At 37.7% G+C, this 72,089-nt stretch overlaps 4 protein-coding genes across 5 annotated transcripts; 1 reads left to right on the top strand and 3 right to left on the bottom strand.

The window, feature by feature from the left end:
- Window positions 1-21,212: 21,212 nt before the first annotated feature.
- On the bottom strand, window positions 21,213-39,003 carry LOC110611539 (probable rhamnogalacturonate lyase B). The gene is given in 13 exon segments (XM_021751928.2): window positions 21,213-21,301; window positions 24,338-24,563; window positions 24,649-24,680; window positions 24,683-24,774; window positions 27,602-27,718; window positions 27,813-27,972; window positions 28,059-28,200; window positions 28,302-28,499; window positions 28,587-28,742; window positions 28,893-29,066; window positions 36,075-36,092; window positions 38,753-38,799; window positions 38,958-39,003. Coding segments are annotated over 13 exon segments (1,497 nt in total).
- Window positions 39,004-48,856: 9,853 nt separating this feature from the next.
- Window positions 48,857-49,387, top strand: LOC122723289 (DNA-directed RNA polymerase subunit beta''-like; the record flags this gene model as incomplete). The annotated part of the gene is made up of 1 exon (XM_043955073.1): window positions 48,857-49,387. A coding segment is annotated over one exon (531 nt), but the record flags the coding sequence as incomplete, so codon positions are not given.
- Window positions 49,388-53,838: 4,451 nt separating this feature from the next.
- Window positions 53,839-57,422, bottom strand: LOC110610836 (L-aminoadipate-semialdehyde dehydrogenase-phosphopantetheinyl transferase). The gene is made up of 5 exons (XM_021750911.2): window positions 57,179-57,422; window positions 56,623-56,755; window positions 55,600-55,844; window positions 54,627-54,798; window positions 53,839-54,093 (listed from the first exon to the last, which is right to left on the bottom strand). The coding sequence occupies exons 1-5, from the start codon at window positions 57,298-57,300 to the stop codon at window positions 53,929-53,931; spliced, it is 837 nt and encodes a 278-aa protein (XP_021606603.1). The 5' UTR covers window positions 57,301-57,422; the 3' UTR covers window positions 53,839-53,928.
- Window positions 57,423-61,455: 4,033 nt separating this feature from the next.
- On the bottom strand, window positions 61,456-66,953 carry LOC110611853 (argininosuccinate synthase, chloroplastic). 2 transcript variants are annotated; one of them, XM_043955291.1, is made up of 11 exons: window positions 66,796-66,953; window positions 66,572-66,695; window positions 66,392-66,453; window positions 66,231-66,312; window positions 65,694-65,835; window positions 64,786-64,834; window positions 64,480-64,680; window positions 64,076-64,150; window positions 63,780-63,965; window positions 62,337-62,425; window positions 61,456-62,234 (listed from the first exon to the last, which is right to left on the bottom strand). In XM_043955291.1, the coding sequence occupies exons 2-11, from the start codon at window positions 66,630-66,632 to the stop codon at window positions 61,682-61,684; spliced, it is 1,500 nt and encodes a 499-aa protein (XP_043811226.1). In that variant the 5' UTR covers window positions 66,633-66,695; window positions 66,796-66,953; the 3' UTR covers window positions 61,456-61,681. The 2 variants fall into 2 exon arrangements, with proteins under 2 accessions (XP_043811226.1, XP_021608066.1); XM_021752374.2 differs by having other exon boundaries at window positions 64,480-64,662.
- Between the last annotated feature and the right edge of the window lie 5,136 nt (window positions 66,954-72,089).

The raw sequence follows: 72,089 nt of genomic DNA, 5'->3' as shown, positions 1-72,089 counted from the left end.
CATCTTATTACACAATTACTATCTCTTTACAAGTACATGTCCACACAAGCGATTACATAACTCTTCTCCTTCCATACCCTGCTGGATTCCCTCTGGACTCTGAACCTGCAAGACTGGGGTTAAGGGAGAGGGATGAGCTATACAAGCCCAATGAGCAGAACTATAAAACGTGAGAGTTAAAACATGGTCTCATGGTATGCATCACATCAGAAACATGTCATATCATGGATGAACATGACCACTAAAACTCCCTTCCATGACAGGATGCTTGGCCCGGCCAGGTCTTATAACCTGAGTATGCCTGGTCCGGCCAGGTCTTACAATCTCTGCCTACCTGGCCCAGCCAGGTCTTACAATCTCTGTCTGCCTGGCCCGCCAGGTCTGACAACAGATGGCTGCCTGGCCCGGCCAGGTCTTACAACAGAGCTAGGGCTATTGGGGTCGCCTTGGTCCATCCACATCATCATATGCATCATAGTATGCAATGCGCCATATTCGTGAAACTAGTGCAATCAATCTAATCATCATGATGCATGAAACATGCTAAAAGCAGTTATGTTCTCATATTAAAATAGTTAAGTTTAGTTCCACTCACCTCTGGCTGACTCTGAACTGACTCTGCAGGTTCTGAAGCAGTGCTCACTGCTGACCTCCCTGATTCCTCTGGTCCGTTCCTACACAGGTGGACTCAAATGAGGGACCAAACGAACTCAAGAACAACTCTCAGAAACTCCCCAAAACCCCTCTACAAGATCCTAAAACAATCACATAAAACATGCAAAAGAAAGCTGGACAGGGCACTTTCGGCGGCAGGTTCGGCGGCCGAAAGTCCTGTCCAGAGACGAAACTCAAGCACCTTCGGCGGCCGAACTCCTGCTTTCGGCGGCCGAACCCTTTCGGGGGCAAGGTTCGGGGGCTAAAAGACCCTCCAGAGACGAAAGTCTCTAACCTTCGACGGCACCTTCGGCGGCCGAACCTTCCCTCCAAAGACGAAAGTCCCAATTTTCGGAGGCAAGCTTAGGCAGCCGAAACCACCTCCTTAGCACGTTCGGCAGCCGAACCCTCCTTCGGCGGCCGAACCTGGTTTTGCCCGAAGGGCAGAACCCTGCTCTACTTCATGCAAACTTTACCCAAAATGTACCCAACATGCATATCAACTACTCCCAACTAGCATATACCATACAACATGCATAAAGAGGTCCAAAACTAGCCTACAACCTCAAACAAACAGATCAACCAACACTTAAACATACTTATACACAAAAATCATCAAAACCCTCCTTTACCCTAAACATGCATGACTACCCATACAACTCCCATAAAACCTTCACAAATCAAGAAAGGAAGTTCAAGATCTTCACTTACCTCTTCCAAACAAGAGAATAAAGGATCCCAACGTGGAGATATGGAGAAATCCTCTCTCAAAGTCTCCAAGTTTCCAAACTTTGTTCTTTTGCTCAAAAACTTCAAAACACATGACAATCCATCAAAACCATGAAAGATTTGAGAAAACATGAAAACTCACTCAAGGAAGATCATGGTCTCACCTGGGTCTGGAGAAATGGAAAGCAAACTTATCCATTTGACCGACCTAGGGCCTTTTATAGGTGGCTGGCCAGACCAACTACGGCGGCCGAACGTGAAACCCGAAAGCCATGCAAGTTCGGCGGTCGAAAGTCACCTTCGGCGGCCGAACCTTGGCATTTCTCCCTTGGTGCTTTTCTTTCAAAACCTCACTTCCTTTACTCTTTTAAAACATGAAAACCTCTTTAAAACCATCTCAAAAACATAACCCAAACCCTTCTAGAGTCTTCCGTCACCCGGAATTCCACCGGACGGCAGGAATGCCGAAGCCGGACTCTAGCCAAGTATTACATTCTCCCCCCCTTAAGAACATTCGTCCCTGAATGTCCTCAACCATCTAAGCACATAAACACATAAACACATAGAGAGGGAAAACTAACGAACAAACTAACCTTAAAACAGATATGGATACTGCTGAAGCATAGATTCCCGTGTCTCCTAGGTGCACTCCTCTAGATTGTGGTGGTTCCACAGAACTTTCACCATCGGGATCTCCTTGTTTCTTAACTTTCTGATCTGAGTGTCTATGATCCGCACTGGCTGCTCTACATAGGAGAGATCTTCTAGAATCTCGATATCAGGTTCATTGAGTACCTTGCCTGGATCTGACACAAACTTCCGTAGCATAGAAACATGGAAAACCAGATGGATTCTTTCCATCAAGGCAGGTAAATCCAGCTTGTACGACACATTCCTGACCTTCTGCAAAATTTCAAAAGGACCAATGTATCGTGGAGCTAACTTACCCTTCCTTCCAAAGTGAACCACTCCCTTCATTGGAGACACCTTCAGCAAGACCATATCCCCCTCCTGGAACTCTATCTGCTTCCTACGGATGTCTGCATAGCTTTTCTGTCTGCTTACAGCTGTTCTAATCCTTTCTCTGATGATAGGCACTAATCTGCTGGTCATCTCTACGATCTCTGGCCCTGCAAGAGCCTTCTCTCCTACCTCCTCCCAGTAAATAGGTGTTCTGCACTTCCTCCCATATAGAGCTTCGTAAGGAGCCATCCCTATGCTAGCATGATGGCTGTTATTATAGGCAAACTCCACCAGAGGTAGATGCTGCCTCCAAGAACCGCCAAAGTCTAACACACACATTCTGAGCATATCCTCTATGGTCTGGATGGTCCTCTCTGACTGACCGTCTGTCTGTGGATGGAAAGCAGTGCTGAAATCTAACCTTGTGCCCATAGCAGCTTGCAGACTCCGCCAAAACCTGGAGGTGAACTGAGGGCCTCTATCTGATACTATAGACACTGGAACTCCATGCAGCCTTACTATCTCTTCTACATACACCTGCGCTAACTTGTCCATAGAATAGTTACTCCTGACTGGAATGAAGTGAGCAGATTTAGTCAGTCTATCCACAATCACCCATATGGAGTCTAGCCTGTTGGACGTCGCCGGTAACCCCACTACAAAATTCATCGCTATGTTCTCCCATTTCCACTCTGGGATCGGCAGTGGGTTAAGCATTCTAGCCGGCTTCTGGTGCTCTAGCTTCACCCTTTGACATGTTTCACAGGCTGACACAAACTGTGCCACTTCTCTCTTCATGGATGGCCACCAATACACTCTTCTCAAATCTTGATACATCTTGGTGGCTCCAGGGTGAACGCTATACCTTGCATTATGAGCTTCCCTCATAATGTCCTCCTTTAAACTGCTGTCATCTGGTACACATAACCTTTTCCCGCGACGAAGAATCCCCTCACTATCAAATCTGAACTCCGCACTGTTGCTTGACTGAACAGTCCTGGCAATCTTTACTAACTCAGGGTCCTCGTGCTGTTTCAGAGCCACTTGCTCTAGAAATACGGGTATAACTCTCATCTGTGCAATCAAAGCACCTGTACCAGATATCGCTAACTGTAGCCCTTCGTCCATGAGCTTGTAGAAGTCCTTCACCACCGGCCTTCTCTCAGCTGCAATGTGGGATAAACTGCCAAGTGACTTATGGCTTAAGGCGTCAGCTACAACATTAGCCTTACCCGGATGATATTGGATCTTGCAATCATAATCACTGAGCAATTCTATCCATCGTCTCTGCCTCAAATTTAGCTCTTTTTGGCTCAAGATGTACTGCAGGCTCTTATGATCTGTGAAGATCTCACACTTTACCCCATAGAGGTAATGCCTCCACATCTTGAGTGCAAAGATAACCGCTGCCATCTCAAGATCGTGTGTCGGGTAGTTCAGCTCGTGCTTCTTCAGCTGTCTCGAAGCATAAGCTATCACTCTGTCTTTCTGCATCAACACACAACCTAATCCCACTCGGGATGCATCACAGAACACTGTGAAGTCGTCATCATTCGTCGACAGAGCTAACACCGGTGCTGAAGTCAACCGTCTCTTCAGCTCTTCAAAACTCTCATCACATTCCTCTGACCATACAAGCTTCTGGTTCTTTCTGGTCAGTCTGGTCAGGGGAGCAGCAATCTTTGAGAAATCCTGAACGAACCTCCTATAATAGCCTGCCAAACCCAGAAAACTCTTGTTCTCTGTCACTGTGGTGGGTCTTGGCCAGTTGGCTACTGCCTCTACCTTCTTGGGGTCCACTGCTATGCCTTCATCTGATACTACATGCCCTAAGAAAGAAATGCTCCTCAGCCAGAACTCGCATTTGGAGAACTTGGCATACAAGCCATGCTCTCTCAAAGTCTGTAAGATTATCCTCAGATGTTGGGCATGCTCCTCTGCATTCCGGGAGTACACTAAGATATCATCGATAAAGACAATCACAAAGCGATCCAAGTACTCTCTGAAAACTCTGTTCATGAGATCCATGAATGCTGCAGGGGCGTTAGTCAACCCGAACGGCATTACTAGGAACTCATAATGCCCATATCTGGTCCTGAAAGCTGTCTTGGGTACATCCTCTTCCCTAATTCTCAACTGGTGATATCCGGATCTCAGATCTATCTTCGAAAAACAACCTGCTCCTGCCAGCTGGTCGAATAGATCATCGATCCTGGGTAGAGGATACTTGTTCTTGGTAGTGACTTTGTTCAATTGCCTGTAGTCGACACAAAGTCTAAGAGGTCCATCCTTCTTCCTGACAAACAGTACTGGGGCACCCCAAGGTGAGGTACTCGGGCGGATGAAACCCTTGGCTATCAAATCCTGTAACTGTTCTTTCAACTCTCGCAACTCTGTTGGCGCCATCCTGTAGGGAGGAATAGAGATCGGTCTGGTACTAGGCATCAACTCTATCTCGAACTCTATTTCCCTATCAGGTGGTAGTCCTGGAAGCTCTTCAGGAAACACATCTGGGAACTCTCTAACAACTGGTACGGAGGATGGTTCCCTAACCCGACTGTCTAGCTCTCTCACATAAGCTAGGAACCCCTGACAACCCTTCCTCAACAACCGACGAGCCTGAAGGGCTGATATCAAACCTCTAGATGTCCCTCTCCTGTCTCCTCTGAAGATACACTCTGACCCATCCTGGTCTCTAAGACTAACTACCTTGTCCCTGCAGTGCAAGGTAGCATTATAGGTAGATAACCAATCCATCCCTAGAATGACATCAAAATCTGTCAACTCTAGAACCACAAGGTCAGCTGGAAGGCATCTATCCTCGATGAACATTGGACTGACTTGACAGACTGACTCTGCCAATGATGGGTCACATCTAGGTCCACTGACCCAGAGAGGACACTCTAACTCGGATACTATCAACCCCAATCTCTCTGCGGCTCTAGAAGCAATGAAAGAGTGAGAAGCACCGGGGTCCATCAAAGCATACACCTCTGAACACCCAATGATGAGAGTACCTGACTACCTTTACACTGTCCCAACACTACACCTACAGCAAAGTTGCTGGCATCGCACATGATCTCAAATGGAAGAGTCCAGTCGGGTGGCTGGATGATTGGGGCAATGATCAACAGTGATTGGACCAAATCAAAGGCTGTTTTGCAGCTTTTATCAAAATTGAATGGCATGTCCTGCTGAAGTAACCTGCACAAAGGCTGAGTTATCTTGGAAAAATCTTTGATGAACCTCCTGTAAAAACTAGCATGGCCTAAGAAAGAGCGAATTTCCCGAATGCTGGTTGGATAGGGCAGGCTCTTGATGGTGTCTATTTTTGCTTTGTCAACCTCTATCCCTTTTGCTGAAACAATGTGGCCTAAGATTAGGCCGTGGCTGACCATGAAGTGACACTTCTCATAGTTCAAAACCAGATTTGTCTCCAAGCATCTTTGAAGTATTTTCTCTAAGTTGGCTAGGCATTCATGGAAAGAGTTGCCATACACCGTGAAATCATCCATGAAGACTTCAATAATTTTCTCCACATAGTCAGAAAAAGTACTCATCATGCACCTTTGGAAGGTGGCTGGTGCATTGCAAAGACCGAAGGGCATCCTCCTAAATGCAAAGGTGCCAAATAGACATATGATAGTGGTCTTCTCTTGATCTTCAGGTGCAACAGGGATTTGATAAAATCCAGAATATCCGTCTAAGCAGCAATAATGGCTTTTTCTAGCAAGTCTTTCAAGCATTTGGTCCATGAAGGGCAAGGGGAAGTGGTCCTTCCTTGTGGCTGTGTTTAGCTTCCTGTAATCCATGCATACCCTCCACCCATTCTGCACACGAGTGGGTACTAGCTCTCCTTCAGAATTGGGGACAATAGTAACCCCAGTCTTCTTGGGTACCACATGGATGGGGCTCACCCACTTGATGTCAGAGATGGGGTAGATGACTCCAGTATCTAAGAGCTTTACTATTTCTTTCTTCACAACCTCCATCATTGGTGGATTCAGCCTTCTTTGGGCCTCACGGACAGGTTTGCACTCATCCTCCATAAGTATCCGATGCATGCATGTTGAAGGTGAGATGCCCTTGATGTCCTCCAAGGTCCACCCAATTGCTTTCTTGTGCTTCCTCAATACCTCCAGGAGTTTTTTCTCTTCTTGCTGGCTGAGTTGATTGGATACTATGACTGGAAGTGTATTTCTAGCCCCCAAGTAGGCATATTTGAGGTGCTTTGGTAAGGGTTTCAGATCTGGTGCAGTTGTTGACTGATCTGGTGGTTGATGTTTGCTCACTGATTTGGGCAGGTTGTCTGCATCTTATTCTGGCGATCTGGCCAAATTACCCTTTGTCATGTCTGTCTGCTCCAGTGATTTGGGCAAGTCAGTATATGCCTGTTCTGGCGATTTGGGCAGATCATCCGCAACCAAGAGGGAACAGCATGCTGTCTGGTCTGTTTCTGTCTTGGTGCTGCTGCTGTCCTCACCTTCTTGCCTGCATAAATTAGCATTAAGTGAATTATCTAGATCAAAATCAAAAATTTCTTGACTTAAATCATCAATAACATCAAGGCCATAAACAGGAGAAACATTATTGTGGAATTTCATGGCATCATAAACATTAAATTTGATAACTTCCCCTTCAAACTCCATAGTTAATGTGCCATCATGCACATCAATTTTGGTTCTAGCTATGCTCAAGAATGGTCTTCCAAGTAGGATGTCAGATGTTGTGTTGCTCTTGTCTTTCTCCATGTTAATTACATAAAAATCTACTGGGAAGACTAGTTGGTCCACTTGTACCAACACATCTTCTAGCACTCTCTTGGGGTAGACAACGGATCGGTCAGCCAATTGAATCACAATGCTGGTGCCCTTGAGTGTACCTGCATTCAACAAGTTAAAAAATGGAAAGGGGCATAACATTGATTGAAGCTCTAAGGTCACACATGGCCTTCTTTATCCCCACATTGCCTATTTTGCATGAAACCGCAAACATTCCTCTATCCTTGCATTTGGTGGGAAGTTTTCTTTGAATGACAGCTGAGACACACTCCCCCACACTTACCTTTTCACATTCAGCAAGTTTCATTCGGTTGGTGCATAACTCTTTGAGAAATTTGGCATATCTTGGAATTTGTTTGACAGCATCCAATAGGGGAATGTTGATTTCTACCTTTCGAAGTGTCTCAAGTATTTCTTTCTCCTCTTTCTCCTTTTGGGATCTAGCAAATCTTCTTGGGAAGGGGGGAGGTACCTTGAATTTCTCCACTGGTTGCTGTATTATTTTCTGCCTCTGACTGGTTTCTGCCTGGTCAGTCGATTTGGGCATATCGTCTCCTGCCTTCTCTTGTGATTTGGGCAGATCGATACTGCCGGGCAGTTCAGTCTGTCTATCGATTGGGTCTATGATTTGGGCAGATCGACTGCCCTGATCACTTTCTGGCAGATTCTCCTCAGTGACCTGTTTTTGCATTTTCTTAGGCCTGCTGTCTTGCAGCTCTTTTCCACTCCTCAATGTGATGGCACTAGCATTCTGCCTTGGATTTATCTCAGTTTGGGAGGGTAGCTTCCCTTGTGATTCAAGTTTGCTCACTGAAGTTGCCATTTGGCTCATTTGTTGCTCAAGATTTTGCACGGTATTTGCTAAGGACTTCACAATCTCTTCAAAGGGTGCAGCTTGGGCTTGATTTCTTTGCTGATAGCTTGGATATTGATTGGCCCTTGCATAGCTGAAATTTAGATGGTCCCTCCAACCTGGATTATAGGTGTTAGAATAGGGATCATACCTTCTTTGCCCATGGAAACCTCCAACTGCATTGACTTGCTGGTCCTCTTCTTGAAGGGAAGGACATAGATCAGTTGGGTGGTTTGTGTTTTCACATATCCCACATGGCTTTGGCTGTTGAATTTGCTGGATTTGTTGGGCTTAACCACCCACAACAAGGCTACGAACAACATTGGTTAGATCAGATATTTGGGATGCCAAAGTGGATGTACTCACCTCATTCACCCTTCTTGGTGGCTGCTCTTGTTCTCCAAACTGCTGAGACGCTGCTGCCATGGTGGAAATTCAATTTCTCATCTCTCGAGGTGATTTGTCTTGAATTGACCCTCCACAAGCTGCATCAATAAACTTCCTTTCCACAGGTAGCAAACCTCCATAGAAATATTCGATGAGGGATTTGTCAGAAATATCATGCTGGGGGCAGCTTGTGCATAACCTTTTGAACCTCTCCCAGTACTCATACAAGCCTTCAGAGTGTTTTTGCCTTATACCACTTATCTCTCGACGAATACCAATGGCTTTTGATGTTGGAAAGAATTAGCTCAAGAATGCTCTTACCATACCAGCCTATGATGTGATGGATCCAGGTGGCATGTAGAAAAGCCAATCTTTGGCATAGTCATCAAGGGAGAAAGGGAAGGCTCTAAGTTTAACATGCTCTTCTGAAATACCTTGGGGTCTCATGGTTGAGCACACAATGTGGAATTCCTTCAAGTGCTTGTGGGGATCCTCATTTTTTAGGCCTCTGAATTTGGGAAGGAGATGGATTAGGCCTGTCTTCAGTTCAAATGGTGCTGTTAATGGGGGATATGTAATGCATAAGGGTGCTTGGTCTCCTGCTGGTTCAGCTAGCTCTCAGAGTATTCTTTCTTGTGGCTGTGGTGCCTGAATGGGCACGTTTTCAGCTTCTGCTTCAATTTCTTCATATGCAGCAGGTGGTTCTGCCATTGTGTGATTTTCTGCAGTAACTTGAAGTTCTATTTCTGGTTTAGACACAGCAGTAGCAGGTGCGGCAGTAGGCAAATCTGCTAGTCTAGGAAATTCTGCAGCAGGGGCAGTAGCTATTGTATCAGATGGTGTAATCGCAGGTTGAGTAGTAGACACCCGACTTGTTGCTGTTGCTGATGAAGATGCTCTTGAGGTTTGGTTCCTCAAGTTTGCTTGCTTTCTCAAGCTCTTGGCAGTGCGTTCTATCTCTGGATCGTAAAGAAGAGTTTATTTACGGCCAGACCTGATCATAAAGGGAAAATACGTTAGTTTAAATCAAATCCCCGGCAATGGCGCCAATTTTTGATAGCGGTTGTCGAAGCTATCAAAAATAAACCTATTATCAATCAATAAATAATTTGTAGATAGTGGCAATAGGGTCGAACCACAGGGATTTTACACTACGGATTTTCCTAATAATGACTAAGGTAAACAAATAAATTAAAAAGAGGAGGGTATAATTTGATGAATTAAAACTAAATAGCAAGAGAAAACAATAATTTAAAAAGATGAGAATTCCAATGGGAGAAGGATTCTAGTTGAAGCATGGATCCATTTCAGTTTGTTTAGAATTGATCATTGACTCTTTAATACTCCTATTTATTTCAATAAATTAGTTTAGGATGTGGAAGACGCTTCTCACAATCCAAATTCCTCCTTAGTTCTAGTTTGATTAGGAAACGTTCACTAATCAAACACTAGTTAACAAGTTGCCAAGGAACGTCCTTGGGGATTTTTACTTTTCAACTGTTAACTGCCTTAAGACTTAGAGAAACCTAATTTTATCATTGCTAACCGCGTGGTCAAGTTTAGATTATGCAACTGATTATACTTGAGTTTAAACAATCTAAGCAATTACGGACCTAAATCATTCAAACAATATATTACTTAAGTAATTAAAAGCAACAGGCCTTAATTGATTATAAAAGCAAAACAATAATTATAGAAAGATCAAGTTACATAAATATTGAAAGTAAACAAGAGTTTAATAATGGAGATTTAAATCTCCCAATTCATCACAAACTGAATTTTTCCAACTTCAACTAGAAAAGACAAGTGTTTAGCCACTCATGGTGGACAAAATACACAAAAGAGAAGAAGAAAGGAAGATGGAGAGTGGCTGCCAAATTTCTACAGTGTAGCCGATGGTGGAGAGATGATTTTTTGCTGGTTTGAGGCTGCCTCCTTTTATAGGTGAAGAGTACTAATCCAATTAGGACTTGGAATCCTAATTTGAATTGGTCTTTTTGTAGTCTTTTACTCTTTCTTTGCTTTTGTATTTAATTATGAATGAATTCTTCTTCTTGAGAAAGTCTTTCTTGGGAGTGACTCTTGGAGATATCCTAGGATTGATCTTGAAGTGTTTGAAGTAGGATAGGACTTCAATGCTTTTGAAATTTGAAATTTACCTCTTTCCCGCGCTGCTGTCCGCCTCTGCGTCATTTTGATTTGGGTAGGGATTTGCCTAAATCGCTTACCCCAATCGCTTTCTGTGAGTTAGTCCCAGTTTCTTGCTTCAGCTTGATTTGGGCAGTGATTTGGCCAAATCACTTTGACCCAATCACTTTTCCAGCTTTTTCTGCACTTTTTCTCCAACTTTTCATTTTCTTCCTTTTCTGTAAAAACACAACAAAAACCATAAATTAAGCTGGCAAATGTGTAATTAAGCAGTAATAAAGATAATAAAAATGTGGCTAAATTATGATTGATCATCCATCATTCATATGTCACCATTAGGCTCTCTATGGATTTCCATCCCCTTTGCGTGTTCCTTACTTCCCAAAAGACTCCAAGGTGGCTATTGGTGATTCCTTAATGTGAACGTGGAGGCTACTATCACTCTATTACAACATCACTTGATAGTTGCTGCAGATAGAATGAAGAAGATGGCGGATAAGAACATAACAGAACTTATACATAGTTTGATGGTAAGTTATGGAGAAAAAATTTACCTAAACTCGGTTTATCATGAATTCAAAACACAAACGTGCAAGTCACATATAATTTTTATATTGAAAGATCCACGTATTTACATTTTAGGTTCATGGTGAACTGGAACTAAAAGAATTTTCTAATTATGGATTATGTATCTCACGGTTACAAACTCATCATTTTCTTAATCATCAGCAAATTAATAAAAGATGTAATATGTAAGATCTGTGGCTACCTTTTCATGAATCCTCTTATTTGGACAAAAAATTAGTGCACAAAACTAGAGCCAAATTTAATGTGTCTTATGCAGTTGCAAAGAACATTGAAGAAGGACTCCAGTTGAAGTATAGGATCCATTTTAGTTTTAGAATTAATTATTGATTCTTTGAATCTTTTATTTAATTCAATAAATTAGTTTAGGTTGTAGAAGACGCTTCTCACAACCAAATTCCTCCTTAGTTTTAGTTTGATTCTGAAACATTCGCTAATCAAACACTAGTTAACAAGTTGCCAAAGAACATCCTTGGGGTTTTTTACTTTTCAACTGTTAACTGCATTAAGACATAGAGAAACCTAATTCTAACCTTGCTAACCGCATGGTCAAGTTTAGATCATGCAACCAATTGTACTTGTGTTCAAATAGTCTAAGCAATTACGGACCCAAATTATTCAAACTAACAATATATTGCTTGTGCAATTAAAAGCAACAGTCCTTAATTGATTCTAAAAGCAAGGAAATAATAACATGAAGATCAAGTTGCATAAATATTGAAAAGTAGAAGTTTAACAATGGAGTTTCAGATCTCCTAATTCATAACAAAACTGAAATTTCTCCCACTTCAACTAGAGAAAAAAATGTTTAGCCACTCATGGTGGGTAAAGAACACAAAAGGGAAGAAAAAGGGAGGAAGAGTTGCTGCCAAAAATTCTAAATGTGATTCTGAAGATATCTTGCTGGTTGGTTGTTGTCCCTCTTTATAGGTGAGAAGTCCTAATTCTTCTTGGAATTGGAATCCTATTTTGACTTGGTCTTTTGATGGTCTTTTAATTCCTTCTTTGCCTTTGTATTTTATCACGAATAAAACTCCTTTGGTGAAAGACTTTCTTTGGCGTGGCTCTTGGAGTTGTCATAGGATTGGTCTTGTGGTGTTTGAAATAGGATAGGACTCTAACACTTTTGGAATTTTGATTTTTCTGCTTTTCCCACGCTGCTGTAATTTACTGGAGTCAGTTTGATTTGGGCAAATCACTTGCCCAAATTGTTTCTATGAGTCACTTCCAGTCTTCTGTTTCAGTTTTCCTTTGGCTTTAATTTGGCCAAATCACTTCGTCCAAATCGATTTTTCAGTTTTTTCTGCAAATTTTCTCCAAATTTCCATTTTTCTCTTTTTTCTGCAAAAATATCGTAAAAACATAAATTAGACTAGAAAATGCATATTTAAACAATAATAAAGATAATAAAAATGTGGCTAAGTTATGTTTGATCAATAACCTACATGATTTAGAAAAAAAAATATATAACTTAGTCTCTTATATTTCAAAACCTGCATATTTAATTCTTGAAATTTCTAAACTCACCTATATATGGCGACAAATATTATTATAGATATAATATGGCTATTTATGAATGGAAGTGACCTTTTTTATTATAGGCAAAATGTATAATTTGTCACACGGAACCCTATGGCACAAGCCTCAAACCCACACGCACAAGTAGATATGGAATCCAAAGATTTGATAAACCCACCTCCTATGGCACCCCAAACTTAGAGAAGCTGAAACACCAATGATCGAAGGATTTAGATGAGAATCTGACAAACGCCACAACGAATAGTTGATAAGTTAGCCAAGATTCCTTGTGCATTTGATGAAAGCAAATCCTCACTCTCACTCAAAGCAATACACACCAAAGGCATGAAAATAATTCTGAAATTTTGATTAAAAGCTTTCTCTTACAATTGTTTCTTATCGTTATATAGTAAGGAGAAAAACAAATAAAATCCTAAGACACTCTTCTTGGACCTAACTTAAACACATAAGGCCCAAGCCCAATCACACACTAAAATAACACATAAGTATTAAAACATAAGCCCAAAACATGGCCCAACACTCTAAAACTTAAAAGATAAAGTATGGCCAGAATACAAGCCCAAACAAAGCTAAAATAAAACAAGTGTTAAATAATAAAAATATAGCAAGCTCATTATAACAAAGCTGAATCTTCACAAAAGGCTTACTTGATCTTCACTTTAGGCTTCCCTTTGTGTAGTTTTAGCCCATAGGTTTGAATAGGCTCCCTAAGCCTATGATTGCAAGTGTTGCACCAAATCTCTCCCATATGAGTTGAAGCATGCCCCAAATATATATGGATCATATGAATATGATTTTAAACTCCTTTTATATCCATTTGAATGACATAAGTTTGCTCCACACCATTGTTAGAAATTTGTCCTATTGGATCCGTATCAATTTGCCTCTCACCCTTTGATAAAAAGTCATTTTATTCTCCTCAACTTTAATTTTTCTTCTATTTACTCCATGAACATTCAAATAGTGAAATAACTTAATTTCTACAACTGGCATGTGTATTCACATGCTACCATATTATAGAGATTAAGGTATTCAATAATTAAAAGTTGAAAAGGTGATATGTACATTCTCTCACTATATAGAGATTAAATTATTTAAAATTTAAAAGTTGAAGGAGTAGATAAAATAAAAATAAAGTTGAGTGGGTAAAATGACTTTTTATAAAAGATGAGAGGATAAATTATGCATTTGGCCTTTATTATATATACATAAAAATTTATTACTTATTACAAATAAATGAATTAGTTAAGAAAAATATGTATGTTATCAAACTTTGTCATGAGTTTGCTTTACTAACAGCAGTTAAGACATGTTCCAAGTTATTTTTTCCATTGTAGTGTGGTTGACTTTATTTTTTCTTCATTTTCATGGATACTTATTGATGATTATTTTGTTATGAAGTTTTTCAATAATGCTATTTTTTTTATAAATAATCAATTCAAAATATTTTTATTAAATGAACAATAAAAGACGAAGATAAAAAAACTCAAAATGCAGTAGTCATGCATTAAAAAAAATCTTATTAAATATTATTATCCATATATATGTATATATATATATATAGACATTTACAAAATCAATGTTTTACCACCCATCATTAAGCTTTTGTTGGTGCTTGTAAACGAATATAATCATACATAATACCAGTTGACTTTACAAACAGTTGTTAAGACATGTTCTAAGTTAATTTTTCTATTTTAGTGTGATTGACTTTATTTTTTCTTCATTTTCGTGGGATCGTTCCATTGACGATTATTTTGTTACGGAGTTTTCAATAATGCTATATTTTTTATAAATAATCGATTCAAAATAGTCATTAAATGAATGACAAAAGACAAAGATAAAAAGCTCAAAATGCAGTAGTTATGCATTAAAAAAGAAAAACAAAATCTTATTAAATGTTATTATATATATATATGTGTGTGTGTGTGTGTGTAAACATTTACAAAATCAATGTTTTTGTAATACCCGGCTAGAGTCCGGCATCGGAATTTTACTTTCCGATGGAGTTTCGGATGTCAGAAGTCTTTAGACGGGTTAGAGTGATGTTTTTCAAACATGTTTTGGTATGTTTCATAGTTTTAAAGCATAAGGAAATGAGTTCTTGAGTGAAATGAACCAAGGCAGAAAAGTCAGGTTCGGCCGCCGAAGTTGAGGTTCGGCCGCCGAACATACATGGCTTTCGGTTTCACGTGTGACCGCCGAAGGTGGTCTGGCCAGCCACCTATAAAAGGCCCTCAGTCGGTTGAAAGGATAAGCTTCGCCGTTTCTTTCACGTTCTGAGGTGAGACCCTCTCCTTTGTGAGTATTCTTTCATGTTTTCATCCAATCTTGCAAAGCTTTGATTATTGTTTATGTTATTTTGAAGGTTTTAAGCTAAAAACTCAAAGTTGTGAAGGTTGGAGAAGGAGAGGTGCTCCAAAACTCCACGTTAGGATCGTTCAGCTTCTTAGTTTCAAGAGGTAAGTGAAGATCCTAAGCTTGTTTTTATGTTTTCTGAAGGTTTTATGAGGTTTTGGGGGAGAGTTGCATGAATAGGGTTCTTTGTGAGGTTTTGATGATTTTGTGAGTAAAGTTTGTTTCTGTGTTGTTTGTGTTTTGTATTTGGGGTTTTAAGGTAGTTTCTGACCCCTTTGAGCATATACTTGGGTATATGCAAGTTGAGGAATTGAGGTGATTGAGATTGAGAGGGTTTTGGTGCTTTTGGCGCGAGGCAGAGCAAGTTTCTGCCTTGCGGATGAACTCAGGTTCGGCCGCTGAAGGTACATTCGGCCGTCGAACCCATGAGGAGGTGGCTTCGGCTGCCCAAGCTTGCCCCCGAGCTTTTAGACTTTCGGCTCTGGAGGGGAGTTCGGCTGCCGAAGGTGCAGCTGAAGGTTAGAGACTTTCGTCTCTGGAGTGCCTTTTAGCCTCCGAAACTTGCCCCCGAAAGGGTTCGGCTGCCGAAAGTAGAGCTTCGGCCGCCGAAGGTGCATGAGTTTTGTCTCTGGAGAGGACTTTCGGCCGCCGAACCTGCCGCCGAAAGTGTCCTGTCCAGCTTTCCTTTGCATGCTTTGCATGGATGTTAGAGTAAGTTTAAGGGGATTCTTGGGGAGTTTCTTAGAGTTGTTCATAAGCTAGTTTGGTCCAGAGTTTTCAGAGAGAGCAGCAGTGAGTCCTGCTCCAGAGTTTTCAGAGCATGCAGAGTCAGTCCAGATAGCCAGAGGTGAGTGGAACTAAACTAAACTTAATGTTTTTACGTGAATAATGAAATGCTTTTAGCATCGTTCATGCATCATGAGTCTATAGTAGTTTGTTTGCCTTAGACTTCACGACTTTGTTGCATTGCATAGTTAGTTGGTGATGTGGGTGAATGCTGAATGATCCAATAGTCTCTGAGAGAAGTCCAGGAGCCTTTGACTACGCCCTGGTAGGTATAGAGAAGTCCAGGAGCCTTTGAATACGCCCTGGCAGGTATAGTAAAGTCCAGGAGCCTTTGACTACGCCCTGGCAATGGTAAGTACAGAGGTGTTATATACACATATATTTATATGACAGGAAGACCAGGTGCTCGATTCTACGCCCTGACACGGCAGAGTTACTGGGACTATGTGGTGACAGGTTTACCCTTGATGTGGATTGTCTGTGATATGGTGCATTCCATGAGATCATATTTTAATGAGATATTTTAATGTTCTACTCACTGGGCTATAGAGCTCATCCCACTCCCTTAACACCATGAGCTAGACAATCAGGTTAGGGAACCAGCCACAGTACCAGTAGTCCGAGAGTTTCTCGATGTTTTTCCAGACGAACTTCCAGGACTACCACCTGGTAGGGAGATAGAGTTTGAAATAGAATTGCTGCCTGATACCAGACCTATCTCTATTCCTCCCTACAGGATGGCGCCAGCAGAGTTAAAAGTGCTTTTGACTGTTTCTGAATATTGGCACTAGCTTCCATTTTCCTGGCTGCGTCCACTATAGTGTGGAAACTCTCCTTTTCTGCTGGAAGAATCAAGGATGAATACCTGGGATGCAGTCTCATAGTATATCTCCTTGCCTTCTTCTGATCAGTATCATAGGCTTGACCCACATACTGAAGCAAATCCAGGAACTTATCTGTGAATTCATCAACACTCATCTCATCTGTCTGTCTCAACTGTTCGAACTCTATTACTTTCATCTCCCTAGAACTGTCAGGAAAAGCCCACCCTGCAAATTCATTGGCGAACTCTCCCCATGACATACTGTCGATCCTGGGTTCCACATAATTCTTGAACCATTCTCTGGCCTTCTTGCATTTAAGTGTAAACCCCGCCATCTCAATGGCCCTACTATCAGCAGCTCCCAACTCACTGGTTATCATCCTAACTGATCTGAGGTAGTCAAATGGATCATCTCCCGTGTTGTATTTAGGAGCATCCAATTTCAAGTACTCTGTCATTTGTACCTTACCTCCAGATGAGCTAGGTTGATGTCTGTCAACAACAGGGGCTACTGGTTCTGGTGGTGGGGGTACTGGGTCATTTGGCTCTGGGTGTGCTGCACTTGGATGGGTAGGGGAAGGTCGATACATCGGATATGGTGGATAATAAGGAGGATAAGGCATATATGGCATGTAAGGAGGATATGAGACAAAACTAGAGTACTCCAACATACCTCCCATCGGATACTCTGGGTCCTGCGGAAAGGCTGGATAGCCAAAACCTGAGGCCTGAGCGCCTCCCTGCGAATCTCCCATACCTTCCTCAAATCTGCCTATACCTATGCTGTCATCTCTAGACTGGTCACTCTCCATAGCCTCCCTCCTTTCCTCTGATCTTTCTCCTCTCGCTGTACCTCTTCTGCTTTCATCTACAGACCTTCTAGGGTCTATTGACGTACCTTCCCTGCTAGATCTCTGAGACCTTGCCCTTGGCAATGCAGGAGGATGAGCAGTTGGTCTCTCACTATCTAGTGGGACTCCAGTCAATCGAGTTGATCGACGAGTTCCTCTCATCTTTACTCTCTGGAAAACAACACAGAAGATAGCACTTTAGCACATAAACATCACATATCAATAAGGCACATGCATAACTCATGGTATTAAACAGATAGGATGGGTTTTTCCAGATAGCTCAAGGGAGCGTAAGGAGAGTAAATTTGCACAGCTAGGGCAGACAGAAAACATGAGTGTAGAAAATTACCCAGAGAATAGTGATCGTTTCCCTTTGAGTGAGGCTGCAACAAAGAATCAAAAGAAAGTTAGAGGCCTGAAAGGGTCAAAGAAAAGAGAGTTCTGGAATAGGGTAAAGTTTAGTATGGGTTGTAGCGAGGGCTCGAGTTCTGGTTGGAATAGTTCTAGCTGTACGAGGTGCGGTAGGAGGCACAAAGGAGTCTGTCGGGTTGGGACAACAGCATGTTTTAGGTGCGGACAGGAGGGGCACATGGCACGAGAGTGTTCCACTATGACCGTATCAGCACAGTTCCCGCAGACATCCTCAGACAATATAAGTCCACCAGAAGCTCCAACCTCGGTGCAGGGCGGAGGTAGAGAAAGAGGGGTAGTCCCTTCTGCAGTAGGTACCTTAAGTGACGGTCCGTCAGTTCCGGTTCAGATTTTCACCCAGGTTCAGCCAGAGACAGACACACCGAACACAGTGGTGCCAGGTAAATTCACTTTTGAGTGTTCTGATGTGTATGTTTTATGGCCGAGTAGAATATCAGTTGATGTGAGAATAGTAAAGTGTAATAGAGTTCAATGTTCAGAGATAAAGGTTCAGAGACGAGTGAGTAGTTAAAGGTTAGGGAGCCGAAAGAGCTCGAGAGCTATAGCCATGGATTGTATAAATCCAGGTATAGGGAGAGTGATCTCACATCTCTGAGTATCGTAAATATAAGAGATAATGCAGAACATAGAGTAAGAAATAGACGAAGAAGAAAAGAACACATAAAAGAGTAAGTAAGATAAGAGTAAGTGAAATCGATCAGAATAAGAGGAAGAGAAAAGTAAGTGAGGTAGAATAGAGCAGAGAAGAACAGAATAGAATAACTGTAAAGTCCAGATAAGTTCAGGAAGAGAGTTCAGTTTAGTCTGGGATTAGGTGACGATTGAGCTCCGGTTCAGAGAGTTCTGAATACGTGAGGCGTGGAGTTTACACAAAAGTAGTCTGTTGGTATGGGACTACGGCATGTATAGATGCGAGCAGGAAGGACTCATGTTGTGTGAGTGTCCTACTGCAGCCCTGATTGGCACAGTCCCAGCAGATGACTTCTAGTAGTGTGGCTCAACCCGTAGCTCTAGCCATGTTACAGGACAGTGGTTGAGGCAGGAGGAGAGAGTTCTCCTTTTCTTTGGTAGGTTCCCGAGGGAAGATTCGTTAGCTTTAGCTTGAATCTTCATCCTGACTCAGTAGGAGGCTAACACATCGAACACGGTGACGTCAGACATGGTCACTTGAGGGTGTTCAGATGTGTAGGTTTTAGTGGACCCAAGAGTGATCCATCTGAGGCAGAGTCAGTCAGTCAGTACAGTTCAGAGCTCGTGGTGAGTAGAAGCGATCCAGCTGACCTTATGGTTCTAGAGGTGACTATGTGATGTCATTCTAGGGCGGATTGGCTAGCTACTCATAGTACTACCTGTGTCTACAGTGACAAGGTAGGAGAGTTTAGAGAATGTAAGATGGATCAGAGGCAGTCCTTAGAGGGGACAGTATAGCATACCCAGAAGTTTCATATCAGCCCTTCTTTAGGAAAGGTAGTCAAGGGTTTCTTGCTCTTGTTCGAGAGCATACTAGTCAGGTCAGGGAACCAACCTCAGTGCCCATAATCAGAAAGAGAGAAAGAGTTTTAGATGTTATCCCAGACTAGCTAACAGGGTTACCATTGGTAAAACAATATAGAGTCTGGAAGTTACGTGAGGATGGAGATTAGACTCATCTTCACCTCTTCCTTTGAAATGGTACCTGTAAAATGTAAGAGTTGAAAAAGTTGTAAGAGCTAGAAAAGCAGTTCCAAGATTAAGAGAGATATGAAAGCAGTTGCAAACCTGGTAGATAAGGATTTTATCCGACTTAGTACTACATCTTGGAATGTTCCAGTGTTGTTGTGAGAAACGAAGGATGAAACCTTGAGACTTTGTCACAACTGTGAACAGTTGCACAAGGTCACTACCAAGGATAGGTGTTCCCACGCAGGATTAATGATCTGTGGAGACAGCTAATAGGAGCTGATTATCCTCCACGATAGATCTAAGAGTTGGGAACTATAGTGGAAGAGGTAGAGAGAGAGTGAAAGAAAAAGCCAGTATAGTAAAGATAAAGAGAAAGAGAAAGATCAGAGTGTCCAGCAAAAGTGTAGAATAGTTCAAAAAAATAGAGAAGCATGCCCATGATCTACTGAGTGTTGTAGATTTTAAGAGAACACGGCATAGAGGCCAAGTTCTGTCATACAAGTTCGATTTCAGGGCATGTCTGTTTGAATCGTGAGGTGTCACAATACGATTTCTACAGTAAATAGAGAGTTGAAGCTATAGGCAAGACATCTAGCATGTCCTTCGTAGAGTTATTACTCCTCTGACCGGATTGAGTAAAGAGAAGCAAAGGATAGAGTAACCAGAGTAGTGTGAATAAAGCTGAGAAGAGCCAAAGAGAAAGGAAAGTCAGTAGTCAGATGAAAGAAGCAAATCAGTTATAGACTGCCAGAAGGGATACGTAGTCAGTGTAGAGTGTGGACACAGATTACGCATATAAGAGTCAGCAGAGTCAGGTAATGGTTGTATACGACCCGGGAGGTTTACGCCAGTAATATCTGTGTCTCTGCGCAGAGGAAGGTGTTAGGCTTTCCTTACTTGCTTGTGTGCATGTCTGTTTATGGTGTTTTAAACATTCGAGGACAAATGTTTTTAAAGGGGAGAAGAATGTAATACCCGGCTAGATTCAGACATCAGAATTTCTACCGTCCGGTGGAATGCGAAGATGTCAGAGGTTTCTAGAAGGGTAAGAGAAAGGGTTTCTAAAATGTTTTTACGTGTTTTAACGGTTTAAAATGGAAAAGGATTGCGTTTTGAAGAGAAAAGGCCAAGGAGGCATTTTGCCATGTTCGGCCGCCAAAGGTAAAGTTCGACCGCCGAAAGTGCCCTGGATTCGGCCCCCGAAGGCAATGTTTGGCCGCCGAACGTTGCATGGTTTCGCATGTAGTTTCTGCTGCCGAAGCTGAGGCGGTTGTTCATCTATATAGGGCACCGAATCCAGAAAACAGAGGAGGGTTTCGTCTCTCTTTCTGGCCTAGGTGAGTTCTTGATCTCCTTGGATTGTTTTCATGGTTTTTCTTCAAATCTTTCAAAGTTAAACAAGTTTTAAGTAAGTTTTATGTGTTTTTGAAGAGTTTGAAAGCTTGGAGAAGTTTGAAGCTTGAATCTCCAGATCTTTGAGTTTGGATCACACCAGCCTTTGTTCTTCAAGAGGTAAGTGGAGATCCTTGGTTTTTATACTGTTTTACATGATTGTTGTGAAGGGAAAATGAAGTTATGCATGAGTTGTGCATATTAGGGTTTATGGACCCTTTATGCTTTATGTTTGTTTGATGAGTTTGTTTGTTGGAGTGTAAGTTGTCTTAAGCTCCTATATGCTTGTTGTGTTGAGATATGGATGAGTGAGAGAGGTTGGATGCATGTTGGGAAGGATTGGAGGGACTGGAAGGCGTCCTTGTGCACGAAGCTGAGTTCTGGATGAACTCAGGTTCGGCAGCCGAAGGAGGATTCGGCCGCCGAACATGCCCGACTTTCGTCTCTGGAGGAGACATTCGGCCGCCGAAGGTGCTGCCGAAGGTGCCCTGCCCAGCCTTCCTTTGCTTGTTTTGCATGCATGTTTTGAGGTGTTCGAGAGGGGTTTTGGGGCGTTGTTTAGCAGTTACATAGAGTATGTTTGGTACCTCATTTGCGTCCTCCATTGTAGGTTTGGACCCGAGGAACCGAGGTGTTTAGCAGTAGTAGCTGTTTCAGAGTTAAGAGTTAGAGGTAGCCCAGAGTTAGCCACTGCTCGGCTACAGGTGAGTGGAACGAAACTTACTAGTTTACCTTGAGAAATGACACGTTTCTAGCATGCTCCATGCATCATAAAATGCCATGTTATGTATTAGGTTGTGTTGCATTAGAATTCACGAATATGATGCATTGCATAAGATATTGTTCCTGTGGATGAATGTTGGATGATCCTTAGCCCTTAATAGAGATCAGATACAGAGTTATGGCATGAGATAGCCATACCAGGTCGCTCCTGGATAGTCCAGGTCGCTCCTGGTACTATGAGTGAGACAGACAGTATAGCAGATCAGAGATAAGAGTAGACCAGGTGATGACACAGTCTCCCTGGCACAGTGGGACATTATGACATGTAGTTGAGGGCTATTGGTGACAAATTCATCCGTGAGATGATATGTTTGTGATGTGATGCATTTCATGAGAACATGTAATTAATGAATTGTTTTCTTGTTCCTCCTCACTGGGCTCTAGAGCTCATCCCACTCCCTTAACCCCAGTTTTGCAGGTTCCGAGATAGCTATGGAAAGTCAGAGTCAACACGAAGAAAGAAAGATATGCATGAATGTATGTTTGTAATAGCATAGTGGACATGATGTAATTAATGTATTAGTTGTAATGTAATGTATAGATATGTACTATCAGATCATGGATAGAATTGTGCTTTACCCTAGTGTCTTTGCCTTAGTATGATGTATGATTTATCCCTTTATACATGAATCCTGTTTTACGTTTCTTGATGAGAAATGTGTGTATCAGGCTTAATGTATGGCTTTGATGAGATACCAGTGGATTGTGTTACAGATTAAAAGGGTTTCAATCCCTTGACCCACAGCAGATAGTAGTCACTGGTATAGGCCCTGAGGGCCATTTCAGATTGGCATATCTGAGTAGCAGTAGTTAAGCCTGGAGAGTTTTACAGGATTGTTGAGTATTTTTTATCATGTATGGGATTAATCAGGTACACAGAGAGTATAGTCGGCTTACTACGGGTCCCGGCAGCCTTAAGCCGATCTGGATCCTAGTGCCAGTGATGGTTCGAGCCGTTACATAGGGGTACCGTTTCCGGGCTGTTACAGATTGGTATCAGAGCAGAGGGCCTCAAGAGTACGATGTGGTGAGCAAAGATGCTCCAGGACTAGAGCTATTTCCACATCGGAAAGAGGTGTAGTCTTGTATAGGAGGGTAAGCACAATAAGTAAAATCATGTCCACTAGGATAGGATGTGGAGTCCTGTCTTGCATGCTGATATGGAATGCCATGATGAGATGCATGTGCATGATTGCGATGAAATGTGCTGAGGATTCATGTGTTCTCACATGGATCATTTGATGATAGTTTTGTGTGATGTTGTGTTTTTCAGAGGCAGGATGAGAGGAACTCGTCGATCTGCTAGATTGACTGGAGCTCCGCCGGAAAATGAGGACATGGATGCCCATCTCCCCGTTCTGCAAAGGGCAACATCAGATAGCTTAAGCAGAGAAGGTACATCAAGGGACCCTAGACGGTCTGTTGATGAGAGGAGAAGGGGAGTCGTTCAGAGTGGTATGTCAGGGTTTATGAGAGAAGTAGAGGAGGATGAGCAGAGCAGAGATGGTAGCTTTGGCAGGAGTAGGTTAGGAGGAGATATGGGTGAGTCCCAAGGAGGCACTCAGGCCTCGAGAGTTGTTCCACCTCAGTATCCACCCTACCCGTGGGGGGCAGAGTACCTGATGAGTGGTACATTGGAGTTTCCTAGGTATAACCTATATCCCACCTTACTGCCCTATCCTTCCTTTTACCCGCTATATCCACCGCCATATCCACAGTATACCATGTTTCCACCCTTTTTTGGTTATCCAAATACAGCAACCCTTAACCCAGGGCAAGTTGCACCTCCTCCACCACCAGTCGAACCAGTAGCCCCAGTTGTCCAAACACCCAAGCCTAGTTCACCTGAAGGAAGTATGGTGCAGATGACAGACTATTTGCGGTTGGATGTTCCCAAATTTGAGACTGGTGATGACCCTTTTGAGTATCTCAGAATGGTCAAGATGATAACTGACGAATTGGGAGCCAGTGAGAGTAGAGCCATTCAAATGGCAGGGGTCACATTGAAATGTGAGAAGGCAAGGGAATGGTTCAACCAGTATGTGGACCCGAGGGTAGAAAGCTTATCCTGGGAGCAGTTTGCTCCAGTTTTGCAGGTTCAGTATACAGTATACAGAGGAGATCCACAGAGTACAGAAAGAGTAAAGAGATTTGTAATAGCTTAGAGTGGACATGTAATATTAAAGAGATGTAATAGTTGTGTATAAAGTTAGAAATGTGCTTGACTTAGTGATGTTTGTTATGTACATGATCTGTATATGTATATATGTGTTACTGTATGCGAAAAACCAGGCTTAACAGGTATGAGTTAACCCATCTAGAGCAAGCTCTAGTCAGGGGTACAGAGTACAGAGTACAGAGTATAGAGTACAGAGTATAGAGTACAGAGTACAGAGTACAGAGATAGTGCATGCACAGGTTAAGCCTTGGTTCAGAAAAGAGTTTTTATTTTCACAGAAAATGTATGATCATGTATGAGTTTTACAGGTACACAGAGAGTATAGCAGGCTTGCTACGGGTTCTGGCGGCCTTAAGCCGACCTGAATCCTAGCGCCGGTGACGGTCCATTTTGGGGTCGTTACAGTTTTACCCCATCATTAAGCTTTTGTTGGTGCTTCTAAACGAATATAATCATACATAATACCACTAAAAGGGCTTCCATTTCTAGTCTGAGTAAGATAAATTATATTCTTTCCTTGGAGAAGTTGAGAAACTGGTAATTGAATGCTATAGAACCAATATAAACCGTGAATTCCGTATCTTGCAATAGCATTATCCTTGCCTATTAGCCTTATTGTGAAAAGAGGTGGTTTGGCATTGGCATTGTTGAACCTCACCTTTTGCATGCATGATAGATTTTTCATTATTAAGTTTAAGATATAAGAATAATGAAATTGCTAAGTAAAAAAGCGAATGGTATACCTGAAGTTCAGAATTAGTAGCTGATGCAAGGCTATTTGCAAAGTATAACTTCCACTTTGCATTACACTTTTAAGTTCAAATATGATATGCCATGTAGTTGCCTTATATGGCATATTTCCAACCTTTCTACAATTTGAATAACCAATCTCAATATAATTATTATTAGAGAAAAATATAAAAAAGTATCTTGTAGTTTTATTAGTTTTTCATTTTAGGGTATATGGTTTACTTTAAGATCTGTGATTTAATTTTGTATCATAATTGAAAAAGATAAATTACAATATAACCTACGTGATTTAGAAAAAAATATATATAACTTAGTCTCTTATATTTCAAAACTTGCATATTTAGTTCTTGAAATTTCTAAACTCACCTATATATGGCGACAAATATTATTATAGATATAAGAAAAAATTACTTTTTAGTCTCTGAGGTTTAATGTAATTAACACTTATGTCCCTCTATTTTAGCGACCCAATACTTAAGTCCCTCCCTTTCTCTTCCAAATTCATAGTCCTTCTATCCAAAATAGCCGTTTAGTCAAAGAGTCAAAGGTGAGAGGTGAGAATTTTTTCCAAAAATGCCCTTAACCCTCCATCTTCCTTCTCTTTCATATCTTCTCTATTTCCTTCTCTATTTCCTTTTACATGATTCTCCTTTTTTTTTTTTCTCTTTTCAATCTTTCTTCTCCCACATATTTTCTCAATTTCCTTTTAACTTTATTGATTTTCTCATAAATTTCCTAAAAATTATGAAGTAGATTAAAATTCCCACCTTGAAAACCTTTGACATACTTTCCCGATCAGCACCACCACCACCACTTCCCTAATCAGCACCACCACGACAAATCTTCCAATTCCCACCTTGAAAACCCTTGACATACTTAATAGCATAAGCAGAAGCCACCATAGGATCCTCCCCAGGAATTTCTTATCCTCTCCCGCATTTGGAATCCCTAAAAACATTAACATCATTAGCCCAAAACTCAACAGCTGATCCAATCAAGAATCAAAGCATCCTATTATGAGAAAGAAGAAGTGGGAAGAAGAAGAATCTACAGTGAAGAGGTATTGGGTTTTGGTTTTGTGATTTTGAATAGATGGAGTGTTGGAGAAATAATATGAGAAAGAAGAAGAAGAAGAATCTACAGTGAATTGAGTTTGGGTTTCGTGATTTTGAAATAGAGGGACTTTTACTGAGAGCCAATTTTGTCAATTCACGTATTCCAAACAGCTATTTTAGACAGAAGGACTATGAATTTGGACGGAAAAGAAAGTGAGAGACTTAAGTGTTGGGTCGCCAAAATAGAAGAACAGAAGTGTTAATTACATTAAACCTCAGGCACTAAAAAGTAATTTTTCCTAGATATAATATGGCTATTTATGAATGTAAGTGACCTTTTTTATTATAGGCAAAATGCATAATTTGCCTCTCACCCTTTGATAAAAAATCATTTTATTCTCCTCAACTTTAATTTTTCTTCTATTTACTCCTTGAACATTCAAATGGTGAAATAACTTAATTTCTACAACTGGCATGTGATATTCACAAGCTACTATATTAGAGAGATTAAGTTATTCAATAATTAAAAGTTGAAGGGGTGATATGTACATTCTCTCACTCTATAGAGATTAAATTATTTAAATTTTAAAAGTTAAAGGAGTAGATAAGATAAAAATAAAGTTGAGTGGGTAAAATGACTTTTTATAAAAGATGAGAGAATAAATTATGCATTTGGCCTTTATTATATATGTACATAAAAATTTATTACTTCTTAGAAATAAATAAATTAATTAAGAAAAATATGTATGTCATCAAACTCTGTCATGAGTTTGCTTTACTAACAGCAGTTAAGACATATTCCAAGTTATTTTTTCCATTGTAGTGTGGTTGACTTTATTTTTTCTTCATTTTCATGGATACTTATTGACCATTATTTTGTTATGAAGTTTTTCAATAATGCTATTCTTTTGATAAATAATCAATTCAAAATATTTTTATTAAATGAACAACAAAAGACGAAGATAAAAAACTCAAAATCTTATTAAATGTTACTATCCATATATATATATATATATATATGTAAACATTTACAAAATCAAAGTTTTACCACCCACCATTAAGCTTTTGTCGGTGCTTCTAAACGAATATAATCATACATAATACCACTAAAAGGGCTTCCATTTCTAGTCTAAGTAAGATAAATTGTATTTTTTCATTGGAGAAGTTGAGAAGCTGGTACTTGAATGCTATAGAACCAATATAAACCATGAATTTCGTATCTTGCAATAGCATTATCCTTGCCCATTAGCCTTGTTGTGAAAAGAGGTCATTTGGCATTGGCATTGTTGAACCTCACCTTTTGCATGCATGATAGATTTTTCATTATTAAGTTTAAGTTATAAGAATAATGAAATTGCTAAGTAAAAAGCGAATGGTATACCTGAAGTTCAGAATTAGTAGCTGATGCCAAGGCTATTTACAAAGTGTAACTTCCACTTTGCATTACACTTTAAGGTCAAATATGATCTACCATGTAGTTGCCTTATATGCCGTATTTCCAACTTTTCTGCAATTTGAATAACCAATCTCAATATAATTATTATTAGAGAAAAATATGAAAAAGTATCTTGTAGTTTCATTAGTTTTTCATTTTAGGGTATAAGGTTTACTTCAAGATCTGTGATTTAATTTTGTGTCATAATAGTACACTGTGATATAAATTTTATAATAGTGTAGAGTTTAGAAATTATCATTGTTTGTAACTGACAGGATATTATGAGGTACTATTTTGATACAAAATTGAATCACATATCCTAAAATAAACTACAGAGTCTGAAGTAAAAACCCGATGAAACCACATGGTACATTTTTGTACCTTTTCCTTATTATTATTATTATACTTCAAGTAAATTAAAGATTGAGAGAAAATAAAATAGATGTTAATAAGTACCTGTTAACATGGGCGAAGAACCAATCTTTAGCATAATTACTAACACCAACGGTATATATGAGATCATTCTTAGGGTATAGATCAGTATATCTTTCCCACAATCCATATTGTCTAAATCTGTACAGGAAAAAGCAATAATAAAAAATGATGTATGATATTAACTTTGGATGAAAAAAAAAAAAGGCATGCAGCAATGTGGAAGGGAGCTAACTTGTTTGCTGGGCTATCAATATACAATTTGTTGACGAGTGTTGGGTTTGCGTCTGGTACATAGAATTCAGAAGCAGTACGATCAGGAATGCCAATTTTCCAAAGAGTTGGACCATTTCTTGGAGGATCATATGTAAGTACACCCAATTTGATCTTAGATCCTGTAGTTCAACATGTACATAATTTCATCAAGTAATTAAAGAAAATTAGTTTAACCATTTATAAAACTACTATAAGCTATAAATACCTGGTTGAATAATGACATCAACATTATACTCGTAATCTCCAAGAAAACCAGGAACAAATGCATATAAACTATATTTCCCAGCTCTGATATTTTTAATTGAGAAACTTCCTTTCTTGTCAGCTTGAGTCCAAAATTGGTAACCCTATAAGTAAATTGAAAAACCATAGCAATGTTTAGCCAAGAAATTCCTCATGTCGCTAGATAATTTGAAAATGAAATTTCAAATTTGTTGGAATTTCTAACCTTTACTTCTGTTTGCCATGAGCCCACAGCACCTGGTGCTGCTAATCCCGCATAAGCTAAACTTGCATCAATCAATTTTTCATTGATGTACGGGTCACGAACTACTAATTGACCTATGACATTTCCCCGTTGATCAGAAGAAGGGAAATCTTCAGATCGAGGAAAATTATATGGCCAGCTTTTAACTTCAGTTGACATCTAATAATCAACAACAAGGATGAGTACTCAAAATTGCATCCAAAATTCTTATGAACAAAAAGAATGAATAAACAAATAGATATGTACTTGTCTTTTAGCATCTTCCCAAAGGGCTTTGGGATTTTCAGAAGGCGGAATAGAATTAAGATAGACGTAAACAGGGCCAAAAACTTTCTTCCATGGCTCTCCATTTCGATACTCTGTATTTAAGTCCTTCCCAGCATAATGAACACTACCAAACATCTAAATAAAAATAACTGAATTATAATTAAAATATATTGGTGATAAAAAAGCATTTTGAAGGGAAATGAACCTCTCAATGTAAACATATTGAGGCGTTCTACTCATAAATTGTTATCAAGTAGTGAAAATTTTCAAATATCACATACTTACATTGAGAACAATAGGCCCCACATGAGAGGTTAGGTCTTGCTTGACGGGGCCAGCATCGCGAAATTCATTATTAGGTGTGATCATCCAAAATCCAACTGGTGGGTCATTTGATATCCACCCATGCACCTTGTTGTCTTTGTTCTCACAAGCGTACTGGTATTTATCATCCACCTGCTCGTATCATTCCACAATATGAATGAATAAAATAATAAATAAAGGTACACAATAATAAGATGTTTCAATTTTATAAATTCCTAAGAAATTAATTAGCATTTATTATTTCCCTATAATATTTTCTTTGATTTCTAACACAATTTTCTTTCAATTATTTTACATTTAATCAAAACACTTTGCACTATCAATATATTAATCCAATAATGAGAAATTAAAATGAAGCTATTAATACTTAGGTCGATCCGGTCCACGTATACCCAAAAAATACAAAGTGGGTCCATCTATTGTTTCGTGATGAAATCTATTTATTTATGTCTTATAAATCTTTTGAATCCGTATTCCCATAATTAATTACCTCTCCTTTTTTGTAATACCCGGCTAGATCCCGGCATCGGAATCCCGACTTCACGGCGGAATCTCCGTTGGAATCTGGAATTCTGGGAATGCCAGAGTCTTCTAGAGGGTTAAAATGTGTTTTCTAAATGTTTTCATATGATTTTATGGTTTTAAATGAAAAAGGGATTGAGTTTTGAAAAGAGTAGGCTAAGGAGGCAATTGCCAGGTTCAGCCGCCGAAAGTCAAGTTCAGCCGCCGAACATGGGGCTGTTTCGGGAGTGCTTTAGGCTTCCGAAAGTGTGAGGGCAGAAACCAGGTTCGGCCGCCGAACATGCATGAGTTTAGGAGGCACGTTAGGCTGCCGAAGGTAGTCGACCAGGCCACCTATAAAAGGCCCTCAGACCAAAAATGGGCGAGTTTTCTCCCCATTCTCGAGCTCAGGTGTGTTCATGTCCTCCTCTAGTCATTTTCATGCTTTTTCTTCAAATGCTTCACGTTTTATAAGCTACATGGTTGTTTTGAAGAGTTTTAAAGCTTGGGTCAAGGTTTGGAGAGCTTGGAGACTTCAAGGGCTTGGGTCCTCCATATCTCAAACTTTGGGTCGCACCAACCCTCGATCTTCAAGAGGTAAGTGTAGATCTATGCTTTTCTTTATGATTTAAAGAAGTTTTAAGCAAGTTTGAAGATGTTTTGATGGTTGAGTATGGGTAGATATGCATGTTAGGGTTTATGTGGGTTTTATGCCCAATGTATGTTTATGTGATGTGGTTGAGCTAGTTTATGCATGTGGGAGAGTGTATGCATGATTGGGAAAGAGCAAGTGAGATTGTGGGATGTTTTGGTGGTTTTGGCCTATGTGGGTCATAAGCTACCTATGTATACTTTTGATGTTGTTTTTGGAGTTTAATCTAGTTGTTAAGCTCCTTTATGCATGACTAGGGTCTATGCTTGGTTTTGAGAAGTTTAGGCATGTTTTAAGAGGTTGGAGGCTTGTTTTGAGAGGTTGGGAGGCTGGTATGCACAAGGGCTGAGTTCTGGAAGAACTCAGGTTCGGCCGCCGAAGGTGGTTTCGGCCGCCGAACCTGCCTATAGATGCATGGATTGGTCGCCAAACCTTGCCCCCGAAAGTTGTGTTTCGGAGCTGGAGCAGACTTTCGGCCGCCGAAGGTAATGTTCGGCCGCCAAAAGTGCCTGACTTTCGTCTCTGGAGAGAGGGTTCGGCCGCCGAAAGTGCCCCCGAACCTGCATGACTTTCGTCTCTGGAAGGGACCTTCGGCCGCCGAAAGTGCCGCCGAAAGTGCCCTGTCCAGCCCCTTCGTGGGTGTTTTCTATGATGTTTTTGGTGATGTTTTAGGGGGTTTTTGGGGAGTTGTTTATGTATTGTTTAGAGTATGTTTGGCACCTCACTGGAGTCCACCTATGTAGGATCGGACCCGAGGAATCAAGGTGTTTAGCAGTGCTAGCTGCTTCCGAGTCGGTCCAAAGCTAGTCAAGGTGAGTAGAACATAACTCTTTTAATATTAAAGAATTGAATGATCAAAGCATGTTCATGCATCATGAATACCATGCTATGTAATAGGTTGTTGCATTAGAAATCACGAATATGTTGCATTGCATAATACGATGTATGGTGATGTGGATGAATATTGGATGATCCATTAGCCCTCAGTATGATGTGATATGACATAATATGACACGATATGACATGTATGGCATGATATTAGATAAAAGACCAGGCGTGGCCGTATCGCCCCTGGCATAGAGTAAGGAAGACCAGGTGTGGCCGTATCGCCCCTGGCATAGAGTAAGGAAGACCAGGTGTGGCCGTATCGCCCCTGACATAGAGTTATGTGAAGCCCAGGCATGGTCGTATCGCCCCTGGCATAGAGCATTGTTGGATTTGTTATGAGATGAGATCTAGATGGAGAGGGCTAATGGTGACGAATTCATCCTTGATGTGTATTGTTGTGATGTGATGCATGTCATGAAAGCATATGATATAATAAACTGTTTTTCTCTTTAGTTCTGCTCACTGGGATTTTTAGCTGACCCCTCTCCCCTAACCCCAGGTTTGCAGGGTCAAAGATAGTCAGGAGATCAGCAGGTTATGTCCATGGTCAAGTTTATGTAAGAGTTTAGTAGTGGACATAATGTAAAGTAGAGATATGTATCGAAATGTAATATGTTATGATGTAAAATGTTATTATGTAATGTAATAGTTAGAGTTGTGCCTTGCCCTAGAAGTGTGGTTAATCCCTTTGTACATGGTCCTTATGTATGTTTTATTATGAGACAGGAAAAGCCAAGCTTAATATATGTTGCCCCACGAGAGTAGATGATGAGAACTCTAGTGTTGGGGGTTTATGATTCTGAGTTGTGCATGCACAGGTTAAGCTTGGTGTTTGAAAGAAAGAAAAAGTTTACAGTTTTATGTTTCCAGTTTATGCTTATGTTTGATCATGTATGGGATTATACCAGATGTACAGGATGTATGTTAGGCTTGCTACGGGTCCCGGCGACCTTAAGTCGATCTGGATCCTAGCGCCGGTAGCGGTCCGATTTTCGGATCGTTACAGAATGGTATCAGAGCCCTAGGTTCACATGGTCGGACCTATAGTGTGTCGGGCTCATAGAGGTTATAGAAGGGCAAGCACAATAGGAGAGATCATGTCCACTAGGATAGGATGTGGAGTCATGTCTTGTATGATGATGTGAAATGCCATGATGATATGCATGTGCATTAATGTTATGCTATGTATGTAATGTATGCGAGGTGGGTTCATGTGTTTCCACATGAACCGTATGATGCTAATGTTTATGTGGTATGTTATGCTTTCAGAAGTCAAGATGAGAGGAACTCGTCGATCCGTAAGATTGACTGGAGCTCCGCCAGAGAATGAGGGCATGGTTGCCCATCCCCCTGCTCTGCAGAGGGCAAGATCTTGTAGAACAAGCAGAGAAGGTACATCAAGGGACCCTAAAAGGTCTTTTGATGCAAGCCGGAGGAGATCAGTTCATGGTGGTATGTCAGCGGATGTGATGGGAACAGAGGAGGATAACCAGAGAAGAGATAGTAGTTTGGGCATGAGTATGTCAGAAGAGGATATGGGAGAATCCCAAGGAGGCACTCAGGCCTCGGGTTTTGTTCCACCACAGTTTACACCCTATCCTCAGGGGCCAGGGTATCCGATGGGAAGCACGTCAGATTTCTCTAGCTATAACCCATACCCCACCTTTATGCCCTACCCTCCTTTTTTCCCACCATACCCACAGTACCCCATATTTCCACCCTCACCCTTTTATCCAGGTCCAGCAAACCCTAACCCAGGGAATGCTGCACCTCCTCCTCCACCAGCAGAGCCATTTGTCCCTGATGCCCAAACACCCAAACCTAGCTCATCAGTTGGGGGTAAGGTAAAGATGACGGACTACCTAAAGTTGGATGCCCCCAAGTTTGAAACAGGTGATGACCCTTTTGAATACCTCAGAACGGTGAAGACGATAACTGATGAGTTGGGAGCAAGTGACAGTAGAGCCATTCAGATGGCAGGGTTCACATTGAAATGTAAGAAGGCAAGGGAATGGTTCAAAAACTATGTGGACCCAAGGTTGGAAAGCTTATCCTGGGAACAGTTTGCAGATGAGTTTGCAGGATGGGCTTTTCCAGGTAGTTCCAGAGAACTGAAGATGATTGAGTTTGAGCAGCTAAGGCAGACGGAAGAGATGAGTGTAGATGAGTTTACAGACAGGTTCCTGGAGCTGTTGTCGTTTGCAGGACAAGGTCTTGACACAGACCTAAAGAAGTCTAGGAGATATGTTATGAAGCTTCACTCCAGGTATTCCTCGTTGGTTCAATCAGCAGAAAGGGAGAGCTTCCATGCCATAGTGGATATGGCACGAAGAATGGAGGCTAGTGCCATCATCCAAGGAACAGTTAAGCAGTCTGTGGCACAGTCTTTGGGTCTCCAAATCCCGGGGACGAGTGATGCTAATCTCTCCTCTCTGGGCGAGGATGTCACAAAAAGTAAGAAGGGAGACAGAGGTCTCAGAAGGTCAAAGAAGAATAAGTTTTGGAATCGAATAAAGTCTGGTCTGGGATTAGGAGGAGGCTCGAGCTCAGGCACAGAGGTTGCAGAGTGTGCAAGGTGCGGTAGGCCGCACAAGGGAGTCTGTCGGTTTGGGACTACAACATGTTACAGATGCGGCCAGGAGGGACACATAGCTCGGGAGTATCCTAAGGCAGCTTTTATGGCACCGTCCCATCAGACAACTCCAGGCAGTATGGCACAGCCATCAGCTCCAGCCATGTTTCAGAGTAGTGGTCGAGGCAGAGGAAGGGGTGCGGCCCCTTCTTCAGCAGGTTCCCTAGGTGAAGGTCCATCAGTTCCAGCTCAGATCTTCTCCATGACGCAGCAAGAAGCTAACACATCGGACATGATGGTGACAGGTAATCTCACTCTCTTATGTTTGATGTGTATGCTTTTATGAACCCTGATGTGTTTCTCTTTCCTTGTGGTTTCGAGAGCCGTAGATAGGTTGGGTTGATAGCTTATGGGTCAGGGTATTCCCTTTGGGTCAGTGGACCCAAGAGTGATCCATCAGTGGCAGAGTCAGTCTGCCGGTATAGTCCAGAGTTTGTGTGAGTAGATGCCTTCCAGCTGGCCTAGCGGTTTTAGATTTGACTGTTTGACGTCATTCTAGGGTTGGATTGGTTCTTCTACTAGTGGTGCTACCTGAGTCTGCAGAGACAAGGTAGTCAGGTGCAAAGGTCAGGATGGATCAGAGGTAGTCCTTAGAAGGGGACGGAGTAGGGATACCTAGAGGTTCGTTATCAACCCTGCAGGCTCATAGGTTGGCCAGGAGAGATTGTCAGGGAGTCCGCCTCAGTACCAGTGGTGAGTCCTTAGATGTTTCCCCAGACGAGCTGCTAGGTGTACCATCTGTTGGGGAGATAGAATTTGAAATGAAAGTGATGATAGAGACCAGACCCGTCTCTACCCCTCCCTACAGGATGGCACCTGCAGAATTAAAGTAGTAGGAAGAGCATGCTGCAAGAGTAGGTGGTTAAGGGTTTTCATCCGACTGAGCACTTCGCCTTGGGGTGTTCCAGAGTTGTTATGAGAATAAATGATGGATCCCTAGGACCTTGTATCGACTGCAAGTCGTGAACAAAGTCACTAAACAGAATGAGTATTTGTTACCTTGGCTCGACGATCTATTTTAAACCAGCTAGCAGGAGCTGGTTGCCTTTCCAAGATAGATCTGAAGTCCAGGTACCATCAGTTAAGATCAAGGAATAAGATGTACAGAGAGCAGTATTTAAAATCAGATATGGGCACTATGAGCTTCTGGGAATGTTGTTCGGGTTAATGAACGCTCCTACAGCATTCACGGACCTCATAAGCAGAGTTTTAGTTGGTTTCTGGATCACTCCGTTATTGTCTTCATTGACGGTACCTCGGTGAGTCCCAGAAATGCAGAAGAGAATGCCCATTATCTGAAATCAGGATTGCAGATCCTGAGAGAACATGGCTTGGATGCCCAGTTCTCCCAATGTGAGTCCCGGTCAAGGAGCATATCTTTCTTGGGTCATGATATGTCGAAAAAAGGAAAAGTGTGGTAGACCCGAGAGAGTTGAAGTTGTAACTGACTAGCCCAGGCCCATTGTAGTGATATAGATCAAGAGCCTTTCGGGTTGGGCAGGTTACCTACTAGAGGTTCATATAGAACTTCTTTAGAGTTGCCGCTCCTACGGCCAGATGGATCAAGAAGAATCAGAGGGTTGTGTGGTCTACTCAGTGTGAAAAGGGCTTTGAAGAGCCGAAGGAAGTGTTGATGTCAGCACCAGTGGTGGTTCTGTCCGCCAATAATGAAGATGTCACAGTGTCCTGTGATGCATCCCGTGTGGGACTAGATTGTGTGTAAGTGAGAAGTGGCAGGATGATTGCTTATGCTTCTAGGTAGCTAAAGAAGCATGAGTCGAATCATCTTACACTTGATCTAGAGATGGCGAGGGTAATCTCTGCACTCAAGATGTGGAGGCGGTACTTGTATAAGGTATGAGGACAGATCCTTACAGATCGAAAGAGCTTGCAATACATCTTGAGTCAAGGGAGGAAAATCAGAGGCAGAGAAAAGGAGTAAGAGCTGCATAGTCAGAAAAAGAGGAATCAGAACTGCTGAGAGTCAGCAGGAGAGTTATGAAGTTGCCCGCTAGAGGCTTGTAGAGTTTCAAAGAGAGAAGAGCTTATTAGAGTGGCGCAGTGGAAGCACGTTGAGGTTTTCGAGAAAGCTGAGGTTTACTGGAGGTGTCTCCTAAAGAGGGGGGTGATTCGTTATGGGCAGAAAGGTAAATTAGCTCTTAGATACATCGGACCCTTCGAGATCCTGTAAAGGATCGGGAATGAACCCTACGAGTTAGATTTACCTACTCCAATGGAGGAAATCCATTCGGTTTCCATGTTCCCAGGTTATGAAAATTCGTGTCAGATCCGAGTGAGGTTCTGAAGAACCAGAGGTGGAGACCGCAGGGAATCCCACCTATGTTGAGCAGTTAGTGCGGATCATAGACACACAAGTCAGGAAGTTGGGGAACACGGAATCCTGATGGTGAAAGCCTTGGAATCACCATTTAATGGGAAAAGTATGCCTAGGAGACTCGGAGGTTCGTACTCCAGCTAGTATCCGTGTCTCTCTTTGGAGAGAGATTTTAGGTTTTGCTTGCTTGTTTGCTTGCTTGTTTATGTATGCTTGATGCTATGTTCTGAGAAGGCATGTTCGTTTGAACATTCGAGGACAAATGTTCTTAAAGGGGGGAAGAATGTAATACCCGGCTAGATCCCGGCATCGGAATCCCGACTTCACGGCGGAATCTCCGTTGGAATCTGGAATTCTGGGAATGCCAGAGTCTTCTAGAGGGTTAAAATGTGTTTTCTAAATGTTTTCATATGATTTTATGGTTTTAAATGAAAAAGGGATTGAGTTTTGAAAAGAGTAGGCTAAGGAGGCAATTGCCAGGTTCGGCCGCCGAAAGTCAAGTTCGGCCGCCGAACATGGGGCTGTTTCGGGAGTGCTTTAGGCTTCCAAAAGTGTGAGGGCAGAAATCAGGTTCGGCCGCCGAACCTCAAGTTCGGCCGCCGAACATGCATGAGTTTAGGAGGCACGTTAGGCTGCCGAAGGTAGTCGACCAGGCCACCTATAAAAGGCCCTTAGACCGAAAATGGGCGAGTTTTCTCCCCATTCTCGAGCTCAGGTGTGTTCATGTCCTCCTCTAGTCATTTTCATGCTTTTTCTTCAAATCCTTCACGTTTTATAAGCTACATGGTTGTTTTGAAGAGTTTTAAAGCTTGGGTCAAGGTTTGGAGAGCTTGGAGACTTCAAGGGCTTGGGTCCTCCATATCTCAAACTTTGGGTCGCACCAACCCTCGATCTTCAAGAGGTAAGTGTAGATCTATGCTTTTCTTTATGATTTAAAGAAGTTTTAAGCAAGTTTGAAGATGTTTTGATGGTTGAGTATGGGTAGATATGCATGTTAGGGTTCATGTGGGTTTTATGCCCAATGTATGTTTATGTGATGTGGTTGAGCTAGTTTATGCATGTGGGAGAGTGTATGCATGATTGGGAAAGAGCAAGTGAGATTGTGGGATGTTTTGGTGGTTTTGGCCTATGTGGGTCATAAGCTACCTATGTATGCTTTTGATGTTGTTTTTGGAGTTTAATCTAGTTGTTAAGCTCCTTTATGCATGACTAGGGTCTATGCTTGGTTTTGAGAAGTTTAGGCATGTTTTAAGAGGTTGGAGGCTTATTTTGAGAGGTTGGGAGGCTGGTATGCACAAGGGCTGAGTTCTGGAAGAACTCAGGTTCGGCCGCCGAAGGTGGTTTCGGCCGCCGAACCTACCTATAGATGCATGGATTGGCCGCCAAACCTTACCCCCGAAAGTTGTGTTTCGGAGCTGGAGCAGACTTTCGGCCGCCGAAGGTAATGTTCGGCCGCCGAAAGTGCCTGACTTTCGTCTCTGGAGAGAGGGTTCGGCCACCGAAAGTGCCCCCGAACCTGCATGACTTTCGTCTCTGGAAGGGACCTTCGGCCGCCGAAAGTGCCCTGTCCAGCCCCTTCGTGGGTGTTTTCTATGATGTTTTTGGTGATGTTTTAGGGATTTTTGGGGAGTTGTTTATGTATTGTTTAGAGTATGTTTGGCACCTCACTGGAGTCCACCTATGTAGGATCGGACCCGAGGAACCAAGGTGTTTAGCAGTGCTAGCTGCTTCCGAGTCGGTCCAGAGCTAGTCAAGGTGAGTAGAACATAACTCTTTTAATATTAAAGAATTGAATGATCAAAGCATGTTCATGCATCATGAATACCATGCTATGTAATAGGTTGTTGCATTAGAGATCACGAATATGTTGCATTGCATAATACGATGTATGATGATGTGGATGAATATTGGATGATCCATTAGCCCTTAGTATGATGTGATATGACATAATATGACACGATATGACATGTATGGCATGATATGAGATGAAAGACCAGGCGTGGCCGTATCGCCCCTGGCATAGAGTAAGGAAGACCAGGTGTGGCCGTATCGCCCCTAGCATAGAGTTATGTGAAGCCCAGGCGTGGCCGTATCGCCCCTGGCATAGAGCATTGCTGGATTTGTTATGAGATGAGATCTAGATGGAGAGGGCTAATGGTGACGAATTCATCCTTGATGTGTATTGTTGTGATGTGATGCATGTCATGAAAGCATATGATATAATAAACTGTTTTTCTCTTTAGTTCTGCTCACTGGGCTTTTTAGCTCACCCCTCTCCCCTAACCCCAGGTTTGCAGGGTCAGAGATAGTCAGGAGATCAGCAGGTTATGTCCATGGTCAAGTTTATGTAATAGTTTAGTAGTGGACATGATGTAAAGTAGAGATATGTATCGAAATGTAATATGTTATGATGTAAAATGTTATTATGTAATGTAATAGTTAGAGTTGTGCCTTGCCCTAGAAGTGTGGTTAATCCCTTTGTACATGGTCCTTATGTATGTTTTATTATGAGACAGGAAAAGCTAAGCTTAATGTATGTTGCCCCACGAGAGTAGATGATGAGAACTCTAGGGTTGGGGGTTTATGATTCTGAGTTGTGCATGCACAGGTTAAGCTTGGTGTTTGAAAGAAAGAAAAAGTTTACAGTTTTATGTTTCCAGTTTATGCTTATGTTTGATCATGTATGGGATTATACCAGATGTACAGGATGTATGTTAGGCTTGCTACGGGTCCCGGCGACCTTAAGTCGATCTGGATCCTAGCGCCGGTAGCGGTCCGATTTTCGGGTCGTTACATTTTTGTTGAGGGTTGACTGGATTTATTAAACGAACAGCTTCAGGATAGGCTAGAGGTTGATTACCTTACTTCTCTCTTCTTTGTCACCATATGCCAGAAAAAAAAAAAAGTAGTAATGGAAATCACAAAGAAGAAACGAAATAAAGAGGAAGATCATGAGCATGAACCTTGTTGGGATCTTCGCAGAGGAAGCAATAAGGAAGAAGAAGAAAAAGGAAAGACCGATAGCAGGCCCGCTAGACCCAGCAAGCAAATGCATCTTGCCCATTTTGTGCGGAGAAATTCTATAAAATATGAAGCAAAGAAAAAAAGAAGTTAGATAACACAAGAAACATAAAATTGATCAAAGGAAATTATAATAATCGCTAAACAGGAAATATAAAACATATTTTGCTTAATACCATTTTATGCTTGACGAAAATTGATTTTCAATACCAAAGAAAATATTTGGAAAAGAATGAAGATTAAGGAATATGATAAAGGATAGTGATATATTTTTTCTTTTCACTCTGACTAACAATCAATGCTTAATTTGACACTTATTTATAATATCAATTTTAAGAGTAACAAGTCTAATTACAAACTAAGGTTGTTTAACCATGCAAAAATTTGATGGGTGTTAAATATTTTTTTATTGTTATTTCTTATGGACATCAAGCACGACAAAGGAAAAAACCCCATTACCACAACCACGCAACTGCTAACTAAGAATTAACAAAAAGGTAAAATGAAAAAAATTTAAAACACCACTCAAAAGTAGAGTGGAAAACTCACATTCTGGGCGGGAAGGAGGAAAAGCTCCTCCCTACCCAAACGGGATAGAAAGGAGTAGACGGTGTGGCAGACGACGAGACTTACTCCTAGGAAAGAAGAAGAGAAAAATAAACAAAAGCACCTCTCTCTAAAAAAATTTTAGAGAGAGGTTCTTTTGAATAAATCTCTAGTTTGGAATTGGCCAATGGTACAAGAACCTAAGGTGGTTTTAAAAAGAGCAATCAAGACACAAAAATATCTAACATCTCCTATTTATGGTATTTCTATATTAGGATATTCGTTTATGTTGCTATATTTAGATTTTCTTTATTTTATTTGCTTGGTGTTGGTTGGTATACTAAAATACTTGTTTACTTATTAAAAACAAAAGAGGTGGATGAGGTAAATGTTGGAGAGCATGTTTATGGATAGCCACACAAAAGAAATCAAAAAGTGAAAAACAAAAAGGAGAGATTAAGAGAAAATATTAAAAAAAGGAAAATGAGAGGTTTTCTAGAGATAACGAGCCTCTCTCTAGATTTAAAAAATGAATCAAACATCTATTTTCGAAGAAAAAATAAATAGTAAATAAAGGACAAGCATAAAAGAAATAATATAAAGCTAATTTCACTTATATTCAATTAAAATATTTATGAAATCTTATTATATTTATAAAAAAAGGTATGTCATGAAAAATATTAAAAATAGCTTAATGAAAACATAGGGAGAGAAGTGCCGAAAGCAGGCTCGGACTATACTGAAATATGACATATTTATAGAAAGTCTAATATCGGTGGAAAACTCTGATGTCATTATTAAATTTAGTTCAGGTGTAACTCATTGCAAAAACTAACACAAAGGAGAGAACCATCTAAAATCCTTATAAGGACATATTATCTATATCACAAATTCATATGAGATTCAACAATTAGACTTTCTTAATATATTAATTTTTCTAAGTAGTTATTTATTATTTAATTTTTTATATCAAATTATCAACTTAACTAAGAGATACTGACTTCATTAAAATATAAAAATTTCTAAAAATTATGGCATTTTAAAATAATAAAAATTTCAAAATGTAAAATAAAATTTAAACATATTTGCAAGATCTAATTATAAGATTATCTCATAACAATAACAAAATTATTGCCATCTTCTCTTTTTTTTTTCTTAAAGACATAATTTAGGAGATGATGGTTCTAATAATTTATTATAAAAAGTTTAGTTAACAAAGATTGATTATAATTAAATTAATTAAAAAATTATACTGTTTTGTATTTTTAATTAATAAAATGTCATCAAAATATATTTATGATATTTTAATTGTAAAAATAATAAATATGGTTTAATATTTTGAAAGAATAATGATAATTATTAAAATAATAACTTATCATTTTAATAGTTTGTATATAACGATCCAAAAATTCAATGCCCAGATGTTTATCTCAAACTCATAACAAAAAGTTATACATTTCATCCATGTTTTAGCAAGAATACTCATTTCCTATATTTCTTGGATTATTATAGATTCTAGAGCTTCTTTTTTTTCTCTTTTTCTTATCACCAATGAAATTAGATTTCAATCTATTTGATGTGAGAATTGCAATTGTGTATGGGGCGAATAGGATTACGGTGATGTGATGGATATCGAAATCATAAAAAATAAAATATTTAAATCTAATCAAATATAAATTGTGTATGAGGCATTAAAAACTACAATCAATGACTAGGAAAAGTAAGCAAATAAGTAAAAAGGGCTTTGATAAAGAGTGAAATTAAAATATAAATCAAGACAATTAAAGAAAGTAATAATTAAGAGAAAATCAAATCAATACAAATAAATTCTAATTGAAGATTATGATCCATTTCAGTTATAATAATTTTTCATAAAAATAAAAATTTATTTATTTATTTTAATAAATTAGTTGTAGTTATGGAAGACACTCCTCATAACCGATCTCTCCTTACTGTAAATAAATTAGAAAAAATTCGCTAATTAATCCTAGTTAACAAACAACCCAAAGAACGTTTATTGGATTTAATTTATCAATCGCTTCAAGAAAAGAGAGATTCAATTCTAGCCAACAAATCAAACCACGTTGTGAGTTCAAGGTATATCATGTTACTTGTTGTTGAATAACTCAAGCAATTATGGACTTCAAAAATCCAGAGCAATAATATATTATCTTGAAAATATGAACAGCGGGTCCTATTTATCAATTAACAAAGCAATATTAATAATAAGAACTGAAATTATATAAATATTAGAAGAATAAAATATGAACAATAATATTTAGATCTCACAATTCATAAAGGAACTGAAATTTCTTCGTATCTTTAACAAGAACTAAATAAAGTAGCTACACATGGCTGAAATTACATAAATATTAGAAGAATAAACTAAAATTTCTTCGTATTTTAACAAGAACCAAATAAAGTAGCTACACATGGTTGAAATTACATAAATATTAGAAGAATAAAAGATGAACAATAATGTTTAGATCTCACAATTCATGAAAAAACTGAAATTTCATCGTACCTCCAACTAAAACTAAAGAAAGTAGCTACACATGATTGAAAGAAAGCACAAAATAATAAAAAGAATTCGGCCGGAAGAGAGATGATGTGCTGCTATCGCCAAACAGGGTATTTATAGTAGCTGAACCCTAGCAGAACCCTCATCAAACTTCCCTAAAGATTTTGATTTGAATTATTTTAATGAGAGATCTCCTTTAAAGTTGTTTCCTTGAGGAGAGATTTCTTGAATTTTGGGAGAGATCATGTCGCATTTAAAGGAGTGAAATTGCGTAAGATTCTGCAGCTTTAAACAAGGAGATCTGATTTTCCTTACAAATCTGAGTCAATCACGCTTTCTGTTGTGGACGAGCATGAACTGGCGGTTTGTCTAGAGGTTTGGACAAGTCTTTCATCCAATATTGACTAGGTCATGTGCCCTTCTGTTTAGAGACTCTGGGTAAATTCTGACTCTAGAGAAACATGATCAGCTGGCAAGTTTGTCCAAATCACTGGTCAAAACTTGTTCAACAAATTTTCTCGGGATGGTCATTAAATTAGCCGTTCCTATACTTTTCTGTAAAAATATGTCAAAAAGTGTAAGATTAACTAAAAACACTTAAATTAGTGCTAAAGATAGAACAGAATGTATAATAAAATTATGTCTTATCATGAAGTTTGTATAAAACTGCATCTATTTATGTCACATGTTTATATGGACTCAATCTAAAGAATAATTGCATGTAATACACACTGTTATAGCACCAGATAAAGAATAATGTATTGACCGAGTTCTATAATATTTAAGGTCGTTAGCTAGTTTCATCAATTATAGCTAAGCAGGTTTAGTTAGTTAAATTAACTTCTTAAACACATGTATTTTTATTAGTTGATTGGGCTTCTAGCTCTATTTGTCTGCCTTGCATACACACTTTTATACTATATATATATAAAAGTGGAAAAAGGGAAAATATGGAGATTGTCGATTATGTCTCTATGTTATTTATTTATTTACCTTGCTTTAAATTTAAAATTAAATAATGATTTTATTATTTAAATAATTTTAAATTAATAAATTATTTATATATCATATAAAATAATTTTAAATATTTATCATTCAAAATTAATGCATGTTTAAATTTCTTATTTATGAGTTTAATTAATTTTATTTAGTAATTATGTAGGATAATTATTAAAAGTTTATAATTTTGATAATATTTAAATTAAATTTTTTGAGATAGGATTATTAAAATAATAAATTTAAACGTTAATTAAAAATATTAAAATAATTATCATAATATCATATTATTACGTTTAAATTGTTAACTTTTTAGTTTAATTAATTTTATTTGATAATTAATTTATATTTAAATATATTTTAATAATTATTATCTTTTTAACCTTGATGTATTTTATACATTTAAAGTTTTGATATTTTTTAACATATCTATCATTAAATTTATAGGTTTTGATTAATATATATACATATGATCATTAAAACAATTAAAATTTTTAGATATAATTATTAAAATAACATTATTTAAAAACATCAAAAATAATTATCAGAATATTAAAATATTAAATAATAAGTTCAAATTTAAAAAATAAAAATTATAAAATATACAAAATCATTATTAACAAATTAATGATTTAAAAGACAAATTAATAAAGTGATTATTTGAATTTAAATATTAATATTTTATAATTATTTTAAATACTTGAAAAAAATAAGAAATACTTAAAAAATTGTTTTATTATCTCATTTTTTTCTTCAACCACGTACTTATCACACACAAATATATATTGAAGTTGTAGAAATTCAATAGCATGCTAATTTCATATATTTTAAAATTTTTAATAAATGTTGATGACCGTCAGACTTTTTGCACCTAGGGGCAAGGCTAGGCCTTAAAGAAGGACGCAGGCCCAAGGCCCATCAGGCTTTTCTCAAAGCCATCCATCTCCACGAGCGCGTCCTAGCCCGACCATGTGAAGCAGGCCAGACAGGTCACACGCGCGGTCCCATCTAAAGGGAGCCTAGCCAGGTAACGTGATAAGAAGTAGGGGAGCAAACCTAGTCACCTCACAGCCCTGCCCGCATACGCGCTGGAAAAAATTAAATGGCCGCCTAGCACGAAGAGGAACCCTGACACATCCGTACGTACGAAGCTGAGTGACAGAGACAGCTAGTATTGTAAGTGGATATACATCACGAGCAGAGAAAAAGGGGGGTCCTTCTTTCTTCTTCTTCGGCTCCATATTTTTTTACTTTATTTTTCTCAGCAACTCTTGCCTATCCATACTGCACTGTTCATGAATCTGACTTGAACGTCGGAGGGTCTCCACCCTGACCATTTTTTCTTATTTTGCAGGTCCTTTCATCAAATAGAACATTAAGAGACCCATTTGGTCCCATATGATAGAGCAAGAAGAAAATCAGATCTATCATGGAGTAAGAGGAAGCTCAATTCATCAATTGGCGCCATCTGTGGGAACAAAAGAGATTTTTACTATCTCTAAAGTTCCTAAATTCGCCCATTGAGATCCACATGAAGATATGAAAATTTATACAAAAAGGAAGCCGGAGGTTTACAATAACTCAGCTGAAAAGAAAGATTCATTATGTTTAGGAATATTTTGATAGTCTTTCATATAGTTTATTTTAATATTTATTGAATTTTATTACTACTAACTTTTTCTTTGAAATCTAGTGAAGTGAAACTTCAGATCGAAATACTTATCTATGAGTATAAAATTTTAATATTTTCTACAGAAAGAAAAAAAAAAGTGATGTATATATTTGTTGAAATTGTGAGGTCGGCCGTATATATGTTATAAAGATTTGATGGGCAGGTCGGCTATAGGATCCCAAGTTAGTAAATTAGAAAGAAAATTAATAAATAAATAAATAAATAAAGAAAAAAAAAGAGAGAAGGATCTGCAAGAAAAAATAAAGCAGGTTAGGTAGATTGGACAGCTCTCTGGCTGGACAACAAATAGGCGAGGTCAGACTGCACAACAAATGATGAAAAATAGATCGGCGGAAGAGCTCAGGTAAAAAGACTCCAACTATTCAAAATTGCCTCTTACTGTGTATGCTTATTATTTTGCTTTAGAATTTCAAGACTGCTTTTAGTTACTGGCAATTGTTTTTGATTAATTATTATTGAATACAAAGAATTTCATAGATTATTAAAAGATATGCTTTGCATATCTTTTAATAATGCTGAATTTAATTAAAGTATACTTCTCTGAGTTTAGATATCTTGATAATTGCTTATGTGACATTAAAATTCAAGTATTGTCATGAAAATTTTATTATTAATGCCTAAGAAAAAGATTATGTATTTTATAGATTGAAAAAATCTTGGAGAAATTTACACATGCAAAATATTATTTATTGCATCTCTAAATTGCATGAGTTAATATTGTTAGTTAGAGCTAATATTTACATTCATCTGAAATATGAAACAAGTGTCATGTGCGACATATTATTTAATGATGAATATTATTGAATTAACAACGAGCATTCTCGTTATATATGCTATGTGCAAGCTCTTATTTTGCAGAAGATAGCCTAGAAGCGACAGTAAGGCCAATGAGCCTGAATCTTGCGCAAGACCTCAGTGAGGTAGGTGACTGGCCTCGGAAAATGATCTTCGGCACCACAAAATCGGCTGAGATGATGAAGCGACAGTAAGGCCAATGAGCTTGAATCCCATGCAAGGCTAGAGAGCCTAGAAGCGACAGTAAGGCCAAAGAGCCTGAATCATGCGCAAGACCTCAGTGAGGTAGGTGATCGGTCTCAAAAAATGACCCCCGACACCACAAAACCGGCTGAGATGATGAAGCGATAGTAAGGCCAAAAAGCCTAAATCCCAAATAGATCTGCACAAAACCGAGCTAAGAGGGAAAGAAGCCCTCAGTAAGGTAGACAACCAGTCTCGGAAAAAGACTGACGATACCACACAGCCATGCTAAAAGCACAAAGGGAGCTGTTTTTTCGCCTTTTATTAAAGAAAACCATATGCTCACAGCAAATAGCGGCATACGTTAACAATGCACAAAAACATCACATAAGAACATAGTTTCGACTTCACATAAAAGATTGGGGCACTGGACTACAAATGAAAAGTTAAAATTCGACCTCCCAAGGGAGTTCGGGTCATAAGCTAACAAGACCTCGATCTCACAAGACAGCGAGCATATAAAGAAATTAAACTAAGGCGCCCAACACCTGTATCATATAGCAATGCGGCCTATTAAAGGCCAATTCAAGGCTCACGGAGCCAAAATTCCAAAGTGCCATGCCAATCTCAAGAAAATGAGCTACTAAAGGCCAATTCAAGGCTCACGAAGCCAAAATGCCAAAGCGCCATGTCGATCTCAAGAAAATGAGCTCGGTATTGGTAAAGCCAATAGGCAGACCAAATTAAGGCGAAGTGAATCCTAAGCAAAATGCATACCGAAATAGAGAACCAAACAAAGGACTAAGGACAACCATAAGGGGCACTGACCTTAAGAATTGATCGCTGGCACTAAACCACCTCGGCTAGCCTAGAGAAAAGTCTAAGCAGCAAAGAGCCTGCAAAACACTTGAGGGTAGACAGCCCGGAAAGCACTCGGAAAAAAAAACAAACAAATAACCCAGACATACCTCCCTGCTGAGCCTTATGACTATACCGGTGAGGCTATAAGCCTATAAAAGAAAAGTTAAAGCTGAACCAACAAACAGGCAGGCGGAAACATAGCATGTATAAGTCTAGACAAGAAAGCAAGAAATTAAGCCTGACTTCACAAAAGAGCTCGGGGTACCAAAGTAAAGAAAGCCAAATCCCGAACTCCCGACCTCGTAGTACAAGCAGCATCACAGGCTACAGGCATAAAAGCCTAAGCAAAGAACAGAAATCTGAGCTCTTGAACTCACAGTACATACGGACTCATAACAAGTAAACAATCAAGCTGAATAAAACTAAGTGTAGAAGAAACAACAGAGAGCCGAGTTCCTTATATGAAAAGGCCCGCAAATGCGAAACGCACAAAAGGATAAACGAAAGCGAAGGGTCATGCTCACAGCTTGGATTAACTCACAGTAAACAAACGCTTAGCAAAGATGACCTAGGAAGAGGAAAATGACAAAAGGCCGAGCTCCCTATCCCAACAGAGCACACAGCTCAGACCGCATTAACTGTCAGAAGGTTACATTAAGAAGGACAAGATGTCCGAGCTCATAACAAAAACAAGATTTAAATTTGTCTAATGCGGGGCATTCATGCAAACAAGACATTTTTTTAAGTATTATAAATCCGAGCTCGCAGCACCGACGAGGTCGTGAGCCAAAGATAGAAATGCCCTCATGAAAATAAGAAAAACTCGCAAGTTAGAAGTTTAGATAGACGCTGAGCTTTTAGCCCGGATCAGTTCGATTGACAAAGTCCCAATAGAGACAGCCTGGTCCATCAATTAAGTAAAGCTAAGTAAGGTAAAATTTGCTAAGTGGGCATCTAACTTAAGGCTTTAATTATTAAGTCAAGTTAGGTTAGAAGAAATTCACAAGTCAGATGGGAAAAATGGGTTAAGTCTTAAAAGGTTTGAGCAGATTGGCAAAGCCAGAAGGCAGTCTGAATAAAAAATAATAATGAGGCATATGTCGAGGTGAAATATCATTTATCATCGAATACACATTGCCATACATTCAAACATCAAAGTAAAGAGATAAAGAAATAAAAAGGCAAGGAAAGGATGTTTGACAAGAGCTGTTCTAAGGCAGTGCGGTCATATTGGGGCCTAGGGATTTACCCCCTCATCACTCATGAAATAACTGCTGAGGAGGTAAAGGGGCATTTGATGACCGTCGGGCTTCCTGCACCTGGAGGCAAGGCCAGGCCTTAAAGAGTTCGCAAGCCCAAGGACCATCAGGCTTTTCTCAAAGCCATCCAGCTCCACACAGCGCGTCCCAGCCCGGCCATGTGAAGTAGGCCAGATAGGTCACATGCGCGGGCCCATCTAAAGGGAGCCTAGCCAGGTGATGTGATAAGAAGTAGGGGAGCAGACCCAGTCACCTCGCAGCCCTGCCCGCATGCGCGTTGGAAAAAATTAAATGGCCGCCTAGCATGAAGTGGAACCCTGACACATCCGTACGTACGAAGCTGAGTGACAAAGACAGCTAGCATTGTAAGTATACGTACATCACGAGTAGAGAAAAGGGGGGTCCTTCTTTCTTCTTCCTCGGCTCCATATTTTTTACTTTATTTTTCTCTGCAACTCATGTCTATCCATACTGCACTAGTTCATGAATCTGACTTGAACGTCGGAGGGTCTCCACCGGGGCATCTCTGGTAGACCTCTGACCATCTTTCCTTATTTTGCAAGTCCTTTCATCAAATAGAACATTGAAAGACCCATTTGATGGACCCATATGATGGAGCAAGAAGAAAACCAGATTTATCATGGAGTAAGAGGAAGCTCAATTCATCAAATGTATTAAAAAATTTTAAACAAATCTTTTTTTATAAAAAGATATTTAACGGTTTAAATTTGAAAATATTTAAATACAATATTGAAATTTATTATAATATTGAAATTATAGTTCAAGTGTATTAAGTTGCAGTCTTTACTCCCTCTAAAAAATGACAAAATATGGTGTTATAGTGAAAATTTCAAAAAAAAAATAAATTTCATTATTTAAATTAATTAACCATTAATAAAAATTTGAATTTTTAGTTGTATATAAATAATAAAAAACCAAATTTATAATATAAAATTATTAAAATGACACATTTAAATATTAATAATATTAAAAATAAAAAGTCATTATAAAATTAGTAAATAAATATATATATATATATATATATATAGTCCAAGATGCTGAACAACAAAGTTTGATTTTGGAAAAATACTATCATTATGGAAATGTATACGCGGTAGAAAAATTACACCAATCTATTGAGATATGGTATGCTACAAGTGAATATTTGCGACAAGAAATGAACCTGAATTTTAGGATGACGGAACCCTTTAATCCAGTCCATATAATGTCTTTTTCGGGAACTAGGGGAAATACATCTCAAGTACACCAATTAGTAGGTATGAGAGGATTAATGTCGGATCCACAAGGACAAATGATTGATTTACCCATTCAAAGCAATTTACGCAAAGGACTGTCTTTAACAGAATATATCATTTCTTGCTATGGAGCCCGAAAAGGGGTTGTCGATATTGCTGTACGAACATCAGATGCTGGATATCTTACGCGTAGACTTATTGAAGTAGTTCAACACATTGTTGTACGTAGAACAGATTGTGGGACCGCCCGAGGGATCTCTGTGAGTCTTCGAAATGGGATGATGCTGGAAAGAATTTTTATTCAAACAGTATTCTAATGAGTATTAAATTTGCTAATAGATATAAAAGGCTTTCTTTTTCGACCAATAAATAAGAAGTTTCCTTTCTATTTTTTATCATATTCTTGTTCTCTAAAATCTAAGCTCTTATTTAGTTAGTAATAACCCATAACTTTAAGTTTTTAAGAGGCGAGAAAATTTTGGTTTGTTTGATTGATCACTTTTTTTAACTTCCTAAGAAGCTAAAGCTCTTGCTTCATTTATTCTAGTTATTTCCCTTAATTTAGACTACTTTCTAGACAGTGAAATAAAATAAATTATTTGAACTTGTAATAAAATAAAAAATAATTGTACAATTTAGTATATTTTTTCATTAAAATAAGTGGGTACATATATATACACATTACAAAGTCTTGTTAAGATAACTCATAATAATCCTCTATCAATCAATTAACCTCACTGAAGTAAGTGGGTATATATCTAGATTACAAAGCCTTATTAAGGCAACTCTTAATAATCCACTATCAATCAATTAGCCTATGATTACGTAATATTCTATAATTATGTACAGATTATGTTCACACTCTAACACTCCCCTCAAGTTGGATCATAGATATTTATCATGTCCAACTTGTTAGAAAGATATTCTATTCGAGACCTATTTAAAATTTTGGTGAGTAGATCACCCAATTGCTCTCCTGTCCTCACATAACTGGTGAAAATTAAATTTTTTTGAATCTTCTCACGATTGAAATGACAATCAGCTTCAATATGCTTAGTCTTCATGGTATACTGGATTGGAAGCAATGTGAAGAGCAGTCTGATTATCACACCAAAGTTTCGCGGGTAACGCAACATTCATACCAACTTCCTTTAGCAGATGATTTATCCATAGAATCTCACAAGTGGATTGAGCCATGACCCTGTATTCTGACTCGGCACTAGATCTGGATACCATATTTTGCTTCTTATATTTTCAAGACACTAGGTTTCCTCTAACAAATACACAGTAGCCTGTAGTCGACCTTCTATCACTTTTGGATCCCGCCCAGTCAGCATCAGAAAAATACTCAAGTGCAATATGGCCATGATCTCTGTAGAGTATACCAAGTCCAGGAGTCCCTTTTAGATAACATAGAATTTTTTCTAAAGTGACCCAATGTTTCACCATAGGTACAGATATGAACTAGCTTACAACGGTTACTGCAAAAGCAATATCTGGCTGAGTCATCACTATAAGGTAGTTCAGCTTTTCAACCAACCTCCTGTACCTCTCTGGATCATTATAAGGGTCTCTGTCATTTTTTGTAAGACATATATTAGGAATCATTAGTGTGCTACATGGTTTAGCTCCCATCTTCCCAGTTTCTGCAAGTAAGTCAAGGATATACTTCCTTTGAAATAGAAAAATTCCCTTTTTACTCCACAAAACTTCGACTCCTAAGAAATACTTAAGTTAACCCAAGTCTTTGGTATGAAAACTCGCATGCAAATAGTTTTTGAAATAAGAGATCCCTGTAATGACAATATCATCAATATATACAACAAGGAGAATAATACAAGTATCTGAATTTCTATAGAAGACTGAATGGTCACACTTGCTTTTTTTCAACCCAAATTTTTGAACAACTTCACTAAACTTGCCAAACCATGCACGGGGACTCTGCTTCAAACCATACAAAGTTTTCTTCAAATGGCAGACTTTTCCATACTCCTCCTGAACAACAAACCCTGATGGTTGCTCCATTTACACCTTCCCTTAGAGGTCACTATATAAAAATGCATTCTTGATATCTAATTGGTGTAAAGGCCAATACTGAAAAGCAGCTAGGGAGATGAACAAGCGAACTGAGGTCATTTTTGCCACAGGAGAAAAAGTGTCAGAATAGTCAATGCCATAGGTTTAGGCATAACCTTTGGCAACAAGACGGGCCTTAAGCCTTGCTATGGAGCCATCTGGATTGACTTTGATGGCAAAAACCTATTTACAGTCCACAGTCTTCTTGCCAGAGGGTAAATCAACTAGTTCCCAAGTATGATTTTCATCTAGAGTCTTAATCTCCTCAAACATTGCATCATGCCATCCAGAATGAGTCAGGGCTTCTTTAATGTCTTAGGCAAAGAAATAGAATCTAGATAGACAATTAAGGAGGTAGAAGAAGGGGACAAGTGATCATAAGACAGAAAGTTAACAATAGAATAGATAGATTTATACTGTCGTTTACCTTTACGAAGACTAATGAGGAGGTCAAGATTACTCAACGGTGGATCTGATGGCGAAGAAGATTCTGGTGCAGGACATGTATCATCAAGTACTAGTCTCTGAGAGTAAACTTGAACAACTAGCAGTTTAACAGGAGGCTGAGTATTAAGAGGATTGTTACTATCAGATTGTATAACAGAAGGTATACTTGAAGAGGTCCTACCATCAGATATGATTTTATAGATGAGCCACTCATTATCCTCCTCTTGATTAGGAGAGATTTGTGCAACAGCATAAAAATAAACTTTCTTGGAAAAGACTACATCTATTGAGACCAGATATTTGTTAAGGTCTGGAGAGTAACACCGATACCCCCTTTGAAGGCGATAATATCTCCAAAAAAACACACTTCAAAACTTTAGAATCAAGTTTAGTCACATGAGGTCTGACATCCTGAACATAGCCAGTGCTGCCAAACAGTCGTGGTTCGAGAGAAAATAATAGCTTCTTAGGAAAGAGAATTATAAGGAGTATTACTGTTTAGTACTGCGGAGGGCATGCGATTAATGAGAAAGCATACAGTAGAGACAACATCAACCCAAATTTGCTTAGGAACTTACATTTGAAATAAGAGAGCTTTAGCAGTCTTAAGAAGATGTTGTTTCTTCCTTTCAGCTATCCCATTTTGAGCGGGTATATCAACACATGACGATTGGTAAAGAATACCATGTTGAGTCATACAAGCCTGGGATGATTCTGACATATATTCTTTAGCATTATCGCTTCGCAAAATTTTCACAAAAACATTAAATTGAGTCTTGATTTCAGCACAAAAAGCAGAAAAATGAGAAAACACTTCTGAACAATGCTTCATAAAATAAATCCAAGTCATTCTAGAGTAATCATCCACAAAAGTGATAAAATATCTTAATCCAGTCTTAGATCCAACTGGACATGGGCCCCAAACATCTGAATGAACTAATTCAAAAGCAAACTCAGCTCGTTTATTGACTCTAGGACTTAAAGAGTTTCGATGATATTTTGCAAAATGACATGACTCACATTCCAGTAAAGATATCTCATGAAATTGAGGGCGTATCTTTTTCAAAACCGGTAAAGAAGGGTGTCCCAATCGATAATATACTTCAAATGGAGACACGACACTAAAGCAGGCAACAGATTGAGGCACCCATGCATCCAAAATGTAAAGACCCCCAGATACAAGTCCTTTACCAATAATCTGCTTCATCACATGATCCTGAATAAGACAATGATCAGGAAAAAAAAAAACACAACAATTTAGGTCTTTGGTAAGTTTACTCATAGAGATTAAATTAAAGGCAAGATTAGATAAACTTAGCACAGATGATAGGGTAACCGAAAGAGTAGATTTAACAGTCCTAGAACCCTCAACATTATAAGTTGACCCATCAGCTATAATAATAGGAGAAGGTGCTTTATGAGATCGAAAGTTGGTAAAAATATGAAAATTACCTGTCATGTGATCCATGGCACTAGAATCGATGACCTATTTATATGAAGAGGAAATAAGATATGTTTTACCTGTCTTAGCCGCTACCGAAGACGTTGGGATAATTTTAATAATATGGGTCTTACTGTCAGAAATCATTTCAACCAAAACTCTATACTCTTATACCTTCAAACGAATTAAAGGAAGATGACAAAACCTAACCCAGTGAACAGTATCAAAAAATGCCTCCACCCAACACTCAAACGGCAAACGCACCACAGATCTGACAAGAGGGTTGCAAAGCAACTTCGGCGTCCTCCATAAGTAGACAGTGAGAGATAAATATTACCCTAGATGGGTAACACAAAAGAACAGGAGCCCTATATCTCTAAAATTTTAAAACTTGACAGAGAGAAAAAAAAAATCTCTATGGGTATGACTTTGGTACTATGTAATAAAATAAGAAATAATTGAACAATTTCAATATATTTTTCTATTGAAGTAAGTAGATATATATATATAGATTACAAGACTTTATTAAGATAACTCCTAATAATCCTCTATCAATCAATTAGCGTAATCAATTAGCATATAATTACGTAATCTTCTATAATTATATACAAATTATATTCACACGCTAACCTAACCAAATAAGATCTATAAAAAGTTTTACATTCACTTTCTTCATTTGCTTGATTTTTCTTTCTGTTACAGCTGCTAAATCATTTTTTAGATTATCAGATGAATCTTTAGATCATTTAACAATTCCATCAAATTCTTTTTTTCTATTCTATTGAAAAATCTCATTTCAGTACCTGCTTCTCAATATTCATTAAATATGATTATCATGATTAGGCAAGGACTAGGTTCACAGCAGTGAAAAAATATTTACATGATTTCACTGATTCATTTATTTTCAACTAGGATGAGTTGTTCTAAATTTTGTGCAACAAAGTTTACACTTGGAAGGCTAAGACCATTGTGGTACTCTTCTTCATCAAACTCCAACCGGCTCATTGTCCTCTTGTAACTTTCAGCAGCAGCTTTTGGGGGACCTCTAGCAACAGACACCTGCAATTCCATGAAATATAGTCATTAATATTGATTCTGATAAAAATTATTCAATATATTTACAATAGGGATGGATAATAGGTGAAAGCCAGTATGCTTGATAGAATTGTATTGTTAGAGTTCAATCAGCCTGCGAGGTTTCTGCTTGGGAAACAGGACTCGAAATTCATGAATTAAAACTGCAGAAACTTTGATGCACATATGACATACCCAAAAGGGGATTTGGATTAAGCAGCGAAAATTTACCGATATCGAGAGGGGCTCGTTAGATATAAAATACAACAAATCAAGTTACTTTTTTTTTTTCAATAAAATAAATTGGTCATCACCATGCTATCTTTTATGCTAGAATTTTTGTTTCTTGATATTGTTACCTAAAAGCTGATTTTCAATCAAAATATTATTTTCAGAATGTATTAAACTGTTAAAAATGCTAAGAATGACTATGCACTGCTGCTCGAAAGTAACTTGGAATGCTTGAAGTTCCTAGGAACATGACAAGTAAAGATAAGAGGACCTACAAAACAACTTACCCAATGTAGTTTTTGCAGCTGAAAAAGCCAAAACTTCCACTCTGTCATTGGCTTCCCATCAATTTTAACAAATATATTTGTCCAGTTAGTGTGATGGAACTCTACTCTATCCAACTCATTCACCAGTCCGCTCCCTATAGCTTTGACATATGCCTCTTTGAGACACCAATATCTACAAAAAAAGAAAAAAAAAAATTTTAATGTTGCTCAATTATACTTGAATACTATTGAATATCTTGAATATTTAGCATGTACAGAACACATAGAAGATATAAATTTAACAAATTCTATTACCATGTAACAAGATGGAAGATCTGATAAAAGGTAACAAAAATATCAAGAGGAATAACCATATGAACATTAGTATATACATAATTTAAGAATGAAAATGAGAGAATAGGAGAATACATAAAACATAGCTCAGATAACAGAACCAGATCAATTAAAAATTCCACCATTATGTGAAATGGTAGCTGTGATCATTATATGGTCATACTAGTTAAACTGGTGCAGATGGTCTATTGAGAAAAAAATGAGACTGAATCATTACGCAAAGAAATTACTAGTTTTTTGAAATATATATATATAATATTTGACATCAGTAAATAGCAACCAATTTTCTACAGAAGAAGTGTTGGAATGAAAATAATTGTGATAAACTTTTTCGAGTAAAACTAACTTTGGTTTGAATTTGCAAGATTTCTAACCTTATTATTCCCTTCATCTACATTCTCTGCAATCAAATAAACCATAGATGTAGGTTGATACATGTTCCGGGCTACTCAACCCGATACAAGTACAAATGAGGGCATGACTTGTAATTGTGGATTAAAGAACATCATGGAGAAAAAAGGTGGAAAAAAATGACTTTGAATTATCAGGTGCAGCAAAAATAAATTGAGAAGTGACTTCATAGAATATTTTTATCTTTTTTTTTCCTAATGTCATGTGTATATGTGAAGTACCACCTCACCTGTAAAACTCGACCAAAATTTCATCAGAGGTGCCAGAATTAATAATATTATTCCATTCCAAGCTAGAAAAATAAGAAGTAAAATTGTGAATGAATTCTGGAATGGTCTCTTTCTGGGTTTTGACACAATGAACAATGTCCAACCCAACAATGCAAACTGGTTCAGACGCTATTGCCACAAAGTCGCCATGATGAGAAACATTGAAATTAAAATTGGGAAATTTTGAGTAGCCTTTAGCACATTCCTGAAAACAATGGAAAAATTTGCAATCTATAGTAACCATGATTAAAATCTAAAAGTAATAGAAACAAGAATGTCCACTTGGAAACTAACACTGACCAAGTTGTCACAAGAATAAATGCAGTAACCAAGATAAAAGAGGGGGAAGGCAAGAGAGAAGGATATCAATTTTCAAACTCAAGAATGTGTTAGAATAGAACTTTTACTAAATAGAAAGATACCATCAGCAACACTACAAATATCCTCTTGTTTAAGATTCTAAACCTAATAAGAGTCCAGCATTACACAAATATGAATACAAATGATTGTTAAAGCATGGCATCAGCAAAGACAAACCATCTCCATCCATGATTCTTCATATATTTAGAAGGCATTTAAGAATGACAAAATTCAAATTCACATCTTATGCAAGTTCTCAGGAAAGAAATGTGGGGCCAATATTCTGTGATTAAGTCATTAAGCCAGAAACAAAAAAACACAAACACGCACATATTTGCATTAATAGCAAAGTTGCAAGTTTGATTTTGGAAAATTTTGAAATTTTTGGCTTATTCCATGAGGGAGCTAACCCAGATAGCTGATGGAATCAGTGACTGACCATTCTAAATTTGAAGTGAATCCTAACAATTGAAAGAAAAATTTTGCAATCCAACAAAAAATCTAGATTGAATTGAAACAAGCATTGGATCTAAATATACTCTAGCATCCTCTTAAATTTCACCAATCTTCAAAACAACATCATTTGTGCACAACAAGAACAATATTGCGATGTTTGATCTTACCAAGAAGGGTTTCCCTTCCAATGTCCGTTTTATGACAATTTCATCGTATGGAATTCCCAATACTTGATGCACAAGAGCATACTGAAGCAACCGGCTCACAAGTGCCCGTTTTCTGTCCTCCATCTTCACAAATCTAGCGATGCAAAGATGCACAAGGTCATACCTTCTACTTTCTTTTTCAATTCTAAGCACAATTTTACTACAGATGATTGAATGCAAATCCCCTTTTGCTTAAAAGTTTTAAAGTTGTAAAACAAAAGAAAACGTCTTTCCAAACATTTTGAATAGTGGTTACCTCAAATAAAAAGGGACCATAATATTTAAAGCTATGATTATTTTCTCGTTCAAATTTTCTCACGAAACAAACAAAACACCAATTCACATAACTAAAACCGTGATTAAAACGGAAGACACTGATATCAAATTCAATATTGATTCTGACGATGCACATACTGATTCCATATAAAATCAAAACAAACAAACAAATAAATAAAATAACTTTTAGCAATTCTTCCATCACTCGTGAAGATAAAAGGAGGGGGAAGAATAACAACACCTGGTGATGGAGGCGTGCTCATGTGAAGGAAGACGGGAGAGGGCAAAAGAGAAGTCATGGGGAGATGGATCCCACATTGATATGTCCACTATCCATCTTTGAACTCCTCTCTCGATTATCATGTGTAAATTCTCAGATGAGCTTGGGTTAGTTCGCTCGCTTACTCATAGCTTGCTGCCTTGCTCTTGCTGCAACTCTGCAAGCCTGCAACACAGCAATTCAGGTAGAGCGGGCGGGAGGCCGGCAAATTTTGGGGCTTCAGTCTCCGGATTGACAGAGCAACTAGAAATGATTTAAAATTTTATATATTAAATCAATCAAATAAATCATATGATTCAATTGAAATTTGACTTAATTAAAATTTTGATTTAAAAATAATATTTTTTAAATGTAAAATTTCACCGAAAATGACTTGTAACTTTTACAGAGGAAATAGGGAAATTAATAGTATCGCAAAAATTCTATGTAGATATAATAATATAAGGATAAATTATATTTTAATTTATATATTTTAATATAATTAATAAATTAATTATTATATTTTTAAAATTAAATATTTAAATAATTCTATAATTATTTCGTATAAATTAAAAATACTTCCTTAAAAAACGTATAAACATTTTATTATTTTTTTTAAATAGAAAAATTATATTTAAATCTTTAAAATTTTACATAATTAATAAATAATTTTATACTTTATAATTAAATTTCTTTATAATCATCTGTCCATCTTTATTTATTATAATTTAAATATTTTTATTTTTTATTTAAAAAAATATTTAAATTCCTTTAATTTTTATTTATAATATTTTATTTAATTAATTTTTAATATTTTTTAATTTTTAATTTCTATCCATTAAAATATTTTAAAATTTATAATTTAAAATTTTTAAAAATATAACAAGAATTTAGAAGATCGAAAAAGGAAAAAATTACATGTGAACGGCACTTGGACATAGATTAATCAATCTTAAGAGATGGAAACGTTGTTAAAATTTTTGAACTGAAACGTGACAGTTAACGATGACATTGGAGAGTTTAAAAATATAGTCAAAGTCTCGATTTAAAAAATAAAAAAAAAATTTCAAACTTAATAAAATATTTTTAAAAATTTTATGAAATTAAATTAGTATCAATTAATTTTTAAATAAATTATAAAGTTTTATAAACAATATTAGGTCTTGTCTGCACAGGTACCTACATAATATAGTATCGGTTGCACATTCAACATAGCATTCCGATTCGTATGCCTTCCAAAATTAGGGGTACTCGATTAGCCAGCCTTGCGACGGTAAAAGGATAAGACGTTCCGCATACTACGGTTCCTTGCGGTCCAAACCCGGTGCCGCATTAGGTTAGGGGGCTGGGCTTTCCTCTCCTCTCCAACCAGTCGAGCTTCTGTTGGTCGCCTTTGCATCCCAAAGAGCGCAACACTTAGTAATCCAAGCCAACTCACATTACTGACTAAGCAGACAATTATATTTTTTAGAGGTACTAAATACAACTCCTTGAATGAGCAAAATCGAGGTTGCATTAATGATAAAGATCTCTGGGAAACCACTTAAAAAAGATTGAATATGTGGGAGGATTCGAGCTTGGAAAGGTAATCGGGTTAAAATTTTAAAATTAAAATGCAATAGCATACGAGGACATCCAAAGATGTCATAATAAAACATTTTTAAAATTTTTATAAAATTAGATTAGTATCGATTAATTTTTAAGTAAATTATAAATTTTTATAAATGATATTTTAGAAAAGAATTATACTTTTATAAGTTTTATCATCCACTAATTTGAGCTAATGTTTATAATAAATAGAAAAAATATAATTTTAGGTGGATTAAATATAGAGAAATATAAGAATTTAATTTTAAAAATATAAGAACTGGTCCATCCATTACATTAAAATATAGCAACCAAAGTATAGTTTATATAATATATATTTTTTTATCCATATTAAAAATAATTTAAGTGTTTATGGAAATATTTTAGACGTTTAAAATATTCATTCTCTCTTTAACCGGTTAATTAATGAATTATAAATGGAATGATCTTCAATTTAAACGAATTAATTATACAGAAATTTAACTATTCGATTTTGAAAATATAGAAACCGATACATTAATTATGTTAAAATTTATATATTAAAATGTAATTTACTTTAATTATAAATTTATTTTAATTATAATTTAAATTTTTTAATTTAATTAGATAATTATATGAGTATTCTTTTTAAATTAAAATTTTTAAAGTTTTATGTTAATATAATTTTTAAAGTTTTCACCTATATATTAATGGAGTGTGCTGAAATTACAATCACAAGTTATAAGAACTCCTGAAATGAAGTATGTGAAGCTTGATAAGTGTCAACTCCGACAAGACGATGAGCGGTGGTACTCGGAATCGGAAACCCGAGATCCTCCAAGGCGAGCAGGAGGAGAGCACAAAAAACATCAAGTGACGCAATTTGTGGAAGCCATGCAAAGGGTCCTTACGGCTAGGAATCAACAACAAACAAAACGGCAATCATCTGTTAGCAGCAAAGATGATAGCCTTTAGTTTACATTTAAATGCATCCTATCATGTGACATTGCTTGTATCATGAGCTAACGATTTTAATGATTTAAATGATAATATAGAGATTTATTGTTTATAATTATAATTATTTTACTAGATAAAGATAATATTTTGGATATAATTGGTTTTGATTAGATTTTGAATTCTCGATATCCAAATAACTCCAATAGCACTAAGGTAAAATTTATTAATTTCAATAAAGTAAATGCAATTAACGATTTTCAAAATATAAAAAATAATTTTATATTTATTAGATATAATTTTATTATACAATACGTCATAGCCGATTAATATATGAAAAGAAAAATATATCATTAGAATTGTTTCAATGTGAAGTTGATTTTAAAGCATTTTAAATTATAATAAATAAATAATATTTTCATATTTAAAAAATATAATCATATATATATATATATGATATATATGTAAAATTTATAAAATAAAATTTTAATTTGAGACTTTAAATAATATTCATATAAAATTTGTTACTAGCGATTGAAAACATAGAACATTACATTACATTACTTTTTTCAGAAAAACTGCATTGCTCAATAGCTAAATTGAGGATAAATAACGTTGTATAATGTTTTACCTACTCTACTTTAAAATTGTCTCAGGATATCAATTTTACTTTTTGAGTTTTTATTTTTATTCTGATTTCTCGATATCTGATACTGAGGTTAATTGAGAATTTGAGATATTGAGTGGCTGCTGGGATGGGAACGTGATTAATTTTGTTCTTGGCTGTGATTACTAGATACCGAGTAACGAGCCAAAAAAAAGGTGAAAGAACGAAATTTAACACTATGTTTCAATTTCAATTCCTTAAATTTTGTGGATTTCAAATTGAATTTATATTTTGAGTGTGATGCTTAAAAAAAAATTAAAATTCAATTTTAAAAATTAAATTCTATAAAATTAGTCATAATAAAATTAATACCTTCCAGTTTTGATAAAATTTAAAATGAATTCTATGAAATTTAACTAATAAAACATTTTTTTAAATTATTATTTATTTTATTAATTAATTAAATAAATAATTAAAAATTAATAAATCATTGAAAAAAAATTAATGATTTCAAAATAAATTATTAAAAATCATTTTAATAAAAAATTATATTTTTTTTAATTTTTATATTATTTTATAAATATTAAATAAAAATAATAGATACTACTAAACAACACAATGAAAATTAACTTTCTTATTTAAAAGTATGCTATAAAAGTATGCTAATATCAACTCTCATGTTAATTTATTTTAATTTTATAAATATATTTTTACTAAATTTATGTTTTATTAGTTGTGATTATTATTATTATTATTTAATTATTTACATATACAGTGAATAATTTTTTTTAATAATAAAAAAATTATATATATATACACTTTGTTTTTAAAAATAATTTAAAAATTAAAAACAAATGAATTTCAATTTTAAAATTAAACCAAATAAAATTTATATAAAATTCAATTAAATTATACATTTTAAATTATATCAAACAAAATCATAAATATTCTTTTTAAATTAATTCTATTTGAAATTCAATTAAATTTCACATAATTCTAATAATTGAACCATAAAATTGAACCAAACACTATGCAAATGAATTCATATGCTGCAAAATATGAACAAACTGAATCATTTTAATTCAGTTTTCCATCATTTTGATTCAGTCGAGTTGCCGTTGTATCATTTCGGTTTTTTTTTTTTTTTTTTTTTAATTCAATTCAGGTTGAACCAAACCTCCATTGTGAACACGTTTGAAACGAGTTAAATATGGTCAAGAAAATTATTATCCAAAGATCATACAAACAAGCAAAAACTACTCCGACAAAAAGACAGTACATCTAATTGCATGTCTATGGAACATCAGAAATAAGTCTAAACTATCATGAGATAGCAGAGCAGTAAAAAAGAGAAATCATCAGATTCCCTTCTCAAGCATTGCCCTAACCTTCATCGGAAGACCGTATAGACGTATGAAGCCAGCTGCATCAGCCTGATCATATATTTGTCCACTCTCGAAGGACGAGATGTCTTGCCTGTACAGACTATTGGGGCTTGTGCGACTGGTTACTGATACAGATCCCTTGTACAACTTAAGTGTTACAGATCCAGTTGTTTTCTCTGTGATCTTCTCCATGAATGCGTCCATAGACTCGCGCAATGGGTCAAACCACCTGCCAGCATACACTAGTTCAGCATACTTCAGGGCAAGTGAATCTTTAACTTGCATCGTTTCTCGATCAAGAGTTAAAGACTCCAATTCACGAGCAGCAGTGAAAAGAATGGATCCTCCAGGAGTTTCATAGACTCCACGGCTTTTCATACCAACAAGTCTGTTTTCAACCATGTCAATACGGCCAATACCGTGTCTCCCACCAATTTCATTTAGCTCAGAAAGAAGAGAAGCCGGTGACAGCTTCTTCCCATTTACTGAAATTGGAAGCCCCGACTCTATACCAATCTCTACAAATCTAAAAGAATTAAAATACATAAAAAATAAAATGCATGTTAGCGTTAAGATGAAGACATGAGAAACAAAATGTTGATATTAAAATATTTACATGGAAACTTACTCAGGTTGATTAGGTGCATCTTCTGGATCAACAGACATCATATACATATCTTTCTTTGGCTCGTTAGCTGGGTCTTCCAAGATATCACCCTGGAGAAGGAAGCCATCAAAATTTTGAAAATTACACAAAACCACCAGATCATCTCTTATGAAGCATTGTAGCTAAGGGAGCTCAACCAAAGATTATTTTGGAAGGTTACAGGTGGGATTTAAATTCATTAACATTTAGGGCAATACTGAAAAATCAATTCAATTTGTACAGAACATTTAGGCTATTTTGTCTTGGCTGATACCAAAGCTAGAATACATTTCTTTCTTCCTATGGTTGCTTATGGATGTTATGCTTCATTAGCTTACATAAGCAGAAGATTTTTGCAAAAAGGGCTAAAAAATATCAGATTGGTCCACTTATCAGGACATGATAGACGCGCACATAATTCCCAAAGCAAACGACAATTAGAGATGATCTAGAATCAGCTTATAACCATATGGCCAAAAAAAACACTGGAAACTTCTAATATTAGGCTAATCAAAACACCGAGAGTTTCAGCAGCTTGTGTTCCAAAGCACTTTAACTGCCAAATTTATTGCTTGATAAGAGAATGCTATGTTTTCAGAAAATTTTATCTAGTTTTCTATAAACATAAGCATCATGCTCACAGTCTAGGACTGTAGGAGATCTAAAAATTGCCATCCAAAAAGTCCATACACCTTTTCCTGGCCATTTTGAGCAATTGTATTGCCACAGGACATGTGTATAGATATAAAAAAGAAAACCATGGAATAGAGTGATCAGAATTTGGACTCGACTCTCAGCACTAATAGAAGATAGAGATGTTTCAAAAGTGAGACTAGATTGGCTTTATAAAGAACCAACCATTTAGTTTCCTAGAAACGGAAATGCACAAATGTACGACTAGCAAAAGAATTATCCCTTTGCAGCACTAAACTGTCAGAGGGAGGGCAATAGAGTTTATTGTCTCTTTCACCCATTCCACCAATCACTATTTAACCTATAGATATATGGCCTTCCTTATGCCATATAAGCAATTTACATTTGACTTGGCATAAAATTTGTCCTGCGAGCTTCTTCTTTCATCAGATATTTAAAAGCAGGAGACCTTTGGACCCATAAAATTATTAGAGCTATGGCTAACTGCCAGTTACTTCAATTTCAAGTGATGCCTTCTTGAAAATGTACCTAAGTTGGACAATGACACCTAATCTACACAAAATAGCATACATGAAAATCACGTTTTCAAGTGTGTGCTTCAGAAAATGATAAGAACAGCAATAAAAGAAATATTTGAGTAGACAATTCTAAGGTTAAATTTTCTCATACACACCCCTACCTGTAAATTGAAAATGAATAAGATGTTTGCCTTCACAAATCTCCATATAGGAAGAATTTACAGCTTCAATTTTATGAAGTTGATATACAAACCTCATGGCTTAAGTGCCACAAGTTTCTGTCTCTGCTGTATATGGATTTCTTAGTCACAGGGACAGGCACATTATGTTTCTTGGCATATTCAATGGCATCTTCCCTTCCCTTGATATCCCATTCTCGCCAAGGAGCCACAACATTTAGTTCAGGATTTAGTGCAAAGAAGGTGAGCTCAAAGCGAACCTGGACGGACAAATAAGCCAGACGAGATTGTCAGAACATATACAAACTAACTATTATAGAGTTACAACTTACAAGCTAACAATTATAGAGGACTCAATTGCAATACTTGCCTGATCATTTCCTTTTCCTGTGCATCCGTGAGCAACAGCATCAGCTCCAACTTCTTTAGCAACATCCACCATCGCCTATCATGCCATTGAAAATATAATCAAAAGCAAATAAAAGCAACTTATAAACAACATTATGCAACCATATAAACAAAAAAATAAATAAATAAATAAATACGTAGGTATGCCTCCATCAAAGTGAACCTATATTTTCTTTTATTTCATGAACGAAAGAAAGGACAAGAAAGAGGCACATTGAACCTTTTCTCAGTTTAAGAAAATAATAAAGAAGGCAAATACACTTCTATTACACCTACAAATTATAGTACACTTTTCATCATGATTGCTTGATATTTATGTTAACTCTCAGTAGAATTTTTAAATTAGAAATACAGTTATTTGCCAACCTTGGCAATTACAGGGCGAGCCATTGAGGTCCCCAACAAGTATTTCCTCTCGTATATTGCACCAGCTCGCAAGCAAGGAAAAATATAATCTCTGACAAATTCTTCCTTTAAGTCCTTCACCACCAGCTGGCAAGCCCCACTTGCCTTGGCCTTTTCTTCCAAGCCTTCCAATTCCTTTAATCCCTGGAAATTTTGAACTTCCTATTAAGCACACACACAAAAAGAAGGTACCATAACAAACAATTAAGAAGTTTCAACTGGGAATAAGTAAAAGAGTCAAGTATGGATTTTGCTCCATTAGCGTACCTGACCAACATCAGCAGTGAAGCAAACAACCTCACAACCATAATTTTCTCTGGAACAAGAGCAGAAGTAATGAAAATATTTCAGAAGAAAAAGCAGGCATGCAGACTATAACAAAGTCTAAGGGCTGTAGTATGCAAATTTCCAGAACTTGTTTCTATAAGAAAAAAAAATCAAGAAAAAGAGTATGTATTTTTCTAGATGCCAAGCACTAAATGATTCCTAGCAAAATTCACTATGAATACTTGATCAATCCAAAAATACATTACAGCAGTTCATCTAAGTTAGATTAGCATAATATCCCTAGATGCAGAATATGTATTGTGTATGAGATCATAATGACACAATAAATTTTGCATTTCCTTTTTATATATTTTAAACTCTTTATCCTTATCAAGAAACTTTGTGCAAGTTTGAACAACTTCACTCACTAAAATATCATAGAAGGGGAAACCTTGACAGGTCAAGATCAAGCTTCCATTCACATGTTTTATGTGATGACTTCATAGCAGGAGCTGAAGGATGGCAGCCAGATGCCCAGGAGGGGTGAATTTAGGCCCAAGACAATTTACAAGCATACAGCAGAAAGCAGAAAGAGGCACGGACATTTGAATGGAAGTATGCATCTAGATGCATGCGTCTGGAGACGGAATCAAGGAGGAAATGCCACTTGGAGATGCTAACAGAAAAGGGATCCCACGACATTATATATAGGGCTTTTCAGCAGCTATAAGGGGAGAGTTGTTTTTTTAATCTAAGGTAACTCCTGGATTTTTGGTTTCTTCATTTTCTATTCTAATCTCCTGTTTGGTCACATATTGAAAGTGGAAAGAATAGGATTTCAAAATTAACTACAAGTCCTAGTTCTTTTGATTAAAGCAAGTGATTAAAATTTAACACAAGCAACATACCTCAACCATGGGACAATAACTGAGGTGTCTAAGCCACCACTATAGGCTAAAACAACCTTGTTTAACTGGCCTCGCAGCCCTTTACTCTTTGTGGCTTCATTTGTTTCCAGTTTTGCATCACTACTTAAAACTGCTTGAATGGCTATAGATAAAGGGGTCAACAGCACAATGTGTTAGCATGCAGAATTTATGAACTAAAACCATACAACATAAGCATTGTGCAATCCTAAAAAGCTTATGCCAAAACTAACCAGCAAAGCATCATAGAGACAAATCGGTTTAATGGAATTATAATTCCTTTTTTTCCATTTTCATTTACATTCCATCAGATTAAACTACATCATATCAAACACGTTCTTTATATATTCGAACACCCAAAAATTTTTATAGCCGTCAAAGATAGTAATGAATCCCATCAACCTCACTCCTCCCAACCAAGCCAGTAACCAACGAAAAAAAAAATACATTAAAGCAGAGGGAGATAATGATTGAGAAAAAAGAAAACACACGTACACACACACACACGCACAGACACACCTCTCTTGCAACGGGTTTGAAGAACATTGCGCGTACGACCCGAAAGAGCACAACCACGAAGATCACTCCATTTTGCCCCTAACTGCAAACAATAAAAGATTAAGGGAAAACAAAAAGAAAATAATTTAACCCACAGCCCAAAGATTATCAAAATGAGTTACCGCTTGAAATGAAGCAATTGATTTCTGAGTAGAGGATGGTTTGTGATTGTAGTGCAACCCATCTGGAAACAGAGATGATTCAATACTTGTACAAAAATTTTACAAGTGAAATCAAATAAAAAATTGGGAAAAAAAAAAAAGAAAGAGTAGGAAATGCAACAGCAGGAGTAGCATCAGCACCTCTATTGCGGCAATGAAAATTGAGGGAGGCATAAGATGAGAGAGCTTTCGATTGGGCCATCACTTCACTGCCTGCGCTGTGAGTTTTGGATTCTTATCACCTCACTCCTATTTCCTGAATCAACTGAAAATCAAACCAAATTTAGTCACAGCTCACAAGAGAAAAGAAGGATAATAAAAGATAGAAAATGTACTGCTTAGAACAGTGAAATAGGTTAAGTTACATTGACAAAATGCCCCTTGCTCCTTTGAAGGGCTTTGGTTCTCTAGGGTTTGTTTAATCGTCCTAATGAGAAGAAGATGAGGAGAACATGGCAACGCGACTGTAAGAAACAGAAGGGACAGAGAAGCAGAGTGTCAGGGTTATAGAAGAAGAGATATATTTATAGATTCAGTTGAATGGCTATGATGAATTGATGTTTAATCTAATGGTCCATATTTAATAAGCTAAAGAGATTGATTAAAACAAAATAAATAAATAAATTTAAATTTTTATTAAAAGTAAATTAAATTAAATGTCATATTATAAAAAATTAATGCTACAGTGGCCAACAAGAAAAAAAAAAAAAAAAAGTCGCACGGCAGTCCAATATACCCGTTGTACGCCATCAATTCAAAGTTTAACAAAAAAAACCAAATAGTTAAGCATCATCTTGAAATTCATCCAACTCAAAGCTATTACTCTCTTTCTTAATTGAGAATTGGAGCATGAGAGCTAGAACTTCCACCCTTAAATGTTTTTAATCGCTGAATTAAGTCAGGTTAAGTACTGCCACTTGAATTATATTTACATGCTCCTTTTGTGAAAATGGAACACGTGTCTATCCTTAAGCTATACTCGATGAAGCTAATTTCCTTAGCATTACTATAAAAGCACTGTCTGCAACACATGAGCTCGTAGTTCCTAATCAATCCATGGGGGTTTCCATGCAGGTACGATAATCAGGCCCATAGCTCTTAGGGTGTGAATTCCAAACGCCGGAGTGACCCATGACTAGACGATTTATCACCATCCAATTGAAACACAGCGACCTTAATTTCAGCATTAAATAAGGGTAACATTAAAGCCTCGTTAATCATTGGTGTGACCAAAGAAAGAATAAGGAAGAGAACCTGATACTTGTATTAGTTTAAAGACGAATAATAAGATTATACTAACATTATTGAATGGTAGACAAATGAAAGAATCTATTATTTCTATCCTCTTTTTTCAGTCATTGTACTCAAGAATGTTGTTTCAGATGTAGTTCCTCCCGCTACCACAAAGTATGAAGCTGATCCAATAAACGGATCTTAGTATCTGCATGAGCTGCATCAAAAGGCCTATTATACGTTGCTTCTAACTATTGCTAACTGAATCATTTTATAACAATAAGTTTGAAAAGACTGCTAGTGCCAAATACTAAGATGAGATCTACAATATTGCAGTTAATGACCGCTGGGCCTCATCCACCTTGGGCAAGATCAGGTCTAAGTGAATTAGCTATCCCAAAACCCATAAAATCCCTTAGGCTGACCAACTCAGCATCTCAGGTCTTGATCCAGACACACCGGGTCGGATAGGTTACCCGCGAGCCCAGATCTAGCAGGAAGAAGTCTAGCCCGGTGATGTGACATGAGGGAGAGGAGCTATTCCAATCACTTTACAGCCCTACCCGCACGCGCGCCGGGGGAATTAAATGACTGTCTGGCATGGAGAAGGGGTCTGACACGTCCGTACGTACAAGCTTGAGTGACATAGACATGTAGCACAATAGCAGAAAGGGGGAGATGTCACGGCAGGTAAAAAGGAGGGGGGACCTTCTTTTTAGGGGGTCTTCTTCTTCCCTCTTGGAGGCGAAGCTCCAGATTTTTATTTTTCTCTCTAATCATTGCCTATCCATACTACATCAGTTCATGAACCTAACTTGAACGTCAGAGGGTCTCCACCGAGGGCATCCCCGGTAGACCCCTGACCATCTTTCCTTATTTTGCAGGTCCTTTCATCAAATCGAATATTGAGAGACTCCTATGATGGACCCATATGAGGGAGCAAGAAGAAAACCAGATCTATCATGGAGTAAGAGGAAAATAAGATATCAATTGGCGTCGTATGTGGGAACGAAATAGATTTTTACTATCTCTAAAGTTCCTAAATTCACCCATTGAGATCCACATGAAGGTATGAAAGTTTATACAAAAAGAAAGCTATAGGTTTACAATAACCCAGCTGAAAAGAAAGATTCATTATGTTCAGGATTATTTTGATAGTCTTTCAGATAGTTTATTTTAATATTTATTAAATTTTATTACTACTAACTTTTTCTTTGAAACCTGGTGAAGTGAAATTTCAGATCGAAATACTTAACTTTGAGTATAAAATTTTAATATTTTCTATAGAAAATAAAAGGTGACGTATATATTTATTGAAATTGTGAGGTCGGTCGTATATATGTTGTAAATGTTAGATGGGCAGGTCGGCTATAAGGTCCCAAGTTAGTAAATTAGAGAGAAAATTAATAAATAAATAAAAAGAAAAAAAAAAGAAGGATCTACGAGAAAAAATAAAGCAGATTGGGTAGATTGGACAACTCTTTGATTGGAAAACAAATAGGCGAGGTCGGACTGCACAACAAATGATGAAAAATAGATCGACGGAAAAGCTCAGGTGAAAAGTCTCCAACTATTCAAAATTGCCTCTTGCTGTGTATGCTTATTATTTTGCTTTAGAATTTCAAAACTGCCTTTAGATACTGGTAATTGTTTTTTATTAATTATTATTGAATACAAAGGATTTCATAGATTATTAAAAGATATGCATTGCATGTAAATAATAATGCTAAATTTAATTAAAGTATACTTCTCTAAGTTTAAATATTTTGATACACTACATAATATTAAAATTCAAGTATTATCATGAAAATTTTATTATTAATGTTAGCACAGACATTCCTAAGAAAAAGATCATGTATTTTATAGATTGAAAAATCTTGGAGAAATTTACACATGCAAAATATTATTTATTGAATATTTAAATTGCATGAGTTAATATTGTTAGTTAGAGCTAATGTTTACATTAATCTTAAATATAAAGCTAAGTGTCATGTGCGGCATATTATTTATAGATGAACATTATTGAATTAACAACGAGTATACTCATTATATATGCTCTGTGCAACCTCTTATTTTGCAGAAAAAATTCAGAAGAAAGAGTAAGGCCAAAGAGCCTGAATCTTGCGCAAGACCTCAGTGAGATAGGTGACCGGGCTCAAAAAATGACCCCAGCACCACAAAACCGGCTGAGACGATGAAGCGACAGTAAGGCCAAAGAACCTGAATCTTGCGCAAGACCTCAGTGAGATAGGTGACCGGGCTTAAAAAATGGCCCCGGCACCACAAAACCGACTAAGAAGCGACAGTAAGGCCAATGAGCCTGAATCTCATGCAAGGCTAGAGAGCCTGGAAGCGACAGTAAGGCCAAAAAGCCTGAACCTTGCACAAAACCTCAGTGAAGTAGTTGACCAGCCTCGGAAAATGACCCCCGGCACCACAAAATCGGCTGAGATGATGAAGCGACAGTAAGGCCAATGAGTCTGAATCCCATGCAAGGCTAAAGAGTCTGGAAGTGACAATAAGGCCAAAAAGCCTGAATCTTGTGCAAGACCTCAGTGAGGTAGGTGACGGGCCTCGGAAAATGACTCCCGGCACCACAAAACCGGCTGAGATGATAAAGCGACAGTAAGGCCAATGAGCCTGAATTTCATGTAAGGTCAAAGAGCCTGAATCATGAGCAAGCCCTCAGTGAGGTAGGTGGCTGGCCTCGGAAAAAGACCGCCCGCACTATAAAATTGAGCTGAGAGGACGAAGAGAACTATTCTTTCGCTTTTTATTAAAAAATACTGTATGCTCACAGCAAACAGCGGCATACGACAACAACGCACAAAAACAACACATAAGAACACAGTTCCAACCTCACATAAGAGATTGGGGCACTGGACCACAAGTGAAAAGTTAAAATCCGACCTCCCAAGCCTCCCAAAGGAGCTCGGGTCATAAGGTAAAGAGACTTTGATCTCACACAACAGTCAAAAGCGCCAAAGCGCCATGCATTCAAGAGGGTGTTAGAACAAAAAATCTGAATCCGACCTCTCAAAAGAGCTCGAATTACAGGCTAATAAGATTTTGATCTCGCAAAATAGCCAGCATATAAAGAAATTAAACTAAGACGCCCCAATGCCCGTATCATGTAGCAATGCAGCCTACTAAAGGCCAAAGTAAGGCTCACGGAGCCAAAATGCCAAAGCGCTATGCCGATCTCAAGAAAATGAGCTCGATATTGGTAAAGCTAATAGGCAGACCAAAGTAAGGCGAAGAGAATCCAAAGCAAAATGCATACCGAGATAGAGAACCAAACAAAGGACAAAGGGCAATCATACGAGACACCGACCTCGAGAATTGACCGTTGGCACTAAACCAGCTCGCCTAGCCTAGAGAAAGGTCTAAGCAGCAAAGAGCCTGCAAAACGCTTGAGGGTAACAGCCCGGAAAGCACTCGGAGGTAAAAAACCTAAACAACCGAGACATACCTGAGAACCAAATGCTCAGACAAAAAATAAAGGGGACAGGAGCAATGTAAAAGGCCAAATGAACCATTCTGAATGATCGGAAAGGGCAGTAGAAAGTCTTGACTCATTGGATACAAAAGAATCGAACCCCAGTATGATCAAACCCAAAATAGATAGTCTAAGCTCTTCGACCCGGGGTCGATCTCCTCGAAAGCCCAAAGGGGCCAGACATACCTCCCTGCTGAGCCTTATGTCCGTACTGACGAGGCTATAAGCCTATATATATATATATATATATATATAATTAAAAAATTAATTAATTAAAGTTGAACAAACAAGCAAGTCGGGCTAAAATATAGCATGTATAAGGCTAGACAAAAAAGTAAGAAATTAAGTCCGTCTTCACAAAAGAGCTCAGGGCACCAAAGTGAAGAAAGCGAAATCCCGAACTCCCGAGCTCGTAGCACAAGCAGCATCACAAGTCATAGGCATAAAAGCCTAAGCAAAGAACAAAAATCCAAGATCCCGAACTCGCAATACGGATGGACCCATAACAAGTAAATGACCAAATAGAATAAAGTTAAGTATGGGAGAAATAGCGGAGAGCCGAGCTCCCTATATGAAAAAGTCCACAAATGCGGAACACACAAAAGGATAGACGAAAGCAAAGGGTAGTGCTCCCAACTCGGATTAGCTCGCAGTGAATAAAAAACTTAAACAAAATAATCTAAGTATAAATAAGGCACAGGCCGAGGCGAAATATCATTTATCATCAAATACACATCTCCAGATCGTCATACATTCAAACATCAAAGAAAAGAGACAAAGAAATAAAAAGGCGAGGAAAGGACGTTTTGACAAGAGCTGTTCTAGGGCAGCGCGGTCATAATGGAGATTTACCCCTTCATCACTCATGGAATAACTGCTGAGGAGGTAAAGGGGCAATTGATGACCGCTGGGCCTCATCCACCCTGG

Source organism: Manihot esculenta, chromosome 3, assembly GCF_001659605.2.
Source record: "Manihot esculenta cultivar AM560-2 chromosome 3, M.esculenta_v8, whole genome shotgun sequence".
Lineage (NCBI taxonomy): Eukaryota > Viridiplantae > Streptophyta > Magnoliopsida > Malpighiales > Euphorbiaceae > Manihot > Manihot esculenta.
The sequence above is the reverse complement of the archived record's forward strand: the minus strand, read 5'-3'. Positions and strand labels throughout refer to the sequence as shown.

Bases quoted from the DNA above. Each gene is read 5' to 3' on its own strand.
- LOC110610836 (XM_021750911.2), bottom strand. From the start codon at position 57,300: ATGATAATCGAGAGAGGAGTTCAAAGATGGATAGTGGACATATCAATG. The intron at 55,845-56,622 runs GTAAGATCAAAC...CATTGTTTTCAG, and splicing joins TGGAAGGGAAACCCTTCTTG to GAATGTGCTAAAGGCTACTC. The intron at 54,799-55,599 runs GTGAGGTGGTAC...CTTTTTTTGTAG, and splicing joins ATTTTGGTCGAGTTTTACAG to ATATTGGTGTCTCAAAGAGG.
- LOC110611853 (XM_043955291.1), bottom strand. From the start codon at position 66,632: ATGGCCCAATCGAAAGCTCTCTCATCTTATGCCTCCCTCAATTTTCAT. The intron at 65,836-66,230 runs GTGTGTCTGTGC...CTTTATCTATAG, and splicing joins TCAAACCCGTTGCAAGAGAG to CCATTCAAGCAGTTTTAAGT. The intron at 64,835-65,693 runs GTATGTTGCTTG...CTCTTGTTCCAG, and splicing joins GTTATTGTCCCATGGTTGAG to AGAAAATTATGGTTGTGAGG.